General features: G+C 35.6%; 2 protein-coding genes and 1 long non-coding RNA gene across 5 annotated transcripts; all 3 read left to right on the top strand.

Annotated features, from left to right (window-relative positions):
• Positions 1-15,460: 15,460 nt before the first annotated feature.
• On the top strand, positions 15,461-24,808 carry LOC128203545 (protein sister of odd and bowel-like). 2 transcript variants are annotated; one of them, XM_052904999.1, is made up of 7 exons: positions 15,461-15,588; positions 19,873-20,259; positions 20,659-20,824; positions 21,081-21,179; positions 22,312-22,467; positions 23,313-23,409; positions 24,165-24,808. In XM_052904999.1, exons 1-7 carry the CDS (start codon positions 15,522-15,524, stop codon positions 24,330-24,332), a joined length of 1,140 nt encoding a protein of 379 aa, XP_052760959.1. In that variant the 5' UTR covers positions 15,461-15,521; the 3' UTR covers positions 24,333-24,808. The 2 variants fall into 2 exon arrangements, with proteins under 2 accessions (XP_052760959.1, XP_052760960.1); XM_052905000.1 differs by lacking the exon at positions 15,461-15,588 and adding an exon at positions 17,691-17,803.
• Positions 24,809-27,321: 2,513 nt separating this feature from the next.
• Positions 27,322-28,535, top strand: LOC128245399 (uncharacterized). Its single transcript, XR_008263138.1, has 3 exons — positions 27,322-27,441; positions 27,641-27,793; positions 28,423-28,535. It is a non-coding gene; the product is annotated as an uncharacterized LOC128245399 (long non-coding RNA).
• A 2,655-nt stretch (positions 28,536-31,190) lies between these two features.
• LOC128203502 (neurogenic locus notch homolog protein 1-like) lies at positions 31,191-51,902 on the top strand. 2 transcript variants are annotated; one of them, XM_052904939.1, is made up of 15 exons: positions 31,191-31,250; positions 33,079-33,123; positions 35,270-35,352; positions 38,750-38,818; positions 39,202-39,313; positions 40,670-40,764; positions 41,570-41,644; positions 43,671-43,713; positions 44,642-44,755; positions 45,372-45,479; positions 45,808-45,915; positions 48,749-48,892; positions 50,528-50,700; positions 51,068-51,193; positions 51,663-51,902. In XM_052904939.1, the coding sequence occupies exons 1-15, from the start codon at positions 31,229-31,231 to the stop codon at positions 51,756-51,758; spliced, it is 1,413 nt and encodes a 470-aa protein (XP_052760899.1). In that variant the 5' UTR covers positions 31,191-31,228; the 3' UTR covers positions 51,759-51,902. The 2 variants fall into 2 exon arrangements, with proteins under 2 accessions (XP_052760899.1, XP_052760900.1); XM_052904940.1 differs by lacking the exons at positions 31,191-31,250; positions 33,079-33,123 and adding an exon at positions 34,880-34,930.
• The last annotated feature ends 1,131 nt before the right edge of the window (positions 51,903-53,033 follow it).

The raw sequence follows: 53,033 nt of genomic DNA, 5'->3' as shown, positions 1-53,033 counted from the left end.
GAAAAATTAATGTATTGCATTTAACATGGGGCAAGAAGACATTGCACCGTTTCAATTCCGTATTTTGTTACTTTCGTCTTTAATGACAAAAGTTGTTTACAAATATATACCAAATCAAATCAAATAAATAAAAAGATAAAATCAAATGTGAATGATAGTTAGACCTCTGCTGCCAAAATGAGACCACAATGACATCTAAGATCATTATCACAAATTGTAACAAAAAATGAGGGTGTGCACAGTGGCAAAAATCTGAAAGTTCTGAAATTTTTGCTGAACTCAGGATAATATAGTAGAATGTTCTGTCGTCACAGTTGAAAAAGAATATAATAGAATCCGTCAAACAAGTACATATAATTAACTAACAGCAGCAAAGGGAGGGGCATACGGTGCCTCACATCCCCACCCACCCCTATCATATTGTCCAACTGAATAGTTCTGATCAATATGGAAGAAAAACATATGCATAACTAACACAAAATAACCAAAAATTCCACCCCATCCCCCACCCCATTACACGATTTGGGGCTATTTCGCCCCCTAACGTCGAATTCCGTCCCTTGAAATTCCTCTTTATTTTAATAGTTTGCCAGTTTACCCATAGTAGTATTCTATGTTCAAGTTGATTTAAATGTATTCTTCAACAGAGAAAGCACAGTTGACCACCGCGGAACTAATTTTCGAATCAACAAACGGTGAAATATCTGGCGCAGAGCCGGCCATTATGCTTGTTTCAGAAGATAAGGGGTCACCAAAAACAGGGGCCGGGTGACCTCGAGTGAAAGATTTATGAACGGAAATGGCCCCTCCTGCTGATAAATTTATTGAGACATCAAAACAGTGACAATTGACCGTTAGTCTTCATTAGCACTGCCCGGGGGTCTGTTTTCTCTCGGGGCGGCGAGCGAAGAGTCATAGCGGTTTATAAAACTTGCCACGATGCTGACAGCTCTTTATTTTAGAAATAAATAACCATATTGTTTAGCATTAATTTGTATAAACTGATAAGCCATAGCGATTCTGTGAGAATCATTATACAGAATTCATTCTATCCAATGAGCTCTGAGATTTCTCGAACTACTTTTTTCTTTTCTTGTGTTTGTTTTTACAGCTTGCTCGGAACATAATCATTCCTTTACTTAAAAAATATGTTAATATAATTTCATCTCGATTCGAAATCAAAGAAATGGTGTAGATTATTGTTACACAGAATTCCGTTTCCCATCTAGTTAAAAACAAAACTCAGTAGTTTTGAGTATTGATTAAACAAAATAAAGTTTTTACTCGCCTTTGTTCGCAATATTACATGTTTGCGAAAAATGTAAGGGTCGGTAAAAGTAGTACCAAGCGGTTATATTTATCCTGTTGTCAGTATACGCCACGGGAGCAATGTTTACTTAAAAAGGTGTATAAATATTTAATAATCCTGGGTTAATCTCATAATAAAAGCTATTACAGAATATTATCACAGCATTAAAATTCAGTGCCAATGTTTTACGTACCATTTGAATAAGTACACACGACAGTATGCTAATTTAGTTGGACGACTACTATATAAGAATATTTATAAATATTTGAAATAACTTAAAAAAGGGAATCCAAAAATAGTTTGAACCGTATTTGAGAAATAAATAAATAATGTTAGATTGTGACGACATTAATTATCACAACAACCCCGGAAATCGGACTGTCTACTTTATCTACAATATTGAGGTTGAAATTAATGAAAGCAAAGATGAAAACAAGCCCAATGTGATACAAGATCATCGAAACCAAACAAAAAAGAAAGGAGTGATGGAAGGAGATAGGAAGTAATCGAACAGAAACAAATATAAAGTAATCAAATAATGTAAAGAACGAATAACAAATACAAATATATCACTCTATGAACCTAGAATACTGAGTTATGGAGATTTGAGCGGAAGCATATTTCACAAGTTGCACCGACACGTTACCGCTCCATTAATTTAAACGTGTTTCTACCGCGGGGGTCCGCATAATAAACTAATGTTTATTTCTAATTAAGTTTAATTTCAGACTCCCATTTTCGCTGATAATGCGGTTCTGTTTATTTCCCATTTCACACGAGCGAATAATTAAAAGTCCTTTGAAGCATACTGGGTCGGAAGTCAACTAGTGGTTTGGTGACGAAATTCACGGATTTTAAAGAAATTTTACTAAATTATTGTCAACCATAAGGTATAGGTTACACTGATTTAATGCCAGATGAAAGAATAAAAAGTAGTTTATTAGAGAAAAGTAATTAGGTAGACTGTCTATTTAACACCTTAACAGAATATGAATACCGTACAGGACATATTTGATATCAAGAGGGTATAAAATGTACCTACTGTGTTTGTCTGTAAATGACTTATTTGAACTACATGTATTAAAATCCTTATTCGCGAATATTTTATTTTTTTTCAATTTGGAACACTTAGTTTTAATGTGTACAAAATGGGACGATCGTTCAGAACTTTGTTAAAGTTAACAACCTGATAAAGGACATCGTTGTTAACTTTTAAACGTGAACTGTCTGATGATGGGCTCACACATTTAAGTGCAGCTGAAACATTGTCTAAGATCTTGTTAGAAATACAGAAGACTAGGAGTGTATCGACATTTAACTTCCAGAGCATTAACGATTTGAATGTTGACAAAGATGGCATTAACACCGTTGTAAAATTTAACAAAGTTCGAAACATTCGGCCCTATGTTAACGATTTACTAGGACATCTGAGCGGTTAATTATTCAAGAAAAACTCGTACGAAGAATCAGACTTGGATATAAGATACGAACGTGTGACGTCTCAAACAAAATGTCCGCAATGTTTCCTCGTTGCGGTGGGTGGTTTTGAGTGTATTTATTCTCCAGTGCGGGCAAGGCCCATGCGGCGAGTGTTCCGGTGAGATTGTTGTCATATTAGGAGCATAGTGCACAGACTGAATGTACTTCTGGTTAAACAACCCTGTTTTGTTAACGTGCACCAATGTATAGCACTGTCACTAGCGACCATCCCAGAGGTCGTTAGTATCATAGTGGTGCGGCGGGGAATCGAACGCTGCGACCCCTGGATTGATAGTCAAGTGTGTTACCAATTTACCACGGATCCGCCACTTTCCTAGGTGCCAGAGAAAACGTGGTATATATATATATATATATATATATATATATATATATATATATATATATATATATATATAATCGATGACTAAATCAAAGCAATTCATTAAAATGCAAACAAATTATTATATTTATACAATTGAATAATTAGAAAGATCGCCGCTATTTGCGGTACACCTTGGTCAATATCGCCAAGTACCTGAAGTCATTTCGGAGACATTCGGTGCCATCGGTCAATATGAATCATTTTTGTGTGACGAGAATTCCATTTGGAATTCAGTGATTATTCAGAATTATACTAGATCCGGTGCATACGACTGAACACTTTACAACCTTATTATCATTCTTCAGTCTCTGACGTGACGATTTATGCAAAAACTATCTACAATAAATTTCATATAATCTGTTTGATGTGGTTAGCCGAAGGCATACAGCCTTTGGCAAGTACATGGAAGATATGGACCATTTGATCGTAGTTGACGGTGACAGTATCGGCCAGGAATGATGAAAACATTCGATGTTAGTATGATATGCTTATTATTTTATCCAACAGCAATAACAAACAATTCCTCTTCCCTGACAAGTTCTACAACGTATGGTCGAAAAATTTCTCTTTAATTAATATTGTAATTTAATCATAATACTATTCTGAAACATGAGTGATAGGGCATATACTGCAGTGCAACTTTATAATGCATTTTGAGAATCCTGGTAACCATGTCACACAATGGGCATACATTCTTCTTCATGATAGAATGATCTGGTTTCTGGTTTAAGCCCCAGTTCCTATGGAAATAAAATGTATGGAAAAGGATAAAGTATCGATGTTTTTTTTCTGTATAACCTATTTTATTCAAATGTTTACTACACGGTTTCATATTTAACATAAACAAAAGATAACTCGACAAATTACGTCTCAATTATTGTTTATTGTCTTGAAATTGCAATTTTGACACCCCTGTTACAATCTTAAAGCCCCTTTAAAGTTCGCTCTAAACGGAAGTCCTTACTCTATTCAGTCAACAAAACAAAACAGAAATAGACTCTTGACTCCTTGATTGAAGAAGTTAAACCGGGTTATTCCATACTTAAAATGACAAACAAATTGATCAAACATGTTCAATTTACAAAATAAACAGCAAATCCCTTCCACTGGCGACCTGAGCCACTTAAGATGATCTGAAATGATCTTAATGTGAATTACGATATTTATATAGCTACTGAATGCGCTGAAGATCGAAGTTAATAATAAAGGTGTCATTTACTTGAGGAATAAATTTAAAGAGGGGAAGACATTGACTTATAGATTAGAGAGGGGTGTCATTCGAAGATGCCTCAAAGCTCTTATATAATATAGTGCAATAAACAATCTTCAATAGTTTAAGTTATCAGCTTTTGATATATAAATGGAAATCGAACAGGTTGAAATTGAAAACGAAACAAAACACTTCAATAACAAGGATGCATGCCGTTTAGTAAATCTTTTGCGCTTTTTTTTTGCGTAAGTCACGCATTTCAAAATTGTGGACTTCGAATATGATATTTAAACATATGATTTTTTTATCAACATTTTTTGAAGATTTCCAGCAGCCAGCATCTTAGTTTTAACACTCCTTATGATTTGCCACACTTTATTTCGCAATAAAAATAATCCGTAAAAACCATGCACATGTCCCTTTAAAAGGAGTACAACTTGTTTGGGCAGTGTTGTATTTTAATCGTATTTTTTATTCAAAAGTATCCACAAATGTGTTCCAAAACAATATAGAATACCTCAGTTATTTGAAAATACATCGAGTAACAAGTTTTAGACAATACAATGGAATGTTTTTAAAAATGGGTCACGTGACACGATTCTATTATGACCTCACACTTCCTTAGCGCAGGGTGTATCAATGGACCTCTTCGTTAATTTCATTTTAGACGTTAATCTTAAATCGGAATGAACGCGACTAGCGATACATACTGGTAACATATTAATTATGGTCGCTCATGGCCAATCAAACCTTCAAACTTTTCTACTTCTTTCGATACTAATATGGCCCCTTCAACTCTGAACGCCAGTGGCAACTGTGTGTGTGGGTGGGAGGGGGGGGGAAGAGGGGGGGGGGGAAGAGGGGGGGGGGGGGTCAGGGCAGTAATTGCCTGGATAAATAATGGTGCAGCTTGACTCATTCTGTTTGGGGACCTACCTACCCAATATGATAAAAATCGTCCTGTAAAATGAAAAGTAAAGTCATTCCTCAACATAAGGACAGTCCTTCTAGGCTTCCACATAAATGTGTTTGAACATAGCACAGCCGCAGTAAAATGTGGGGTACATTGTTAACAGAACGGGTGTCAAACATTTCAATTGTTCTTACAATCTTGTTTCGTAGACATTAACCTCGGCAGAAAACTTAAGTCAGTCATAAACCTGTTATTTTATTTTTATTGCATTTTTATTTGCTCCTTCGTTTGTTACACTTCCATTTATCGTTCCGGGTAAGAAATAGGGTACATAAACTTCAAAGTATTAATTTACGCACTGACTCCTAAACTAGCAAACCACTCATATTGCAAAATGATTGTTTCCTTTTTAGTGCCGAACCGACCCAACAAAAATGCCCCAACTAAAACACTGTTTGTACGCTGCTGTATATTAATGTTACGTGTTCCCCTGTTTACTGTAGCAATGTGTTCCCCTGTTTACTGTAGCAATGTGTTCCCCTGTTTACTGTAGCAATGTGTTCCCCTGTTTACTGTAGCAATGTGTTCCCCTGTTTACTGTAGCAATGTGTTCCCCTGTTTACTGTAGCAATGTGTTCCCCTGTTTACTGTAGCAATGTGTTCCCCTGTTTACTGTAGCAATGTGTTCCCCTGTTTACTGTAGCAATGTGTTCCCCTGTTTACTGTAGCAATGTGTTCTCCTGTTTACTGTAGCTAGGTGTTCTCCTGTTTACTGTAGCAATGTGTTCCCCTGTTTACTGTAGCAATGTGTTCTCCTGTTTACTGTAGCAATGTGTTCCCCTGTTTACTGTAGCAATGTGTTCCCCTGTTTACTGTAGCAATGTGTTCCCCTGTTTACTGTAGCAATGTGTTCCCCTGTTTACTGTAGCAATGTGGTCTCCTGTTTACTGTAGCAATGTGTTCCCCTGTTTCCTGTAGCAATGTGTTCCCCTGTTTACTGTAGCAATGTGTTCCCCTGTTTACTGTAGCAATGTGTTCCCCTGTTTACTGTAGCAATGTGTTCCCCTGTTTACTGTAGCAAGGTGTTCTCCTGTTTACTGTAGCTAGGTGTTCCCCTGTTTACTGTAGCAATGTGTTCCCCTGTTTACTGTAGCAATGTGTTCCCCTGTTTACTGTAGCAAGGTGTTCCCCTGTTTACTGTAGCAATGTGTTCCCCTGTTTACTGTAGCAATGTGGTCTCCTGTTTACTGTAGCAATGTGTTCCCCTGTTTACTGTAGCAATGTGTTCCCCTGTTTACTGTAGCAAGGTGTTCTCCTGTTTACTGTAGCTAGGTGTTCTCCTGTTTACTGTAGCAAGGCGTTCTCCTGTTTATTGTAGCTAGGTGTTCTCTTATCTACTTTAGCAAGATGTTCTCCTGTTAACTGTAGCAATGTTTCAAAACAAGTTTTCCACATGTTATCGTTGACTCAAACGATTTGACTGGCTAGTAGTTATCATTTGATAAACATTGAATATTCAATAAACAATTTGGACAACGTAGACCAAATCGAAATCATAACCGGTTTTATGCAATTAGCAAGACCTCTTCCAAATGTTAACTATAAACATGCGATATTCATAACAGCAAAACACTATAATTAATACTTACAAATAACGTTTATAAGGTCATGACAAACATACAAGGAAACACATAGACACATGTTAAAGATCTTAAAGGTTCCATGTTTATTTTTTAACATTGTGCGTGTATGTCTTTCATGTTAACGTTTTATTAATTTCTGCCCACGCATAAGACTGGTCTGCTATTGTAAACACAACGAGTTCATGAAAATGCCACAATAAATCAATGCATAACAAAAGGCCCCAAATTGACATAAAAGGGCGCGCAGAGAGCAATTAGAGATAAGTACAGTCGTATATCTAACCGTTTTGAGGGCAAAGTACTGAGACACTTCCTCAGAAGTCCACTTAAAACAAAAGGCCAATAGCATTGTCAACAGTAGTTTAACAATCACGTTGTATTAAAATTAAAATGTGTATTTGAACAGTAAATTCTTGTATTCGATTATCTTTTACGACCTCTCGTGATAATCATATACCTATTATTTATGGTTACTTTAGTTTTCTGATATCTACAAAAATCTACTTCGGGGTGTCCTTAAGAACGGCCGCTGTGGCACGGTATTTGCTCATGTAATTCATAAAAAAATATGCAACACGTTGTACTCTAGTGGATTTTGTTTATTAATAATGCGAGTAAATGTACACGTCTTCCATTGAAGAATAGTTATATTATTGAAGAATCGGAGTAAAGATGTACTCGTACCTACCAACATATTGCAGGGCCGGTTCCAGAGAAGTCATTGATGGGGGGGGGGGGCGCTTACTAGGGCTGGGTTCGGGAGGGGTTTAAAGAATAAAATTGACTTTTTATGGATGAAATGGTGCATTTTCAATTACTACTTCACTACATGATGCGACATTATTATGATTATTAGAATTGACGAATTTTCCAGCAGATAATCATAACAGAACACTCTTGGCATCAAAGTTGTGCGATTTCCTACTTCTGTACATATCAGTTTACATGAATCCTTGGGAGAGAGCAAAGAACAAGGTCATACTCATATACATACCATCTTTAATACAAGATATATGAACATTTAACATATATAATTTGCAATGGTAAGAAGTTCGATGTTCTCACTGAGGATTAAATGCACTGTTAAGAAATAAACAAAGTTTACTAACAGATCATTTTAGAACTAGGTGCAATTTTATTATTTAGACAAACAATAGGACATTGTCATGACACTACAGTTTGGAACACTGGGAGCTAATAAAACTTTGCAAAGACTGAATAAATGGGCTGATAGCCCTTCACCTTTTTGCATGTTTTGGTTAAATAAGAACTATTCGAAGTTTTAGGACACTTGGTAGAGCCATTCTCCTAGGGTTTTCCGTTGCAGACAGTGCCACTACATTGGCAATGTCGATCTTAACATCTCTGTGGCCACATTGTGTCTTTTGGAACTGAAACAGTGGTGGAGGAACCCAGTCTTTCTTCAGGACATGATGCCTTTCATTGCCTGTCAAGGAGCCCTGTCGTTTAATGAACGAGCTTATATCTTCAACATCAACCTCTGTCAGAGACTTAGGAAAAACAAAGAAAACACTCGTAAAAATGTTTGTAAAATACTAAAATAAAACCTGTAACTTAGATACAATTGGTATGCTTCACTCAAGGTACTTAATCAAAAACGACGAATGAAAGACACTAAACTAGTGACTTTCTTAGGTAAATATTTTCTTACATATCTGGAAAAAAATCACTAAAATATCACATTTCTGATTCAGGTGAGTTTTCAACTTTTTGTTTCTTGCCAGCCCGCCCCTAGGCGTTTCTTAGAGCCCAGGGCTGAATCCGTGCCTGCATTGTCAGCTCAATTCGCAGGGTTTGAATGAAGCATTGGGTTTATTACCTTTTTTCGATTAATAATATAACTATATATCCCCAAGAACAAGTTACTCAACACTATAATCAACGTAGTGACAGAAGTGTAGGGAATACTTAAGTGTACTAGTTCATTATCTATATTGATGATTAATGTGTGCACTAATACAAGTAAATGTCACAAAACCACAAAACATGATAACACGGAGCGAACACCCACGCTCGTCTGCTGTTGTTTTCCAGTGGAACATGGGGTTAAACTCTATAACATAGGCTTACACTCTACAACATAGGCTTACACTCTACAACATAGGCTTAAACTCTACGGCTTAAACTCTACAACATAGGCTTACACTCTACCACATAGGCTTACACTCTACAACATAGGCTTAAACTCTACGGCATAGGCTTAAACTCTACGGCATAGGCTTAAACTCTACAACATAGGCTTACACTCTACCACATAGGCTTACACTCTACAACATAGGCTTAAACTCTACAACATAGGCTTAAACTCTACAATTATCAAAGCCATGGTTATGAGTATACACCATGTGTGTTTGGTGTCGGACTAAATGTGTGCATGGTTGCGAGTGTATACCTGAACGGTTCTTGAGTTATGGCCGAGATTAAACATGTTGCACAGCGATGACCAAGGCTGCGATGATGATGATGATGATGATGATGATGATGATGATAATGATGATGATGACGATGATGATGATGATGATGATGATGATGATGATGAATCGACGACCAATGCTCCGATGATGATGATGATGATGATGATGATGATGATGATGATGATGATGATGATGATGATGATGATGATGATGATGATGATGATGATGATGATGATGATAGTGATGATGATGGTGATGACGATGATGATGATGATGATGATGATGATGATGATGATGATGATGATAATGATTAAAGCATTAAATCAATCATAATGTACTCTTTGACAGTATAATTGATATATGCATGTGATTTTCTTTCGTCCGTGGAATGAACGCTTGATCAGCGGCGGTGTCAGGTGGTTGTAAAAATAAGTGTACTTTGACCTTTAACAATCACTGCAAAACTGTGGTAAAAGTGAGTTTGACACTCACGAGTATACCGTTCGCAAGAAAATACATACACATACTTATTACCTAAGATAACTAATTACTCTAAATCGACAATAAAACATGAATATGAAGAGTTGTGAAAGACATCAGTGAGCTACATTGTACGAACAAACAATAGCTAAAATGAACATTATACTCTAATAATTTAACTACAGAGGAAAATGAAGCACCTTGTAATAGGTAGATGACACGAAGTAAAATCTTAATTATTAAGAATGGAGGGAGTGAGCGTAGCGGACGAGACTTTCTTTATCATAAAACATTTTACTTAATAAGGTCATCTTACTGACTTAAAATACAACCTCAACCTATTCCTTGGCTGACCTATTGTCAACGCAAAATCTGACACAGTGAAGGTGTTTCGCATGAGTGAAAGTAGGTGGCCCTTTAATTATGTGTTTTCAATTATCAATTATTATATTTGTCATCAGAAAGTAAGATGACATGAAGTAAAATCTTAATCAAAGAATTGGCGGAGAGTGCGCAGTGAACGAGCCTTTCTTAATCAAATTATATTTTACTTCAGGTTATCTAACTGACTCAGAACACAACTTCATTGGTTGACACATTGTCAATGCAAAATCTGTCACAGTGAGTGTGTATCGGATACGTGGAAGTAGGTGGACCTTGAAACCGTGACCCGCGAAAGTTGAAACTCTTAATGACTAAGTGTAGTACTTAATGGCTGCCACTGTTATAGTTATATGACATGAAGTAACGTTTTATTAATTAAGAATGGGCGGAGTGAGCGTAGCGAACGACCCCTTCTTAATCATTAAAATGTTACTTCATGTAATATATCTGTCTAAGAATACTACCTCAAAGATTGACACATTGTCAACCACCCGCGAACGTTGAAACTCTTAATGATTAAGCCTATCTGCATTGGCTGGAAATGTAGGTTGTTTTCTAACTGTAATTGTATTGCCTGAAAATGTAAGTTGTATTCTAAAGCCATGTTCATTGGTACGGTGTAGGCCGACACCGAATGCAAACAACAAGTTATACCATCAATTTGTTTCATTGGTATGACGTATTCAAAAATTAAACACGAAGAAACAAACGCGACATGAATGAACAAAGTTTCGCTCTCTGGCAATTTATCAGGAACATCAAAATAAACAACAGGTAATAAACGGTTGAAAGGGTTAACTTTACATCAGAGATACTTCAGAGCGACAACTTGTGTAAAGTCGTAGTCACAATGGCTCGATAATGAGGACATTTACTCTAAAGATCAATAAAGTTCAATTGAAATGAAAACAAAACAAAAGAGGGAAGAAATTGTTACTGGGTAGAAACATGGCTATTACTGCTTTGCTACTTTGTTATAAAGGCTGTTCAAATTTGCTCGGCTAAAATTGACATATAAACTTATCCCGTACTTCTAAGGGTTTTGTTTTAGCGGTAATAATCCCTACAAATTGGTAAACAATCCAAGTTGTCACTTACTCGACAGTATAAATACTCTTCTCTTTCAAAACCAGAAAAATGGCACCACCCTGCTCCTGTCATATGTTTTCGCGACCCCTAAAGTCAACACACGGCGATTTCGCGCCCTGACGAGTGAGAGCTTCAAAGGGATTCCACAGAAACATGTCCAGTCAGAAGTCCAGCAGGTTTGGAATACCTTAAAGATGAGAAGTTCTAAAGATGATGAGTAACCTTGTTGTTTGATAATATATTTAAATTGTTTCGTCTCAGGCCGGAAAATCAGATCTTAACTTTATTTATTATGGTAATGAGATTTTGTTATATTTTCAAGACTGTTTCTTTAAATTGTAACTGTAAATTTAAAAATCAATTTAACATTTTGTTCACACTATTTGTTTCTTTTCGCCGGGTTTGGGCCGAATGATCTTGGAGCGAGCAGGCGAAATAGAAATACATTGCACTACATCTATGACTCTTCTGGGGAATTTTAGCCAACGGAGGAAATTACACGAAGACATTTAAAATGACTTACTAAAAATGGTCTGAAAAAATATTGTTTATTCAGCTCCACAATCATAACTCCTAAACACAATTAACTTTATAGAAATATTGGTCAGTATGGAAAATTGTGCGCCCGCAATTTTGGTGACATTTCCCTACGTCATGGCCTTTCACTTTAAAAAAAGTCCTACAAATATTGTATATGTACCTCCATAAGTATTACACCTACAAGAAACGTCATTAGAATGTTGGTCAGCTGCATCTTGGACACTCGTTTTTACAAAATTATAAAAACGTCTGGCATATCAATGGCAGAATGCTGGTCACATTTATAACGCGCTAACATGTAGTTAATAAAAAACACAGCACTTAACCAATCCAGGATCCAAGCGGCATTTCGGGGTATTCATCACTGCCCGGTTACAGATTCAAGTAGTTTTAACGGACGACACAAAAAAATAAAACCTTACCAAAAAACAATACTAAGAATTGAATTTTCTCAAAATTTGTTAAATTTCTAGAGACGTAATTACGTGTACACATCCTATTTGACGCAAAGTTGCATCGCAAACAAATCAAATAGACTTGAGTATGTCGTTTGATTAAACATACATTTTTCCTTTTTTTTAATTTTCAATATTTTTGGGGAAAAATAGTTGAGATGAACTAAACTCGACTGGAAAAAATATATCAATTTGGTCCTTTATAAGTTCCAACTAAAATGTCTTCCCGTACGGAAACGGAACAACGCCTTTTTACTAAAATTTAATGTAAATAAATAGTAACTAATTCACCAAAAACGAAATAACTGTTAAAATAATATGAAACGTAAAACTGAAATTAGTATTCAAAGTTTATGTCATATTTTCCCGAAGGACATAAAGCGATACATCCAATAATTAAAAAATAATGATCATTTTTATGCGGTGAAATTCTTTTCTGTTCTTTCAGACGAATTTGCAGCATGGTGCAGTTAAAGGTCTGTTCGCCAGGAAAGGAAATTAACCAGTTCTTCCTAAATTGGCCCGCTATAACTTCTTTTACCACATCCGATTAGTAAGGTTTACCTCTCGTTCACTTCACTGGCTAGTTTATATTGACGTTTGCATAATTCTTGTTTAAATAACGATTTAGACGGACAATTTAGCGCCTTTTGATAAGTATAAAAGCCAAATGTTTGGTAATTGGATATCATTTAAGCCAATTACATCAATGACACTAGGCAAAGAGTTTTAGTGGTATATGGCCATTCGGACGTCAAATTAGCTAACGGCTAAGCAGAGGGTGGTAAGTTTAGTTTGCACGAGTTAATTCATTTAAGGCAGCCATGTAAAGCTGGTATGAATCACCCTCGATGTCATTCCCATGGTAGAGGCCCAGTACTGGCGTCCCTTCCAGAGGCCAAGATATCGCCCACAAACCCGACACCTTTGATGAGAGGCGGACACGATAGTTAGTCCCCATAGCATAATTAAAATATTAATGGCAATAAAACTACTACTAAGTTAAACTCTAAAATTTATTTACTTCTAAATGACTAGGTTTAATTAAGTTTTTATTTAAATTCTGTCTGGATTGAAAATATGATGTTTCTTTCATGTTTACTTGTATTTTCTGACATATTGTTTAGCCAACGCTTTCTAAATAAGAACTGATTAATTAAGGCTTCACAACAAAAACTAATATATATATATGTATATATACAGACGAAGTTTATATATATATATAAACTTCGTCTGTTAGCAAGTTCTATAAATATATAAGAGTACATTTTCCTCAATCAAACTATATTCAGTCAATACCGTCTAACTTAAAAACATAGTTGATACTGAACTTGGTCAATGGCAGATTTTGTCAATTCATGAAAGAACATGTCCAGTTTGTTCAGATATAGGCGATGAATTTCACTTTCTTCTTGTATGTTCTTGATTTGATAATGAAAGAAATATATCATTATATCGTTACCTCAAAACACGTCCGTAAAATATTTTAAAAGCTGAAATATATTTTTTTGTACCAACAATAATGCTCGACTTGATAATCCTAGTTTAAAAAATAATAATTATGAAACATTTCACTTGATGCTGCTAATGGTACCATTCTAAACCTTGTTTTTTTCCAATTTTTATTATGCACATTGACTTGTTTTATGTCATGTTATTTTTCTGTTCTGTGGTTATTGTTAATAAGTTCAATAAGTTCATTATACATATGTACCGTTAGAAACTGACTGTTATTTGAAGTATTTGAAGTTTTTCTTTAATTAAATAATTATGAAACACATCTCTTAACATTGTTCTATTTTCTACTCACGTTATAGTGTACATGATACTATTGGTGCAGCTCTAAACATTTTCTATGCCTTGTTCTATACCTTTCCTTTTGTGATTGCAGTTAATGAGTTCATCATGCATAATAATTATACTGTTACAAGTTTACAGTAAGCTGAAGTTTTTGAAGATGTGTTCATTAGTACTGGAATTATGCATTCCAATATAGATCTTACTTAAAAGGTTCAACATGTTTAGATACCCGAATCTCTTTCAGTAACTTAGTGCTACTAAATTGTTTTAAACTAATTTGTTTTCGTTTTAAATTTATATTTCAGCCGCTTCCCATTGTACATGTGTTGTTTATCTGATCTGCGTATGTATCCTGTATGGCATGAAGGACTTTGCACAATTTTTGAATAAAGTTTATTCGACAAAGTACTCATTTACCGGCAATGCGCTCAAATGCCTCGTTCTTTAATGAACCAAATATAGCACAAACTCGCCAAATGTAATACAAAACTCTTAATAATTTATAACCGTTTTAAGCAGCACCATAATTAGTATGTGATCGAAGTGGGTATGTGTTCAATAGTGTTTAACGTTGAGATATTACTAAACAGAGCATAAATAGAACCGTGGTAAAATTAATAACCACTAAAAAGAGGTTTACGCTTCTAGCCCATTTCTGCTTTAACAAAAGCTGTTGTTGTTGATGTTGATTTAGTTTCTAATTTTGAATTTCCGTGTCCATACATTTTATTATTTTGCGCCATAAGAAAAGATAGATCTCGGCGCCCCGTCCCTGGGGGTAAACACTCTCTCGAGATGCCATGTCAAGGACAAATAACGGAAACAAGTGTATAAACTGTCTTAATCTTAAGTGTAATGCACATTTCACACACATAAATGCACTTCATTGCAATTCTACATTGTCTAAACAATGTCATACCTGTTCAGTGATATTTATAGAAATTTGGCTAAAAATGACACGTCCTTCATGAGTCAATTTTCGAGTACCCGAGAGCTGTAAAAGTAAATAAACCTCTTTCTATTCCGACTATAAACAATCGCTGTGTCGTCCACTTACTCCATTACAAATAGTTTTACCATGTAAATACACCCATCCAACTAATTATTAGGATAATACCGGTACCGTATAATCGCGCCGCCTCCTAAACTTTTACCAGTCCGTGACAGGTTTAAAAGTCAGCTCATTTTCAATTTTAAAACAATTGAAATCAATCAGTGAACGAAAGAAGACATATGGTTAATATATCATCTAGTTTAAGTATTTTAAGGCTAGTTGAAGTATATTACATAGCTGACTCGAGTTCATAGTACTAATATAAGATACACTCTTGAAACATTTCTCGGAATTTAATAAAATAATATTCTAATCTTTTAAAAGCAAGGACATTAATCGCATTCAAAAATGCCAAAATCATTTCTGGTCAGCAGAAGAGAAAAGGATTTTTCCGGAGTTTCGCAGCCTAGTTCATGTAAGTATTTTATTATTATGTTACTAAGATGTTGCGTGTTTTTCAGGCTTTCTTTCGCTAGTTTGGCATTGCCCGGAACCTTTTCTTGCATTTGCATCTTACAAGCTACTGAGTGAAAATAATGATTATTTTGTATTCTTATGATACGGAAGTTGTTATGAGTATATATGAAAGTATGATAAAGACACTGGTCTTGGTGGTTGTTTTGCTGCTGGACAACGACGATGACGACGACGACGATGATGATGATGATGATGATGATGATGATGTTTTGTATTAATTGTATGTGTTAGACAAATGTGAAAGTGCCTTCTTAAGAAGCAGAACGCACCCCGAAATAGTAAAAGCTAACTTGGATATCATCAAATATCAGACTTCGTAATTCTCTAATCAGGGCGGATAATTGATTGCCGGCTTGTTTAATTGCAACAACAAACGAATGATAACCCATAAGTCGATGGCTTTTTTGCTAGTCGCGAACTTCATATTCTCAAGTATTCCTTTTATTCAGCAAACAAAATCAAATGTTAAAGAGCGAACTTAACATTTCGTCATGATTATACACCAAACCATACATTTATCAATCAGAGCAAGCTCTTTTTCTCAAAGGCAGAAACATGTTCAATTTCAAACTTGTTAAAACTTATTTTGCTGTATGAAATAAATTCAAAAATAAATTGGGACGTATTATATAAAATATGATAAAAACAACAGAATATTAGCATAATACCGTCGTGATAGATGGGATATTTCTTTAGTATCATGCTTTGCAGGACTTAACCAAGTTTATTTTTTAAGTTTAAGACAAGCATAGCTCGAATGTGGACATTTGAAACATATGTGGTATCTCTGACCATCCCTGAATAAAATACCGTATCCACGAAAACCAGAACAATCAATGACGTCATTAAAAGTCGTATATTATTGGTGCAGCCTCCAACCTCCTCTTCCTTAGATATCCCCAACCGCTCCTGTGAGATTTCGTCTCCATTTCAGTTGTGACAAATTTGCAATTTTTATGATTCGTACACAACCCGTGTCGACCCAGGATCTTTTTGAAATGGTCCCGCTGTGAGAAATAAAACAACTCCCAGCTTTTGATGTCGCTGTTGTGAATCAGACTCGGTCTAGTCTGAATACTAATGACATTAAATCAAGTAGTAATTTGTTTAAAATTTGAATCTTATTGACTTAATACGGGATAAAAGCTTGCCGTAACGGTCACTTAAAAGTTAACAGGTGCTTGCAAATCAAGTTTAAGGAAATTTGAGAACAAATGGCAATAATAAAGTTTAAAAAAGTAAATTTGACTTGAAAGAAAGAATTAAACGCCCACTTATTAAACGTTAAATGTTTCATAATTTATTTGTGCAACCCGGATTTTAGTCTATAAAATTTAATTTCTTGTGCTGAAAACCAATTAATGTACAAAGGGAACGAGAAACTTCAATAAAGCAGACTGCCTACTTGTAACTGTATATTACGTGATTCAAAATTGTATCATTTTTCTTCTTTGTATCATAAATAAGATAACACTTTATGAGGGTGTTTACTGGAGATTTAAAAAATAGCAACAAAAACCAAGATTTAATATACTGTATATGTGATATGTAATCTAACTTCTCTCATATTTATATCATATATAAATAAATTAAACTCGATCTTCGCATGTTGTTCTTATCAACAAAAATCTATACTCATAATAATCATCTTTTTCCTTAACTTTGTTACGTGCATTTTTCTATAATTCATATATCACATATTGACTAAAAGTCTGAATTCTTAAACATTTTTCTAGTAAGAATTCCAGTTGCCCTGATGTACTTAGTTTTCGTGAAGTTAGAGAAAAGCACCAAACTTTCGCACACCACCCAAGAAATATTTGACCTTTCAAATAGTTTCGAGCCCCTTTGGTGTCAAAGAGGGGATCTGGCATTTAATAAGCATTGTTTTAACTCACAATTAACCCACAATAAACAAATAATCCCTGACAACCGCTAGATTACAGCGCGCACTGATAGCACTAGCGGTGATAAGGCAGGGCAGAAGTGTCCAATGAGAGGGCGCCTGACTACTCCCCGATTAACAGGTGGCTTCCGCAGTAGAGAATATAGTTCTGATATTGTGAAATTTACTCACTTTCGCTTTATTTTATGACAACAGAGACATATATTTAGACGGATTTATTGTAAACTAAAGCTCGGGATTAAATAAGGTATTATTTTATGATAAAATATTACATAATTATTCAGTGTATTAAAATTGTATTTGTTGACTATAAATGTTAGTACTTTTAAAGCTTATTAAATGTTATTTTATACTATGTTATATCAATGAATTATATATTCAGGTAACGAATAACTATAAAATAATGTTAAAATTATAATTACTGCTAACCCGACCGACATTTTAACAGCAGAATGTTCAGTATTTGTGTCCCGTAAACTAAGTAAATTAAAATACGAAGTAGCTGTAATTTAACAGCTCGCAGCGTATCAATAATAACCTTTATTCTGAATTATTCAGAGTCTTTTTTTAGACACATATTTGTCTTAAAACTTCTAAACTTCTAATGAGCATGTATTTTTTATATGATGGGAATTTGTGCTTGCACCACAATTACTTTTGTAATACCTTATTTGCTTTACTCTTCTTTTATCAAAGTTTTATATCAAAGGTAGGCAGCAAAATGCGATTTAAAAAAAAATACATTTGATTTTTTACTTTATTTTTTCCAGGTTTTTGCAGCACTCATTAAATGCATTTTGTTTCATCAGTTTGATGGGAACCCCCGTGTAATTTATTCTAATGTTTCAAACGGCCCCTTATTAAACAGAACATCATAATTTCCCCTTTATCAAGAGGCTACACCGCAAAGTCCCATAAAACAAGATAGCCCTATCGCAGCTAGATTTTATGGTCATTTGCAATGGCTTATTCAATTAATCTGTTACTGGCCACATTGTTTTGAAGTAATTAACGCTGTTACAATATTTTTTTCATGGGATGATTAAACATTTTTTTTGTAAAAAAATATTGAAAGTGTTTATAAAAGGTCTACATTTGTAATATTAAAGGATTTTACTTATACACAATACGTCAACAATAAATGCAAAACTCAATATATTTATAAAATATAGTTTCAAATAATGAAACAATCGAACAATTAAACAATTAATGGAAACACTTGTAATAGAGTCATCAGAGTCATCACTTATTTTAAAAAAGCAGCAAAATTGGCAATCTTGGTGAGTATATACGAATAAGTAATGTCATATACATTGATGTAAAATGAATATATACATAAAAATAGATAAATAAATAAATAAATAAATGAATAAATAAATAAATAAATAAATAAATGAATAAATAAATAAATAAATAAATAAATAAATAAATAAATAAATAAATAAATAAATAAATAAATAAATAAATAAATAAATTAAAAAATAAATAAATAAATAAACTAAAAGATAAACTTTTGCTTTGTTGTAATTAAATAACTTAAAGTAAGTAAATAAATAAGTAAAATACAAAGGTTAACTAATAAATAAAATCATATTAGCCATCTGTGTTTTGATCACTATTTAAAACGTTTTTTTCAGTAGTCAAATGTAAAACATATACAAATTAATTAATTAAATAATAAATTATTTAAAAAAGTAAATAAACAAAAATAATATATATATATATATATATATATATATATATATATATATATATATATATATATATAATAAAAGAATAAATAAGCAAACAAATAAATTAATATTAAATAAATAAAAACGTAGTCGCCACCTGTATTTTTTATCACATTTTAAAACTTTTTTTTCAGTAGTAAAATGTAAAAAAGTACTAAGTCTGACAAAAGTGACACTTGTTTTGACATCGGTAGTCGGGAACTCTTCACTTCTCGCTGTTGGGGGTAGCGCGTGAGCGCGTGCATTTACATCGCGTTGGCCGACTGCTGAATGACGAATGTCGGCTGCCGAATTTGGCATCTTTGTGCATGCAAAATGCATGGTTTTTATTTTATGGTTTCATATTGTTTTGTAAATATTATATTTTTCAGTCAGGAATATGACCTTCGGATTATTTTTCCAAACATTGGCATTTATATGCATGGCGGCAATCAATATGAAATACAGCAGGCCGCGGTTCATGCATTGCTTATTCGCCTGTTCAATGTATACATACGTACATTTGATCGCCAACCCGCCCAAATTATATGGTTTAAAAGTTCATGGTGCATCATAAAACAACAACTTTGTTTTTAATTTTCAGTCGGAAGCTCACAAGAAGCACTAGAAGCTTACATCAGAATGGCAAGCGTCTCTGGATTGGCGATGCCTATTTACAACCCAGGAACGGATATGACGTCATATACGAGCAGATTGCCTTATTCAGCAGACGCACTTTCACCATACGTCACATCCGGTCAACTGTCGCAATATTCCACAAACTGGCCGCTTAGTGCATTGACTTTGAACCAGTGGAATTACTACAATTGTTTAACAACCCAAAACATTATGGCGTCAATGTATCAAATGTCTATAAATAGCGCACGGACGTCACCAAGGTCACGGGACAGTGGGATTTCCTCGGATTCTGCAATTTCTCCGCAGGGGTGTTCCGGAACATTAGACCTATCAATGAAGTGTTCAAAAACAGGTACTGCCCTTTTCCTGTTTTCAAAAGATATCTTTAAAATGATTAACACTCGTGTTATAATCGCCCTGCTGCTGCCGCTGCTCCCGCTGCTACTGCTGTTGATAATGAAGCTGAAAGTAGTGGTCGTGATGATGCATCCATCTGATTAAATTTTTAAACTTACAGTAAATATATTGTATACATATATATATATATATAAGACACCGATCTCCGACAAACAACGGTAACCACAGTTTGTACTTCGTTATAGTTCTATGTTATTTGTGATAATGGTTTATTGTAACTAAACTAATTTACTTAGGCTGATATAACTAGTACAATCATGACAAGGATTTTAAAGTAATTTAAGTAGTTATTTTTTATTCTGATAATCACACTGATACTTTATTCTTTAAATAGAGAAAATCACACCGGTAAAACCGCGCCCTAAGTTTGACTTCGCGCACCTGGCGAAAGCGGCGACAGAGGACGATATCGACCGGAAACCAGACTCCACCTCCGGTTCCGGGGGAAGTGTTGACGCGCAGATATTTAGTCGCGCCATGATAAACACAGGCACAATCAGGTAAATATCTAACGTCTTGTATTTGCTGGGTTTGACATAAAATGTGTAACTACCTGTTGAGCACTGTATTTGCATCACCCAGATCCAGTGTATAAGGAACTGAAGTTTAGAGAGACACTTGTGTATGCTACTAACGCTAAAATGACATATTAAACACGCAAACAGATGCATTTAATAGCTTATATACACAGCAACAGAACAAAAACAAAGTAACGGAATAAGAAAACCACAAGTACATTAAAGTACTTTCTTGCAGTTATAACCCCCTGACGAGCAGTTTCCGCCAGATAGCAGGGCACCATCAAAAGGCGGCCACAGAACCAGTAAAGCGGCCTCGTGGCCGGGGACCAGCAAGGTAACTTCCGCTTTCTATTTTGTCTAACATATTAGGATAGGAAAGTGTACACACAGCGGTAGCAGTCGTTGTTGTCTTGGACATGTATGGGACGTCTACCATCAAGAGTTTAATTTTTACAGAACACTAAACAATCAGGCCCATCTTATTAGTATTCATTAATTATTACGAAAACATAAAACACCCTTATCTTCCTTACTTTGAACGAATTTATAACAGTCTTCCTGTTGTTAGTTTAGTTTAACATGCCTGTGGTGGTTTTGTGATCGTTTACATAAATGCATTTCATGGATAAATATAAAAAATATGAAAGTGAATGTTCAAAAAACAATACTGAAGAGATTCAACATATTATCTTACCGGTGATAATGGTTGTACATGCATATTATACCTTTTGATATATATATGTTTTCGTAAGTAACTTGCTATTGTGACTTGATGTTAAGTTTTAAATTTATGGTTCCATATATTTTGTTTCATTACTCAAAAGAGCAGCACAAAGGTGCTTCATCTATTGCGTGGGTACTAAAATGACTTTTTACTCTAAATGCCAGGGAGTTACAACAATGTTTTCGATAAACAATTTCATTTAACCTTTCAACCAGTCGTCGTAACATGGCGGCACGTCTGTGAATCTAATTTGAAAACTAAAACAGAAGTGACAGAAAACCTATTTTGAAATTTAATTCGGTAATTGGCACAAAGCATGTAATTATTTACTGGCGACTGGATGAAAATTAGAATTCTAGTCAGGAACACAATTAAAGAGTTGGCTGCCCTTTTTCGTCAACTTCTTGTTTATCGATGATTTGTTCTAGCGATAAATCAGTAAACATATCCGCAGAGTAATTAACGAAAACATAAAATTGTCGCACCAGCTGATGGAACTACTTTTCGTCGCGAACATTCTGTTTTTACCAAATAATAGTGATGATAATATCTTTATGCACTTCAATTTCATCTATTTTCATCAAAATCCTAAAATGCACAGACATCGATATCTGTCTCTCTCTCTCTCTTTATATATATACACAATGTAGTCGGCAGTCAAAACGTCATCAATTGCACTCACCAAAAGTAAATACATTGTACCTAATCATTTCATTATTCGTTTTATGATTATAATTTTCAGAGCAAAGAAAGAGTTCATATGTAAATACTGCGGTCGACACTTCACAAAGAGTTACAACTTGTTGATCCATGAACGCACACACACGGACGAACGGCCATACAGCTGTGATATCTGTGGGAAGGCGTTCAGACGACAGGACCATCTTAGAGACCACAGGTACATACTGTTTTACAGCTGACCTCTGTCCTACTCTGGACCTCTGTCCTACTCTGTAATATTATATGTGTTTCTCCAGTTTGACACAGCTGTGACATACACCATGCAATGCAAATACCCAATCTGGCACGGCTGACCACTGACATACTGTTTGTGTTAACCGATCCCAAGTCATTGATCTACTCTCTATGCTGACCGATTTAAAATCAGACCTACTATACCGATGTTGACCAATCCCAAGACTGACACGGCTGACCCCATGCCTACTCTATGTGTTGCCCAATTCCAGGTCACTGACCTACTTTAAGTGTTGACCAATCCCAAGTCTGGCATGACTGACCTCCCCTATATGTTACCCAAACACAAGTCACTGACTTACACTAAATGTTCAATCACAAGTCTGGCACGGCTGACCTTTGACCTACTCTATATGTTACCCAATCACAAGTCACTGACTTACACTAAGTATTCAATCCCAAGTCTGGCATGACTGACCTCTGACCTACTCTATACGTTACCCAATCACAAGTCACTTACTCTATGTGGTTGACACAGCATCGATGACATGTAGGATTGGGTAGTGGATTACCTTCAAGAAAATAATTATCAACTCCGTAAAAATGCTTGATTTAAACATAATTTTACTCACACAAATTCTACCCCGGTTGCGGTTTTTATTATTTATAGTCTTGCATTGACGAATAAAGTCTGACTTGAAACTTTTAAAAAGTTAATCTTTAAACTTTCAGCTGCCTGTGATGAGAGAAATATATGTAATATGATTTACAAATAAATATGTTTTACGCCTTTTTCTTAAACTAAACGTTGCCATTGTTTTACTTTAGATATATCCACTCAAAAGAGAAACCATTCAAATGTACAGAGTGTGGGAAGGGATTCTGTCAGTCCAGAACGTTAGCTGTTCATCGAACCTTACATCAGGTTTGTTGCTTTTTTTGAATGTTTATAGTTCGAATGCTTTCGGCGGTCAAAAACTATTCATCGCTCATGCAGTGTGTGTATACCACGTGATAAATCGCGTCATAAATGCTACGTCGGAAGGCAATATTTTGCTTTGATTGAAGACTTAAAACAATGATAACCTTTCATTTTCTTTACCATTTTAAATGAAACATAGCGCAGACTATGCCGCTTACGGGACCCCGACTTCGGTCTTTTACCAAATTTTGATTGAGAGTTTAGTTTCTTATAACACTTCGACAAACCTGTTCACGATACGGCCGTCTGACGGAGCACTGTCAAAACTTTGTTTGGGAAACAGGTTTGTCGAAGTGTTTGATGAAATTAATCACCTAATCACCCGGTTATAAAACAAAGATGGGGCTCTTTAAGCTGCATAGACTGGCCTTTGTTCATTTAAAATGGTGAAATAAGCGAAAAGTTATCTTTGATTTAAGTCTTTATTTTAAGCAAAATATTGCCTTCCGACGTAGCATGTATGACGTAATTTATCACGTGGTATACACACACTGTCATGTTCACTGTTATATATAGTATTCGGCAATAAGTAAATATTGACTTGACTATGACTCTTTAAATAGTGAGTTAAACTGCATGTATTTAAATACATATACTCTCCATATTATACATGCTTGTACATCGTACACAAAGAGTAATAAAATGCCCTGCTACATGTATATTCCAACAATATTTTACAATGTCCTTATATTTTTCAGAGTTCCACAAACGGAAACACCATTTTAAAATCATCAACAAAGTCTTCACCTAAGACAACAGCAGCATTTACAACAGCAGCACTTACAGCAACAACAACACTGACAACGCCACCACAGACGAGCATTCCAGCAGTGTCAGTGAAAGAAGAACATATTGATATGAGCTAGGAAAAAAGTGATTCTGAAAATACACAATATACAATGGACGTAGTTAGATACCGGAATGAGATAACTCTGAATATTTCAAACATCTCATTTTGTTACCATAGACGCAGCGTTCCCGCAGAACTGTGCAATCGAAAACAAAACTTGATTGTCTACTTTCAATATTGCGAACTGCATACTATTTCCGTTATTTTTAAAGAAAAACAGCAGAGCTTGATCCGATTGGACATAAGCCAACAGTGTACAGATTCATTAAATGTGATTTGAAATACAGAGTGTAAAGGGACCAACTTTTGAGGTTTAAAATTTGGATCATTTTGAAAAGTAAGAAATTAAATATGATGGGACAAAATTTTGTAATTTGATAATGAGTTACATACGCAACTTACATGTAAATACCATTGCTATTTATTGCTCTCATTTTTATCTGTACATAAAACACTTCGTATAACCAACCAGTATTTATTTTACGTTTTATTTTCTACACATGAATCAATATATTTACTCGTTTGAATGATATTGTTTTATTTATACATGCTCGTTGTAATAAGTGTGTCAACCATTTATCATATTGGACATTTAAGGGATTTGCGTGTATTTTGTATTTTGAAATGTGATGTTGATTAAACATTACCAGTAAATGGTGCTATTTATAGTAATGTACAGACTACCGATTGTTTTGTATATTGATTGATTTTTCATTAAAAAAATATATGCCCAAATAGTTTTGTTGTGATTTCGAAAAAACACCATGAAATTAAAGTACAATTCATTGAAATACTTTATGATAAATAAAAGGTGATAGTAGTGATGATGATGATGATGATGATGATGATGATGATGATGATGATGATGATGATGATGATGATGATGCTAAACCAATTTAATGTTTTCATATGAGGATTTGAAGCAATAAAAGTGCCGTAGTTTATATATATTTTTTCCATTTCGCTAGTTAACCAGATCATGCTAAGGCGAATCCAGTTGTAATTAGTACTCATGGAGATACTTATAACGCTGAGCACAGCAACACCAGCTGTATGCTGGTGATTGCGACGAAGGCAATGGTGACAACATAAATGTAGATAACTTTGAAAATAACGTTAATGATTTAACCATTGCGCTTAATTGAGAGAAGGTTGCTGCCGGGACTACAGGTGATTCGAGGCTATACTTCTACATAGCGATTCAAAACTATTTTGAGGAATGAAAACACACCATGACACCAAAAAAAAAAATAGACCACTTTACTTGAGGATGGGAATTTTTCAAGGAATGTCTCAGTGGCACATGTTCTACAGTTACCTGACCCGAATTTCGGGGGCCGGAGATTACAAGGTTATGATCCGAGATACCGGAAAATACCGCGCTGAAATTGCGTGTCGTTAATAAGCGGGCGCCTGATAATACACCGATAATGTAAGTGTATTCCTCGGCATGGAACCGGTTCCCACATAGTAGTTGTGACATTTATTTAGTGTCCGAGTTTTGACAGCATCCTACTGGTTTTTTTTTAGTTTTATCATTTGTCAATCAACTATCAAATTAATATAGCATTTGTGCGCTTGATATGGGTTATTATTCTCCAAAGAAATCAGAATCTAGAAAAAATAAAGAAAAATAACGCCATGAATTAACAACAGTTTATCAGTAAATCGTACAATGACAAAGCCATATACTTATTACAATAGTGAGTGTTAAAGCTGCACTCTCAAAGATTGTCAGTTTTGACAACTATTTGTTGGTATCAGAATCGGCTTATGCACCATTCAATTGTAACCACTCCCCCACCCCCGGTCCGGAGAACAGCAAAGACTTCGACTTTCGGTCGGGAAAAAGTTATGCGGGAAAAAGAACTGCTGTTAAAATCCACGCCAAATACCCCCACACCCCGGGGACATCATAGGTGTTAGGCCCATTCCCCGCTATTGTGCGAAAACAAAACCACGACATTCACCCGGCTTTGGGGGCCACGTGGAAGGTAAAAGCACGGGCCATTTCCCACGCTATCCCCGGTATACCCCCGGACATGGGGGAGGGCGTGGTTACAATTGACTTGTGCATTACATGTTTTTAGCATCAATGCCGTCAATTCAGTCATATTAGATAACTAACGATAGAACAGACATCAGTTGTTTAGTAAACTGCCGAAAAAGTGACGATCAATTAGATGAACGGTAGGGGAGGAAACCTGCGAAATGTGCCGTGATTTAATATTTTGAACTCCTACACAGTAACGTCCCATGTCGCTAAAATGTACATCCCCATTTATATACGATATAGTAAGTTTTCTAATATCCAATTAAAAATGAAATGCTGACGAAATTTTAGTTAATCTAACAAAGGCATATCAATAAACCTAATTCCATTGCATTCTATGTATCTGATAGCCGAGGCAACCAAGCGATGACTTAACTTTGAATCCCGTGCTGCTGAATACAATTAAGTATTGTAGCGTTAAGTATACCGGGTTCGTCACACAACAGATTATATTTCCCGTGCGACTTCCCAAAGACCGCTGTTTAAAGTGTCATATCTCCTTGACCTTACGACAGGATTTGATTGACAGGTCCTATCAGCCAATCAGAATGTAGGGCTGATAAGCCGTGTTGCTATCCGCCATTTTGTCCGTCAAACTGACCAGAGTCCGTCATATACATGCGCTGGCAATTCCTCGCCTTTTTAAGTATTATGGTAAAAAGGTGTTGTCATGGCACTTGTAATTCGGATACAAGGTAGCCAGGCCGACTAAAGATGGCTTCCAATTCGTTCCGTATTCGAAACCAGCGAGTTATTTAGAAAAATGCAAGTGCTGTATCAGACTCTGTGGAAGACCTCATCAACAGCTGAACTTGGAAATTTTGAAAGATCGTTCAAAGGCGAAACATCTATACGTCTGTACAAAAGTATTTTTTTGAACAAAAGTACTTATTTCAATCCACTTAAAATTTATTTAATACTGAAATTGTCCGTGCATGACCTAAATAAGTGTTACTATTTTTAAACTATAAACATCGTACATTTATGCTTTGGCTTGTGTTGTCAAATCGGCATTAATGGCCATTTAATATCAGGTTCAACATGGACACGATTGATTTCATTCAAGATATAGGTATTTTTGTTGATACCGTTATGTAGTTTTTATAAACTGCTTTGCTTTCAAAGTAAATCAGGAAATATCGTACAACTAAATTTTTGTCCGAACCATCGCATGCATCCGAATCTCATCTACTCGTATGGTTCCTATGTAAACAATGGCTTTTGTAGCTGTCATTCCGACACATTTCATAGATTTCTTATTTTCATATCAGCACTTTGTCGACGGGAAATCCAATCAAGAAAACCCTGACTCTCAAGCAGCTACTGTATTTGACCAGCTCACACCAGCTAGGCCTCCTCCAAAACTCAGATAAATATTTGAGCCACCAAAACAAAACGAGAACAGATCGGTCTGAATCGTTAAGGTATTATTTTCTGTATAAAACAATTTATTTCACTGTACATTTAAATCAATTATTATGTTCATTAGAACTTGATTCTGCCAAACATGTGCTGTAAAGACTTAGACTTATTATGAATAAAGAACAAGTCAAACATGTACATATTTTCATTGTTATTCTTATATTTTGGGCCATTGACGTAAATCTACAATATTTAATGATAGTTCATCCAATGTTCAGAGTCCGGATCACATGCACACTCGATTAACAGTATTCTTAAAGTTGCACTCTCACAGAATTCTAGTTGGACACTTTTTGTCTCAGAATCGGCTTATTTTGGCATTCTTTAAATTAAGACCTAATATATAAACCACAAAGCAAACTTCTCCGAGCCAAAATATGATAAATGCAATCGAATCCTGTGTAAGTTGTCAAAGTGATCAATCTGTGAAAGTGCAGCTTTAACAGTGAAAAATAACTTCTGCTAATGCTATATATTTTAAAATATATTTGCCATTGCAATTAAAAGATATTCATCTACAATATCATACATAAACACCAAAGAAATATCAAAGTTAAAGTAATGTTTGCAGAACAACAATGTATTTAATAAATCTGATATTAAATATGCAACAACTGGTGTTATACTCCAGAACTGAAGCTAACATCATAGAGGTACATCCTTCCAAGAATCCATCAAAACAACATGCTGAACAACTTCAAGAACTCTCTTCAAAAGACCACACTTTCCTGAAATAAATAAAAGCAAAGTAAAACTTTTGTACAGCAAAGTAAAACTAAATGTTATAAAAAGCTTTAAAATAGGTAGTACCGATTATTTGCAAAACTTGTCATCACTGGTTTTCTCTTGCGGTTGACATTGCCTGGACTGGCAAACATCATGTGTGTGTGTGTGTGTGGGGGGGGGGGGGTCCGGTCTTATGCTAGGTCCCCTGTGGCGGTAGGCTTGTTGAAGACAATAATAAGGGGACTTCCTTATCTCCATCAATCAGAATACTTTAATGGTGTCAACGGTAAATAGCAGGAGACCCTCAACCAGCCTTAACCGGTAAATGGGGGGAGGGTAGTGTGTATGGGTTAGAACCAGCTGCCCGGTCAGCTTAGTTGGTTAGAGTGCCGGGCTAGTGTTCTGGTGGTTGTGAGTTCGAGCCCCACACCGGGGGCACTTTTCCTCCCAGGTCTACTTTTACAGCCAGAGTGTGTGAACATGTTCCACAATTTCTGTAAGAACAAAAATCAAAGCATGTGAATGTTTGAGCAATGCAAAAGTTACAGATTGGTATCACCCACGATTGTCACTTGTCAACTACAGCGTTAATGAGACAGTAAATTTGTCAAATTTTGGTAAAAGATCAAAACTACGTTTAGATATATTGCTTGCTATGGTTACAGGTTGAAATGCAGTTCGACCTTGCACCGAATTTCAACAAATCAGTCCTTATATATTTACAAATAAGAAATAAATAACACTATAAATGAAGTCGCATGTATAACCGAACAGAAGTAAACGTGTTTTTTTACTTGCGCATAAAGGGGTTGTTTGGTGGTCGGCAAAACGCTTGTCGATCATAAGGCGCTTAGGGTAGTACCGTCACTACTGTTTGCAGACATGCGTGTCTGAACCGACGGAGTGGTCGTTCCGTTCTCAATGCGAATGTGACAATACAACGAGAAGCAATACAAGTTATACAGGATGATATATATCAGTGGGGGCAGGGGAAGAAATATTGGTCCTTGATATTACTCAGACCGCGGTATACACCGCGGTAATGGTTCGCGTGAAAAGGAAAAAAGTTGTACGAACACGGTGTGGATATCACGTGATACAGACGTAATATATACACAACATTTATTTTGTCCATTGGCTAATCATTTTATTATAGCGAAACGCAAAATGGACAATATATTTTTGGTTTAAGTTAATGATATACTGGCTCTTTTTATTGTTGAAATTCCAATAACCAAATTGCCTTTGTATGTGTATATTTTTCAATCAGATCATCCTACATAGTTTTGTGTGCCTATTCTTAAATGCAAAATAAAACTCGAAACGATTCATATCAAGTCGAATGTCTAAAATAAATGTCAAAATATTTGGCCTAAATGTTGTTTACATATGACATCAGTGACGCGTGATATGCACACCGTGAAGCATCCATGGAAACAAGGACGTTGCCGGCAACGTCCGAGTAAGAACGGCTCTATGTTCATTCTCTTTATCATTGTGATCAAAAGAAGAGAAAAAATATGCGGTTTACGTGTTTTTTAATACTATTATTTCTAAATCGGTTCATTGAGGACGCCGTGTGTTCCTCGGCAACAGTATTTAAACAATCGTGGCGAGTTGCTGTTACAAATATAGGCAATGATTTTAACGCTTTTGTACCAATATATTACCAGTCTAAACTTTCCAAGCTGATCAAATAGTTATTATAGGAATGTAAGAAAGGCACGGGTTCGTTTTTAGTCGTTATTGTACCGTTTCAGATATCATAAACATTTATATCCAGATAGTCCTAGTAACGTAATCCGTATAATATAAGAAAGAGAACACGTTCTGTAAATAGAAAAGAGTAACAATACTTATTACAATACATATATAACTGTTCTTGTAATATAAACATAATGTAGTAAACAAAGAATATATCCGGTACTTAAATATGATATTACACATACGTCAAGTAATTGTCTAGTGGCGTTAGAATGACATAACACCTCAAGTGACATACAATGTACATATACAATAAACAAACATGTACAAAACAGTTTACATCAATCACCTACCAGGTCTGAGGGACTGAACTCCTCACTCTCAATCACACATCTCTCAGGTGAATGCAGTTCATGCTGGTTATAACTGAAAACCCAAAACCATGAATGCAATATTAAATGTAAAGAACAATTAGCAGATTATGCTATATTGAAACCAATCTTCAAAAGTCTAATACCACGAAAATACATAATTCAGCCCGACAAATCTACCAAATGCATGATTACAATTCCAACACATTGCAAACACAAATAGAATAGTTAGAAGATCAAATGCATCCAATACTGACCATAATAGTTTTCATTTACTTCGACCAGATCAAATTAAAAGCTTCCAGAACTTTTCAAACGTTTTCAAAAATGGAGGGAAAATCTTTGCAACAATGATCATTACAGTCACCTGACCAATTTCAAAGAAATCACTCAACCATATAAACATATCATGGTCTAAGGGAAACAATAACCAATAACTGGTAAAAAAGTAAATTCAACCTGCATGGATTGTCTCCCTTAAACTCTCAGAATTTCAACTGGGCTAAAAATATTGTGCCCCTTTTCGAAACATTTGTATGGTTTGACATTGTAATCTAACTCTCTTATCAATTGAGTTTTTGTTGGTTCTGTTATCAACTTCGGTGCATAGGTTTCTTATCATCATTAAATACGGCAATGGACGTCTTTAACCTCAAAGGTAGGTTTACACTTCTAATGATTTATTTTTCCTTAGTAGATCGAAATCTTCGGATTTTGAACTGTTTTGACATTTTTTTTTATAGTGCAGTAAGTTATAAATTTATTATAAAAGCCCCCGCCCCCGTTCACACCAATTTTCTAACCCATCCTTCAGCGGTGCTTGTGTTAAAGATTTAAAGTTGAATACAATAATATAGAACCAGTTTCAGAAATAGGAATTCATTACAAACACTTTCCTCACTATCGATACATTTTGACAGCATTTGCATTCCATTAAAGGCTATATGACGCTAGGTCTGCAGACTTCTAACCGTTACTCGAAATCTACAATCGGTTGATCGACATAAGAGTTTTCACAATTAAATACGAATGCACCAACAGGCGTATCAACCCCAGCGCTGTAAGAACTGCGGCTTGCTAACAATCTTATTTACATTATCAATCTGCTACGGACCTGCATTATGCATGAGTAGCTGGTCAAGTAGCGCTGTAATGAATATTCATAAACTATTTTGTGTGGTGAGAAAGAATTGTTATGTAGCGTATCTGCGTCATTACACTATTGCAGTTAACGCAGTTAATGTAATACGGACGAGTAACAACACGCGTTATGAGAAGCAGAATACATACAGAGTTTCAAAATGAACGCGTTCTTAATCAAAATAAATATCGGACACTCAACTATATGTTCTTGCGAGGATCGGTTAAAAAATGAAATCTGGGTAATCGGTTTGATTGGCCGAACGTGCTGTCAGAGTCAAACCGAAAACAAACGGAGACCTCGATTAAGCAGCCCACTAAATACGATCTTTACCTGATACAGACGGAATGACACTTAAACGTTTAAGTTAAGTGATCGCTGTCGCGCAAAATGTCACAGAATGTGGCTTTTCACAACAATCAGATCATGTTGTCAAGTAGCCTCTGATAAGGAATCAAAGCGCTTAAAGCGTTGTAAGGCTTTCGGCCTGCTACGTTTTGTGAGTAAAGTCATGCAATTTGTAAAACAAATAAAACACTAACATCTAAATACGAGTATAGCAAGGGCATACTTAAGGATTTGTTCGCAAATTCTTTTGTTCGATTTTTTTATGGTGAACCCCAATAAAATAAAACAGTGGGATACCCAAATAACTACAAATGTAGTGAGGTATTCTCAATTGCATATGGAGTATTATCTGGAACGTTGTTATCATAAACAGTGCACAGCCACGGGAATAAAATTTAGACATATTGTAGTAAATTCTGCGCTACACTTCAAACATGGGTCATATTTAATTTACTATGGTTAGCAAAATAAATCCAACGACATGCATTTGACATGTTAACATAAATTATGTTTATGGTATATTTCCACAGTGACAGGATGTATGTATGTTATTAATATTGCCCTCAACTTATGTCACTTGTGGACAAAATGAACATGTTTATATCAGTTATTTATATATGCATATGCAACATGCTCAAGACTCTTGGCTGAAATTATTGAGACAAACTGAGAATTCTTCACACATGATGCACACATAACGTAGCAGGCCGAAAGCCTGTTAACACTTTAGTCGCTTTCAGTTTAGTTTCAGTTTCAGTTTTTATTTACTCTCATCACATAATAAAAATATGTGTTTTGAGGTCATCAACATGAATAATACAAAATGTTGTATATAAACATGTAAAAGAACAATATTATATATTAACCAGGCTGATTTATCAGTGACAACGCCAAAGGTTTATAAAACACTATATTCATTAATATGATTCTAATATAAAGCTACATGTGTTTTCTGAAAGTTCCAGGTATCTTAAAATAGCTCATTTTCTATTTTCAGGTGGTTTTGTATATATTCTTGTCGCGGCAAATATCCATCTGATTTGTAAGTAAATTTTCTTTATTAAAGAGTTTTTTTTATCAAAGGTGCACCCATTCTATTGTGTGAAATATGTTCAATTTAAGTCGTTTTATTCGTGTTTTTGAACGAACAGCAACGGCCCTATGATTTATTTAAAAAAATCTACGAAACTATTAGTTTGAAAGCTTTTACCCATTTAGCTGTAACTGGCTCTGGTAAGGCAAGCCCATATTTTTGATACGAATACACCACATAAGTCCGTTAAAGTAATTAATTCTGATATAGAAAACAAGATGGACAAAAGTATTCTGAAACAAAAAAAAACACTACCATGTTTACAACTCGTTTACAAATTGTCACACAAGTGTTGATCGCAAGCCAAACATAATACATATGGTCATCGGCATAACAGAATAGAACAGAACAGAATCTTTATTTAACTTAATCATGTACAGCTCATCGTTATAAACACAGAATGAAAAAAAATACCATGCATGTAATAAATAAGTACTGCACAAAACTAACACATTCAACAGCAATATAATGTGAGAATGTCTTTTAAGATATCATATATTTATGTCTCTTATCGTTAAATCCTCAATACAAAAATTAGTTTTGATATAAATTTAATCATACAGGGATTTCTAACATAATATATAGGGATATAAGTCTGCCAGATGTCATTATACATTGGGCAAACAAAAACAAAATGAAACTCGTCTTCTAGATCGTTTAAATGGCGTACACTTCCTATCTTTTCCAGGGATATTGTTATGTCTTGTCTACCTAGTTCAATATACAAATTATGCGAGGACAATATTAGTTTTATACATTTCTATATTTCATATTATCAAGTAATACCATGTAGTTAGACATTGGAATGCATGCTTAACTTCCATATATAAATACAATTAAGGCTATGTCTCCATGGTAGCTCGCAAACTAGTTATGTATATATATCTTAATTTATTTCTAAATATAGGGACAAATGAATTTATATTAACATACTCAGGGAATAACCAGACATCCGCATAATCCTCTGAGTGTAGTATACTTCTTACCTTAGAGACCCAATCTATAGTCTGTGGATTATCATCAAGATCCCTGTATTGATCCTTTAATATTGCCCCGAGGATACAATTATGTTTGTTCTCTTAGTATAATTTAAGGAAATACTTAATAACGCGAGTATGTCTTTCAATGTATTGCGGAAATCTGCCTAGCTCTCCAAAAAGTGACAATGAACTTGTGGAGCGCTTGACATTAAGCACCCACTTGCAAAATTTCCTATGTACCTTTTCTATCACCTCTGACTGAATATAACCCCATACTTCTGAATTATAGTTAAATATTGACAAAACAAATGCATCAAACAAGTTGAACATTATATCAATAGGGACCTGGTTACGTTTGATCAAAGCCTTAAGTGAGTTCATAGACTGCAATGCCTTGCCAGCCAGTGTATTGGCCGCCTGCATGAAAGATCCACCATAGGAAAATACTACACCGAGATAGTTAAAGGAATTGACAGTTTCAACAGCTTGATCATTGTACGTCCATATATCATTTTTTGCTAACCGACAACCTTTTCTAAACACCACAATATAAGTATTTTCCACATTGACCGTCAGATTCCATTTACAACAATAAGTACATAAATTATTCAAGCCAACCAGAATATACGTGGTTATCAACTCCCGTTTAAGCAGAGAATCCACCACTATACAGTGTATGTTTACTTTATTCACAGCTTGTACGTATAATGTAGATCAACTGTCGGGGAAGCGGAATGCACTTTAGATCAGTCCAACAACTTCACGACATATACATTGTTTGTATATTTATTATCTATTTATTAACAATCTGTACGTACTTGTGTATGCATCGGCCATTAACAGTCATGGAAGCGGAAAACACTCTTAAAAAATATTTTACTCTATATCTCGTACGTCTACTTTATTTACAGCATGTACACACGTGTGTTTGTAATACTGATCAATTGTCGTGGAAGCGGAATGCATTATTGAAACAGTCGACGAACAATATACATCGTACGTCTAATTTATTTACAGCATTAACACACGTGTGTTTAATCAACTGTCGTGGAAGCGGAATGCATCATTAAAACAATCCTTTTACAATATGCACCGTATGTCTACTTTATTTACAGCATGTACTAATGTATGCCTGAAGTGTTCATCGACTATTGGGTCAGCGGAATGCACAACAGTAGAAACTTGCGGCCCGCATGAGGTACAATGCTTAAGACGGGGTGTTCGTATATTTTGTCAGATGTGGATATTGCATATATTTTGTTACATGTAAATAGTGTATTTATTTTATTCTTATAATGAATAGGTTCTTATTTAACCTACGTGCCCATTAAATGTCACGCATCTGGACCGGTAATCAGGAAGCACTCGTGTAGATAGATTACCAATAATACTCGTTATGAATATTTCCTTTTAAGGGTGATGAATCACGTGCGTTTAACGGGGTTCTCACATAGGTCACTACGGGTAAAAACCAATGTAAACAAACAAGCAAGTGACGTAAATTTCTATATGACCTTTTTGACAGAAACTATATATGAAAATATTTCTCAGCCTATACCAGTAAAAGACTATGCTATTTTCTGCTTTTACACGTGTCAACTATTTTAGATTTGCTTGTATTTTAAAGACGTAATCCTAAGTCAAAATTTCAATGCGCACATGTTAACATCATGTTTTGTCGAGCGTTTGAAAATTCATCGAATTCGTTTGCCCACACTTAAATGCAAACACTAGGCATGCTATCTTTTACTACTTACACTAGTTTAACAAGGACGCATTGGTTGAGAATAGACTGAAATACCCTCTATGAAACGTTCTTTGGTGCATTCGTCAGAAATCGATCTACGCAAAATTAAGAAAAAGAAAATTTGAAGAATCCTCGAATTTCATTTTAAATACGCAATCCAATTTGTGCTCACAAATCTGATGACATTAATCTTTTAAGTGTTTAGCCTTTCTCTGTCATTTGACAGCCGTACTATCGGTACATCCTTGAAACAATCCACAAGTAGTTAGCCTACCTCCATCATTCGAACACCGTACTATCAGTACATTCGTGAAACAACCCAGAAGTATTTCGCCTACCTCCATCATTCGAACACCGTACTATCAGTACATTCGTGAAACAACCCAGAAGTATTTTGCCTACCTCCATCATTCGAACACCGTACTATCAGTACATTCGTGAAACAACCCAGAAGTATTTTGCCTACCTCCATCATTCGAACACCGTACTATCAGTACATTCGTGAAACAACCCAGAAGTATTTCGCCTACCTCCATCATTCGAACACCGTACTATCAGTACATTCGTGAAACAACCCAGAAGTATTTTGCCTACCTCCATCATTCGAACACCGTACTATCAGTACATTCGTGAAACAACCCAGAAGTATTTCGCCTACCTCCATCATTCGAACACCGTACTATCAGTACATTCGTGAAACAACCCAGAAGTATTTTGCCTACCTCCATCATTCGAACACCGTACTATCAGTACATTCGTGAAACAACCCAGAAGTATTTTGCCTACCTCCATCATTCGAACACCGTACTATCAGTACATTCGTGAAACAACCCAGAAGTATTTCGCCTACCTCCATCATTCGAACACCGTACTATCAGTACATCCGTGAAACAACCCAGAAGTATTTCGCCTACCTTCATCCTTCAAACCCGTATTATCAGTACATCCGTGAAACAATCCACAAGTATCTAGCCTACCTCCATCATTCAAACACCGTATTATCGGTACATCCGTGAAATAATCCACAAGTATCTAGCCTACCTCCATCATTCAAACACCGTATTATCGGTACACTCGTGAAACAATCCAAAAGTATCTAGCCTACCTCCATCCTTCAAACACCGTATTATCGGTACATCTGTGAAACAACCCAGAAGTATTTCGCCTACCTTCATCATTCAAACGCCGTACTATTGGTACTTCCGTGAAACAATCCACAGGTATTTCGCCTACCTTCATCATTCAAACACCGTATTATCGGTACATCCGTGAAACAACCCACAAGTAGTTGGCCTACCTCCATCATTCAAACACCGTATTATCGGTACATCTGTGAAACAATCCACAAGTATATAGCCTACCTCCATCATTCGAACACCGTACTATCAGTACATTCGTGAAACAACCCAGAAGTATTTTGCCTACCTCCATCATTCGAACACCGTACTATCAGTACATTCGTGAAACAACCCAGAAGTATTTTGCCTACCTCCATCATTCGAACACCGTACTATCAGTACATTCGTGAAACAACCCAGAAGTATTTCGCCTACCTCCATCATTCGAACACCGTACTATCAGTACATCCGTGAAACAACCCAGAAGTATTTCGCCTACCTTCATCCTTCAAACCCGTATTATCAGTACATCCGTGAAACAATCCACAAGTATCTAGCCTACCTCCATCATTCAAACACCGTATTATCGGTACATCCGTGAAATAATCCACAAGTATCTAGCCTACCTCCTTCATTCAAACACCGTATTATCGGTACATCCGTGAAACAATCCACAAGTATCTAGCCTACCTCCATCATTCAAACACCGTATTATCGGTACACTCGTGAAACAATCCAAAAGTATCTAGCCTACCTCCATCCTTCAAACACCGTATTATCGGTACATCTGTGAAACAACCCAGAAGTATTTCGCCTACCTTCATCATTCAAACGCCGTACTATTGGTACTTCCGTGAAACAATCCACAGGTATTTCGCCTACCTTCATCATTCAAACACCGTATTATCGGTACATCCGTGAAACAACCCACAAGTAGTTGGCCTACCTCCATCATTCAAACACCGTATTATCGGTACATCTGTGAAACAATCCACAAGTATATAGCCTACCTCCATCATTCAAACACCGTATTATCGGTACATCCGTGAAACAATCCACAAGTATCTAGCCTACCTCCATCATTCAAACACCGTATTATCGGTACATCCGTGAAACAATCCACAAGTATCTAGCCTACCTCCATCATTCAAACACCATATTATCGGTACATCCGTGAAACAATCCACAATTATCTAGCCTACCTCCATCATTTAAACACCGTATTATCGGTACATCCGTGAAACAATTCACAAGTGTTAAGCCTACCTCAATCATTCAAACACCGTATTATCGGTACATCCGTGAAACAATCCACAAGTATCTAGCCTACCTCCATCATTTAAACACCGTATTATCGGTACATCCGTGAAACAATCCACAAGTGTTAAGCCTACCTCCATCATTCAAACACCGTATTATCGGTACACTCGTGAAACAATCCACATGTATTTAGCCTACCTCCATCATTCAAACACCGTATTATCGGTACATCCGTGAAACAATCCACAAGTGTTAAGCCTACCTCCATCATTCAAACACCGTATTATCGGTACATCCGTGAAACAATCCACAAGTGTTAAGCCTATAATAGCCTAATATGTCAATTAAATAATCATTGGAAAAGTGACGTCCACTCGGACAGGTATGTTATGTCAGCAATACCAACATCGTACTATCTCGTCCATATTACAGTTTACTCGTAATTTCTCACAATGTTCATCTCGTTTTAGGCGTGCTTTTCGGACGCAATTTCAACATCAGTGGGGATACGCCGAGACTATGGCTGTCGGGATTCTATGGTAAATTTTAGTGTATAAACTTATATAAAGATTTGTGGCCCAACGGGTATCTAGTATTATTCAAATTATTGCTTGCTTATATTCGGTAGAAAGCTTAGTCGATGATTGTATGTTGTATAACGAATGGAATGATAAATTCCGATTATATGACTTGTGAAGTAAATGTTTAAATTGCAAAGTATTGATAACAATACCATCAATTACAAAGTAGTATGGTCTGTATGAAGTAAAATGACAAGTGAAGCAACTGGTAGACTTACGCCAAACACTCTCTGAACTCGAAGGAATAGAAAATAACATACGCTGAACATGTCGAACGTTCATATGTGTAAACACGCACATTGATATATACATTACAATAGACACACATTTGCTATTTATAGGTGTGTACCAACCAGCTGATAGGACGACGCCGATCCTCCACTGGTGGAATTTTGATATGTTCACAGTGTTGTCAGGGTGACGTGTGCAATTCCAACCTCTGTGGGGAAACAGGTATAACACACCATTTCATGGCTTTGTTTGAACTGAATTGGTGGTTGCTGAATGAAAGGAATTCCTTATGAAAAAAGGAAAAAAGAAATTGCAGAATAAGTCGTTATATAATTTAGTATTACGTATAAAATAAATTATGCAAAACAGCTACAGAGGTGCGCCAAGTTTTACACAGTAGACAACAATATGTATGCGAAAAACTAAAAAAACAAGCTCAGTATCAGCAAGTTTAAACATAAACCCGGTTTAATGGCACTGGGCAAAGGCCAAAGACATTGAACATAAAAACAAAAACATCACAAACAAGAAACATGGAAAAACAGCACAAAACTCAACAAACAGCACAGTGCATACATACTATACATAAAAAATAGGTTTGCTTATCAAGGATTGTTAGATACCGCCTTGGAACGGTCAGTAATGTTAATTTACTGGGGGTTTAAACCAGTTTAAGTGCACAAACCTCACTCTTATCCCAACAATCCCGAATAAATTAGTAATGTAAACGTTTGAATGTCACCATATTTCCAGGTATTTCATCCAACATTTGCCTCTGAAGCTATTGCCATAATCTCGTTGAAATTAGTAATTCTTAAATTTTCTATTCAGATGTAAAATGTTAGGTGTGTTTTATCAAGGATTGTTAGGTACCGCCTTGGAACGGTCAGTAAAATGTTAATTTACTGGGGGCTTAAACCAGTTTAAGTGCATAAACCTCACTCTTATCCCAACAATCCCAAATAAAGAAAAAACGCAAAAGATAAATCTTATCAAAGTATGCATTAACTTGAGGAAACTTAACGATGAAACAAATAATAATTAACTTATAGGTAAACCCCAAGTACTTCTATGATTAGAGATTCCAACTCTATCTGCAGACGGAGGAATACAATTCAGAGCACTTAATGCAAAAACTTTTCAAAGATACGATGCAGTCTTTTTTCGAAACACCCAGTATGACCTTGAAAAAAACACTATCGTAACTCTTCCCAAGTCAACACGATCACCAAGGATTAACCACGATCTCGATGTATTTCCATGATTAAGAAGGTCGTGGGTAATCAGAGCCTATATCGTGACGGTTAAAGCTTTACATAAAGAGCGTTTTTGCCGTGAAGACAATGACGTCTCGACGAATTTATAAGAAAAAAAAATTATGAATAGGTTCACACAACTGTTAAATATAAATATTTACTCAATCATTGCTATCTGTAGCCAGTTTTCGAGGTCAGCCTCTTTACCCAAAATATACCCTTTATAACTGCTTGCGCAATTAAAACAAAAATGTAATGTAGAAGTATACCAAACACATATAACTGCATCGTTAAGCATCGTGTTATAAATGGGCTTTTCCAGGTTTTCAGTTGCGAGGTGGGCCAACTTGTTTCGCCTGTGACCAGTTCAAAGATCCTGATGCTTGCAACCAGATTCAACATTGTAGTCGTGACGAGGTGTGTTCTTGGCTTAAAATAGCGTCTTACAATGTTTTCTCTCGTATTATGAATACCGCTTAATTGTTAAAGGTTTTGTGTACATTTGTTTATACTGGAGATGTTTTTCGGCACTAAACCCTTGATAGAAGTGCTTTGCATTGATCTTTCCGAAATATGACTATGACATATTTGTATAGATTAAAGAAGGATACGATATGCAAGGCGTCTATAACATTTAGAAATAATTACTCTCGTTCGGCTGAACTTGTTAATTTGTCCTAGTTTTATGAATTTGATAGTCCTTGATTATTTACAATTTTTAAATTTTATAGCGGCTACTGTATAACAAACGACATTCTATAAACGACTGGGATTGATTCTCGAACACTAAATAAAAAAAATCATATAAAATAAATCGTATTACCAAATACTTTCTGTATGCTATAGACCTCCACAAAATTTTATTTACTCTAAACAAACATTTCAATGTATGGTTACCAATTTTGCCACGACATAGCCAGGATTGACTCTGATTATCATACATTGCATTGAGTATATAAGCAAAATATAATGTATATATTCTTGTTTATTATCAAATTGATAACCGTAGAAACAAGTTTCATCCAAATTGATGTCATCTGCAATAAAAATAACCCTTTATTTTGTTTTCATAACATACAAAGTGTAAATCATTTCCAAGTACAACAACATTACGTTTGAAGAACTGTTAAACAATTTGAAGATTTTATAGCTTTTAAAAATAGCCATACTCAGCCAAAGTCGAGTTTCTTGCCCAGGATATTTTCAAGTGTTTCCCTGTCAGATATGTGAATTGCTCCCAGACATCTCAACCGTAACATACAGTCATCTGTACACAAGCGGATGTGCAAAACCTCAGGTAGGAATACATTATATCAGCTTCGTTTGCAATTAAAGAAGAACGGTCTTAACTTTGATAAGTCAGTGCTTAAGATATCTTTAGTTTGCATGATCTTAAGTCATCACGCAGTTATACATAGGAGAAAAAAACTGTGTTTATAGTCCTAGGAGAAAGACTGTATGTATAGTTAGACCAAGGAGAACAAAGCTGTGTTTTTTGTTAGACCTAGGAGAAAAAATGTGTTGATAGTCAGACCTAGGACAAAACTGTGTTTATAGTTAGGTATCGGAGAAAAACAGTATTTTAGCTGGAGAACTGCAATTACATTAGAAGTTTGAAGTAGATATTTTGCATGTGATGGAACTAAGAAGCAGTACACTTTCATAAAGTAAGATCAAGTTTAGGATGTGTTGTATATAAATATCATAAGAAGTGTTAAATAATTGGCCAATGTGCATTTTTTTTCACAGAAACAGATCAATTGACCTGAATACAAATCAAAACAGTTTGCTAAAATAAGATAACGGTAGCGAATGTAAACTTATCCATTACTGACAAGCCCGAGAGATTACCCCTTACACTTAAACTAAACCAACTATAAAACGGGAAGTCGGAAACACCGTCTCCGTCGCCTAGTGGTTAGGCATCCGTCTACGGAGCGGGAGGTCGTGGGTTCGATCCCTGGCCGCGTCATACCAAAAGACGTTAAAAGTTGGTACAAGTAACTTCCTTGCCTGGCGCTTGGCATTTAAAGGGTAGTGCTTGGAAAAGTGGTGTACTCAGTACTGGTTTAACCCAGGAAAGTTGTACCCCGTGTATCGGTGCTTTACACCGATCACGTAAAAAACCCAAGGGGTCTCTTCAAAAAAGAGCTGGGGTATCGCACCCGGACTTCTTTGTATCCCACCACTGTCTCTTCAGCGTGCTGTCCCTTCAGCAAAAAGGACCCCGTTGGAAATAAGTGCATGCACTTTCACGGGTTATCCTTGACCGCAAGGTCTAAAGAAAAACATACACAACAAGTAATTCTCTTTTTGCTTACTGTAAAGCCAATTTGACTGAATGGGTAGCAACAATCAGTCACTGTGGACAGGGTTGACACCCACCACCCGTAAAATTGTACGTCAAATGAACTATTTCCCGTCAATATGGTGGGAAAATGTTAAATTACACAAAACTCACTATTTTAGACTGCAAACCTTGTGTACAAGATGAATATATTTTAGTAGTTGTCTGCATAAAGGGTTAAATCAACGGTCTTAACCAATCTTTATCGGATAAATAATGATTGCTAATGCTTTTTCATCACATGAAGATCGCAAAATAAATAACTAAGGCTAACTTTGATATTAAGAAGAAATAAGTTGTATTCCTAATAGTTACACGCAATTGTCTGTTACCATTTTTTATAAATGCATTTTGTTTGCCTACACTTATCATAGTGAGAATACGTGACCATCATACAAGACATATTATTCACGTTTGTAGGGTGTCTTATACGTCCACTGAGCCGGGTGTATAATATTTTGTTTATATATCAAGACTGTTTATATTTATCATAATTGTTTATAGTTATTTAACATTACACATGTGACTATAATAAACGAATTTCTTATCTTTTCCCCCAGCTCAGATTAGAAGATCCAAATATTTGGCCATGCTGGAAATTCTTATCTTACCCACGGTCAATGATAAAAACGTACCCGTATGGAACTCCTTTTTTATTGTCATCACACAATTACCTTCCCTGTTGAAGACCGTCGTCTGTTGCATCATGGAAACCGTGTCTTGTGGCAATATTTAGAATCCTAGTTAATTACCTAGCTATCACCATAAAAAAAGTTTTCACGCACCTTTCAAGATAAGAATTTATAGTATGGTTAATTTTTTGGATGTAAATGTATTAATGTACTGTTGAGAAAACAAACGCCTGATTGGCACAGGTCAATAGCGAACATTCACATCCAAACTCCGCTAGGGATACGTGTAAATATATATTAGCGAATGTGAGATCCAATAGATATTAATCGTAATTCATTTTCAGACCTGCGAAAAAGAAAGAAATGACATTCTGCTATTGATACAGAGTAAGTTAATATTTACAAAGTAAATACATTGTTTTTATAAAAATTTCCAAGATAAACTCAGTCTTCAAGCAGAGGACAGTGACTTTAACACGTATTAAAGATTTCACATGCATGCAGTGTATTGACTGATAAGGTTTTTCACCCGAGTACAGGAATATATGTGACTAGTCATACTTTATATAAAACTAGTCCTGGAAGCTTTAATATTATTATCATCAAAATTCTTAAACAAGCAATTGAATAATAAAATTAACCAAATTAATATTTAATATAAGTTAGAATACAACCTTCATTTTAAGCCAATGAGATTGCAGAGTAGGCAATTAATAAGAAGTAAACTTCATTAAGAAAATCAACTTTCTCGCGTTTTTAAAGGTACTACTACACCCATTCATCCGATACACTCCCTGCGCCCGATTTTGCGTTGAGACAATGAGATTGTATTCTGAATTGCTAATGCTCCGCTCACGCCGGTCATTCTTAATAATTCAGAATTTAATTCTTAGAAATTGATTTTCATCTTTTTTTTATCACAATATCAGTAATTACCTTCTTACGAGACGCAATAATTTTGAAGATCACAGCCTACATTTACAGCCAAAGAAATTTCAGATACGCAATCATTCAGAACTAGGTCACTAGGTGTTATCATTAAGATTTTCAACTTTCGCGGGTGTTTAAAGGTCCGCCCAGTGTCATTCATCCGATACACTATCAAAGATTTGGCGGTGACAATGTATCAGCCAATGAGGTTGTATTCTATGGTGTATTCTAAGTCAGTTCACGTTCGCTCCGCTCAATCCGCCCATTCTTAATAATTAAGATTTTAATGCATGTCATATACCTATTACTTACCGCGCCTCTTTCACATCTGCAGAACTCATTTGCACAGACGACGTCACTTAAAAAAAGTGTGTTTTGTTTGCAGACCCTGTGTGTGGCACTAGGTGTTGCAACACCTCCCTGTGCAATTCCGGCAACTGTAACCACAACAGTCATACAGCAGTTTCGTCCCCTACACCGACCGCCGCCACTGCAAATGGTATATTTACCTGTGATTGTCTTTAACCGATACGATATCTTATTAATGAAAAATGTATGCCAATTGTTGCTCACATCATATGTAATCGAAGTGTTCACAGTTGCCCACTTGTTGATGTTCAAGTTTTAAACAGTCGTTGTAATAATAAAATGTACTTAATCGTACGTATATCATACATTGCCTGTTAAATTTCTGAAATAAATTAAACGAATTCGAGTGCGGGTTTTTGAGTTTTTATGGGAAAGTGTGAGCGATACCGCTGGGAAATATAAGAAATATAAAAGATTGAAATTTTCATCCGTTTTGGATTTAATACACCTCATTTGGTAAGCCACATGTGTGGTGTTATGCATTACCGTTTGTATGATAAAGGTAAATACTCTCCATTTACCACTGAATGAACAGTTTGTACTTTGAAATATCTTTAGAGACATTATTGTAGAAATCACACGAACTCAAATTCTTCTCAATCTTAAATGGAAAAGAGATGGTTGAAAAACTTTTGAAATACAATCCTGCATAGCCACTCCATAAATTACGGCGTAATGTTGCATCTTCATGCAACAGTTTAATGTTTGTTAGATCCTCGCCACCTCTATTCACTTTCTTTATTTAGGTGCTTGCAATCCGGATCCATGTATTCATGGTATTTGTTTCTCAAGAGGTGCGGACTATCTGTGTGACTGTGACGCAGGTTTCACCGGACAGCATTGTGATATAAGCAGTAAGTTAGAATATTCATTATAATTAATCATAATATACATGGTATATATATACAAGCATGTCTTTGGGAATCGATCCAAAGCTCTAACACGATGTAACGCGGCCTGTTCATGTCGCCTATGCAGCACTTGTTATCCAAGCGTTACCAAACCTTAACACAATGTTATGACTTTGACCTCGTCTGTTCGAACAACAGCTATATCACCCGATAAACACCTGAACTACAAACCGGCATACCAACTCTTTTTAGATACGTGTATTGTTAATGCATCTTCATGCAACAGTTTAGTGTAAGTTAGAACGTGGTATACTCTATTCCCTTTTTATAGGTGTTTGCCATCTTCATCCATGTATTCATGGTATTTGTTTCTCAAGAGGCGCTGACTATCTGTGTGACTGTGATGCAGGTTTTACCGGACGGCATTGTGATATTGCCAGTAAGTTTGAATGTTCATGAATCATTATATTACCAAACCTAAACACACTGTCATTTGACCTTTTACATCGCAAGTTCGAACAACAGCTATGCCAGTCGATTAACACACTAATTATGGCCAAATAGTAAAATGTTACCGATTTGACTCTCAATTTCCGCTCTCAAGCTTGGGCATTTCGTATCCAACCTCTACCAAGCCAGGCTACATTGTAGGTTAGGACACTACTCTGCAAGATCATTCTAACGTGAAACAAGGCATCGCCTTCAATAGGATCACGGGGCAGTTATACAGTCACATTTTCTATATATCTGTAACCTGGTAGATATATACTTCCCAATATTTTGAAAGGAGTTATAGCAAGTGTTAATGGGTACACCAAGGCAATGTCAATGCCTCAATTTGTTTTCGAATAAAACCCAGAATCAACCTGTTATCAGCAGCTCAGCAAACTAATCTTTCTGAATTATATTCTATAACTACAAAAATCTTGTGTGATACTTCTACACGTCAACTAGTCTGTGCGTGTGCGTATGAATTGATATTTTAATTATTAAGATATTATAAATGAATTATAATGGAATCGTTTTTATTTTCTTTAAGACAATGCTCACTTGACTTTTACAGAAAAAACTTTTAGTTTGTATTGCATTAGAAATAACTTACAAAATATGTTTCAGTAATTGAGCTAATCTAAAGCCGCTGCATGTGCACTGCGCTTTCACGGTGCTTAAGCTGCTCTGTCGGCGTGTTATTTTGCATTGCCTACAAAAACGATATCTCCCTCAATCCACCATTCTTCCATTTATATCCATTATCCATTATGTTGGATCGAAAATAATTTCCATACATCATACTTTGAATGATAATGAGAACTATCTCGCTCGACGTACATTCAACTTTCAAGACGGATCCAAAGACTACGGAAAAATATCCAACGCTCAGGCGCCGTAAACGCCGCATAGCAGCATCGCCGCATAAACGTGATTTTTTTCGTTTATGCGGTAATTTTCAACGCATAAACAGGGCGACCACGTTTATGCGGCGACGCTCAACGCATAAAGCAGAAATTGCTTATATGGGGCGCAACTGTGCCTTTTTGCCACATAAAGAGGATTAACTTAACCATTTATTATATTAAAGCTAAAAAATAGAGTTCTAATATTTATATAAAAGCGATGATGATGATGATGATGATGATGATGATGATGGTGATTGTGAGGATGATGATGATAATGATTGTGAGGATGATGATGGTGGTGGTAGTTGTGATTGTGGTGATGATGATGGTGGTTGTGATGATGTTGTTGATTATTAGGATGATTAAGATTAGGCGTAGCATATTACTGTCATTTCGAAAAAAATACGGGAAAAGTATGCAGGCAAATTGGTCAAATTTAAGGTAATGTTTTAAAGTTGAGCCTAAATTGAAAGTTGAAAATAAATTATGACTCCCCTTGGAGTGTTAACATCTACATTTTCTTGGTTACAAATGACTAGTGCATAATAACATAATGGAAGAAAGGCGTCCATGATGACTCTATATCAGTCATCTGAGTCCTCTTGTTCAAGTGCCCAAAACTAATGTTGTGTTGAAATGTTTGGAAACTATATAATCTTCAAAAGTTTTCCATTCGCTGCCCTGGTAACCAGAGATAAAGGCTGATGACGTGTATTTCACAATCGCACAATTACCAGTGGTTCATGACAAGGAAATAATTCTTAGCTCATATGAGCACAAAGAGCACATGAGATTGTTGGATTTCAGTTGCTTGTCCGTCGTTTGCAATTGACTTTTCTAGAAACGTTTGAAATGACATAGCGCATTGTCAAGGGTACATGCCCGTCAGTCTGACAAAAAGGCGAGAGTATATGATATGTCATACGACGATTCATTTTTCCGATTGTCCCAAATGACGGTGTTGTGCGTTGTCGTAACATAATATATCCCTGCCTTTAGACGGGCAAAACGTCATTTCAACCTTTTCGCAGAAAGATCGATTGGGTTGGTTCACATTTAAACCGATCTTACTAAATCTTTGCCAGAATTTACGTCTCTTTAAAAGTCTAGTTCAAAGCTTGGTTAAGTAGACAAAAACTAAAAAGTACGATTTTGATGAACATTTATCAGCCACTATTGTATTAGTATGTGTTTTAATTGTTTTTATGCGGCGAGAGTGTGCCTTTTTGCCACAAAACAGTCCTATTTATGCGTTGAAAATCAACGCATAAACGTGGTCGATTTCGTTTATGCGGCGATGCTGTTATGCGGCGTTACAAGGCGCTCAATATGAACTATGTAGCCACAAATTACTGATTTACCTTAAACATAACATGTTGATATTCCTTAGGAAAACGTTGATGCTCCGCGCATGTAACTTTCGTGGAGATCGGACGAGCTCTACCACGGCACCAAGCCCATATTTACTCTAGTTTATCGGTCCTTGAAGTATCAACATGTTAAAAACTTCACTTTGTCGGCTCTAATACTGAAACATGTCTTACAAAACATAGTTAAGCTATTTATGGACATATTCGATCCACAGCTAGATCGTAATATTAACTGTGGATTTAAAGCCCTTACATAACCAATCTCATCTTAACCGTTCTCTACCTTGAACAGTTTTTATCCAATCTTTATTAAAATTGACTACAAGGTTTAAGGCCAAATTCTATCAACAGCCATATCACGCTACCCACTCTCGGGTTATGGCTTTCAGTTACATCTGTACACCGATTTGACGTGAACACAATCATAAACCACTATGTGTCCAACATAGCTATGCTGACTGGGTTATGTGTTTATAGATGCTAAAATGTTTATGTTATTTCCTAGTGGGCGACTCATGTTCATCGAACCCCTGTATCCACGGAACATGCTACTCGAACCAGAATGGCTATGTCTGCCAGTGCTTCCAATCGTACGGTGGTCAAAACTGTGACACGACTGTCATCCATTCGCCTAAAACACAAACACCAAGTAAATATAGTAATTTCCTCGTGTTGGTAGGCCAGTGTAATAAACACTTGAAAAGGAAGAAAATGGAGTTTAATGGGATTAGAAGGAAAGTTGAAGAATTTTATTAAAGACTGTTAGAATGTGCGATCTTGAAAATGATGTTGTATTGGCGATAAATGTCTTGGTGAACTTTAGATGTAATATAAAGCGTCTTGATACTGGGGTAGGAAAGGTATGTCTCCAAACAGAGACAGTTTTGGAGGTATAGTATTTCGTTTGATCAGACTATCAAGAAAGTCCCATCTCTGGTTGGCATACAATGGACATTTAATAAATGAATGAGTGGTACAAGCATACCCGATCCTCTCATCATGAACATGCACGTGAAGAAAATCTGTATCATGTTAAAGCGGATCGAACAAAGTATCGTATGGAATAAATACCGCACAGCATAATTCATTTTCCGTTCGATATTACAAGTAGTTTCAATAAAGAACATACTCGATCTACTCTCAGTGATATTTAGAAATAAACATTAGTTATTAGCAAGAGATATCTTTGTAAATGACAACACAATTGGGTCTGGCAAACTATAAAATGTGGCTACAACGGAAGCACAACCTCATTGTAAATAATACAATTGTACATTTGAAAATGTTCCAACATTTACTTTTCACTTTGGCTGTGAACATTTGGCAAAGTGTTTCACCGACGTGGAATTGTGTTGTTTCTTTCTTGAAAACTCGTCAAATAATGAACATCTTAAAATGAATGTTCACATTATGATAAGATTTATAACCCATGATTATTTTCAGTCCCGTGTCAAACATACTTATTAAACCCCACTGGAATGAGTGTACAATTCAAATAATTCGCCTACTTTGAAAATTGTAATTATTTAATCAAAAATAAACTTTCCCGAGTAGCAGCAAAATAATTTACTTCGTCCTTCTTTCAATACAACTGGACATGTTGCTTTCTTAAAACGAGTATGTTGGGGTAAAACATTTTCGAGTTCGTTGTACGGTTAAAAATCGATTATCCTCGCTAAAAGAGGTATGACGCAACTTGGCGCAATTTCAATATTGCCGATAAATTGCTGTGTCTTTTGAACGCAAACTTTCATTAGTTTGATAATCAATATTAATGGAATTAATTGGTACAGGCGAAAAAGTGGTTCTCAAAAAGTATACACTTGATATATTGCAAAAGCTATTGTTAGTGCACATTCATGACCAGGAGTTTGTTTCCAAGAACATATATGTTGGGAATATGGCTCGAAAAATTCATAGGATAAGTATAATGTTGGATCTCATTCAAATATGTAAAAAATGTAGTATGAACAATTCAATATCATTAACGAAAGAATATCTTAACATGTTCTAATCATCGTTAAATTTGGCTGTTAATGCTTGACTATAAAAGTTGCGTTGCAATACTGTATAATTGTATATGAACCAGTCATTTTTTGCGATAGTTTGCATAACCATCAACAGTGTTTGCAGTTTGCAATTAATATTATATTTTTATAATACTATTTATTTTATCTGTATTAGCAAATCATACATATCATGTATATTTTCTGATCTAGTAATTGAATATACTATTGATTATCAGATCCTCGAACAGTTCTTATTCTATATCCGAACTCCCTAGCTTCATGGAAATGCGACTTCATCGGAGTGTTGAATGCCATCAGGAATCACGAGTCTGTTCACCACCCAAACGGCAGTGCCTGCCCCGCGGGAGGAAACCCTGGAGAATCATTCCTCTACCAATACTGCCACCCTCCAAGCATGGACTTTCAAACCTGGCAGATTGATATCCAGGTAGGCCTACCGTACATGTAGGTTTCAAAATTTTAATTCTGGTTTCAAGCATATGACCGACAACAAATGCCATTTAATTGCGTTGTTCCGGATCGTAGGTAAATCATGTATTTCCGCCCATTTGTAACGTGATATGAACCGATGGTTTTCCTTTATAACGCGGCCTTATTTATTCATAGAAATGCCGTTACTGGGTAAAACAAATTTATTCGTAACTAGCAAACTCTTATAATTTTGGAAATGCATGTCTAAGAATAGAAATTTTAAATTGAATTGTCCAATTAATCATAACATTGCAACAAGAAATGTGATATTGACCGTTAATATGACATAAAAAGCGGTCTCGTTTTATATTCCACCACTGTAGGTCAGCGCAGTCTGCTCCCAACTGAAGCCAGGTGAACCAGTGGGCTATTACCTGAACGGAAACAACCAGAAGCCACTCGGTATAATGGGCGTGTTCATGGGCTGCACCAGCCCCACGTCATTTTCAGTGAGTTAAACCGCGTTTGGTTTCCATCTAAGTACATTCGTTTACAAGTTATAAAATAAACGATTCGAAAACATTGTTAACATAGCGTATAAAAGATGTTACAGAGTAAAAACAAATACGTTATACATGTTATATAATGCTATAAACGTGTATTGTTACGGTACGAACGTTTTCCAATAATGCACGCTTTAGGTACATTCGCTTTAAAACGTGCACGTTCTTAAAAAAGTTAGTAAGTTGCGTCACATTAGAAAACAACAACAACATCAACAACAACAACAACAACAACAACAACAACAACAACAACAACAACAACAACAAAATAATAATAATAATAATAATAATAATAATAATAATAATAATAATAATGATAATAAAGATAATACTAATGAGAATAATTACCAAAGTATTTATCAGTTCAATACTTGTAGTTCCATAAATAAGATATTAGTTCTCCGCTTATTTTCAGATTGCAATGCAGCAATGCGGCAGTGGTGTTGTCGTCGAGGATATTGGGGGCATGTTTTTAAATCCCGATTATTTCTACACCTTCGATTGGCATTAACTATTAATGTTGTCTCATTGAGAGAGTTGGTGTATGGACATGTCGAAGTTTGATTATTGTTACCACAAAAATATCTACTTTGAAATGGCTTTTGGAATTTTTTTTATGAGTTTGGGCCGATGAAATAAAACAAAATGTAGGATATTATACTGTTTTAATATCAATTGTTGTTTTCTCATGAAGACCCTTGACTGTGTCTATACATTCACGTCTAGGCGTGTTTAGAATACTTTTGGATAACATAGATGTCACAGGGATGTATGGTAGCCTCCCATGAGGTAGTTTGAACATTGGGTGATTAATAGAACCATGCAGCGGAGCAATGCGGTGGCATTGTGGCACACATTCTCTCAACATTTTAAGGCGTCAATAACCTCCGATTGCTTCTACTTCAATTCCGAAGCAGGTAGATCATACACATTGCTAATGGCATAGAGCCCTACGCCCTTTATTATCTACTACATTGCTACAATTATATAGATGTATACAACTTGTCACAGCTCAAAAATCTATAAATAAATCCTATATATTATATAACTACGCCTGCACATTTTCATTCCTAAATGCAAGATATCAAAAAATGTTCAACATTTTCACTTGCAATTTAAATCTGCAAGGATACTCGTGTATTGTGATTAAAACAAATGTGTGAACATTTGCATGTAAGTGCCTCAGATCGAATACAGACATCGTTTAAAGACGGTTATACAATACGAAAACGTCCAGATCGGTCATTGCAAGGGCTTGCTAAATTGTTAATACGTTTAAAATGATAACCTTTTACTTTAAGGCCATTTAACAACTTTCCCTGAACAGCGAACAACATACCACAAAGTTCTGTTAATGAATTGTTCTCACTATTATTTCTACCGCAATATATTAGCATGTATGTTATACGGAACTCCTACAAAGCAAAATAAAGCGGCAATATTGCTGTTGCACTGTACCTGTAAAATATATATTAACACTGTTAAAAACAATAATTAGATGTCATAAAAAGTTAGTCTGATCATTATTAATATTATTTTTTTTATTGTGATTAATATTTTTCTTATTATTGATATCTTTATTATTATCGTTAGTAGTAGTAGTAGTAGTAGTAGTAGTAGTAGTAGTAGTAGTAGTAGTAGTAGTAGTAGTTATAGTAGTAGTAGTAGTAGTAGTAGTAGTAGTAGTAGTAGTAGTAGTAGTAGTAGTAGTAGTAGTATATACATGTATAGCAAAGTGAAGTTGTGCACAGCCGAGTAATCTTCCGTTGTTCACTCTTTCAAAATC

This window comes from Mya arenaria, chromosome 9, assembly GCF_026914265.1.
Source record: "Mya arenaria isolate MELC-2E11 chromosome 9, ASM2691426v1".
Taxonomy (NCBI): Eukaryota; Metazoa; Mollusca; class Bivalvia; order Myida; family Myidae; genus Mya; species Mya arenaria.
The sequence above is the reverse complement of the archived record's forward strand: the minus strand, read 5'-3'. Positions and strand labels throughout refer to the sequence as shown.

Coding starts and splice junctions, on each gene's coding strand:
- LOC128203502 (XM_052904939.1), top strand. CDS start 31,229: ATGGACGTCTTTAACCTCAAAG. Junction 33,124..35,269: donor GGCAAATATCCATCTGATTT/GTAAGTAAATTT, acceptor CTTTATTTACAG/CATGTACTAATGTATGCCTG. Junction 41,645..43,670: donor GCGGATGTGCAAAACCTCAG/GTAGGAATACAT, acceptor ATTCATTTTCAG/ACCTGCGAAAAAGAAAGAAA.
- LOC128203545 (XM_052904999.1), top strand. CDS start 15,522: ATGCCAAAATCATTTCTGGTCAGCAGAAGAGAAAAGGATTTTTCCGGA. Junction 21,180..22,311: donor CGTGGCCGGGGACCAGCAAG/GTAACTTCCGCT, acceptor TATAATTTTCAG/AGCAAAGAAAGAGTTCATAT. Junction 23,410..24,164: donor TTCATCGAACCTTACATCAG/GTTTGTTGCTTT, acceptor TATATTTTTCAG/AGTTCCACAAACGGAAACAC.